This window comes from Phaseolus vulgaris, chromosome 9 (assembly GCF_051622355.1).
Source record: "Phaseolus vulgaris cultivar YP4 chromosome 9, ASM5162235v1, whole genome shotgun sequence".
Classification (NCBI taxonomy): domain Eukaryota; kingdom Viridiplantae; phylum Streptophyta; class Magnoliopsida; order Fabales; family Fabaceae; genus Phaseolus; species Phaseolus vulgaris.
The window spans coordinates 18,617,643-18,689,731 of record NC_143506.1 but is presented as its reverse complement, the minus strand read 5'-3'; the positions used below and the strand labels follow the sequence as shown (position 1 = coordinate 18,689,731).

At 33.2% G+C, this 72,089-nt stretch overlaps 4 protein-coding genes and 1 long non-coding RNA gene across 6 annotated transcripts; 3 read left to right on the top strand and 2 right to left on the bottom strand.

Moving 5' to 3' along the window:
* The first annotated feature begins 4,043 nt into the window (after positions 1-4,043).
* LOC137822862 (protein tesmin/TSO1-like CXC 5) lies at positions 4,044-8,623 on the top strand. Its single transcript, XM_068627876.1, has 7 exons — positions 4,044-4,845; positions 5,770-5,877; positions 6,021-6,198; positions 6,296-6,643; positions 6,950-7,038; positions 7,142-7,236; positions 7,906-8,623. The coding sequence occupies exons 1-7, from the start codon at positions 4,523-4,525 to the stop codon at positions 8,274-8,276; spliced, it is 1,512 nt and encodes a 503-aa protein (XP_068483977.1). The 5' UTR covers positions 4,044-4,522; the 3' UTR covers positions 8,277-8,623.
* Positions 8,624-17,193: 8,570 nt separating this feature from the next.
* Positions 17,194-20,542, top strand: LOC137820483 (uncharacterized). The gene is made up of 3 exons (XR_011082637.2): positions 17,194-17,346; positions 20,208-20,320; positions 20,412-20,542. It is a non-coding gene; the product is annotated as an uncharacterized LOC137820483 (long non-coding RNA).
* Positions 20,543-24,193: 3,651 nt separating this feature from the next.
* LOC137820481 (uncharacterized) lies at positions 24,194-50,686 on the top strand. The gene is made up of 15 exons (XM_068624597.2): positions 24,194-24,436; positions 24,535-24,608; positions 24,710-24,799; positions 24,886-24,951; positions 25,026-25,103; positions 25,178-25,324; positions 25,408-25,494; positions 27,293-27,343; positions 40,376-40,466; positions 40,537-40,607; positions 40,694-40,763; positions 48,060-48,112; positions 48,846-48,939; positions 49,109-49,206; positions 50,328-50,686. Exons 1-15 carry the CDS (start codon positions 24,346-24,348, stop codon positions 50,415-50,417), a joined length of 1,251 nt encoding a protein of 416 aa, XP_068480698.1. The 5' UTR covers positions 24,194-24,345; the 3' UTR covers positions 50,418-50,686.
* Positions 50,687-51,936: 1,250 nt separating this feature from the next.
* PEX4 (peroxin4) lies at positions 51,937-55,092 on the bottom strand. 2 transcript variants are annotated; one of them, XM_068624599.1, is made up of 6 exons: positions 54,894-55,092; positions 54,766-54,786; positions 54,417-54,536; positions 54,200-54,328; positions 52,836-52,965; positions 51,937-52,268 (listed from the first exon to the last, which is right to left on the bottom strand). In XM_068624599.1, exons 2-6 carry the CDS (start codon positions 54,769-54,771, stop codon positions 52,180-52,182), a joined length of 474 nt encoding a protein of 157 aa, XP_068480700.1. In that variant the 5' UTR covers positions 54,772-54,786; positions 54,894-55,092; the 3' UTR covers positions 51,937-52,179. The 2 variants fall into 2 exon arrangements, with proteins under 2 accessions (XP_068480700.1, XP_090150973.1); XM_090294847.1 differs by having other exon boundaries at positions 54,766-54,907.
* Positions 55,093-57,136: 2,044 nt separating this feature from the next.
* On the bottom strand, positions 57,137-66,149 carry LOC137821363 (ENTH/VHS/GAT family protein). The gene is made up of 10 exons (XM_068625919.1): positions 65,711-66,149; positions 64,049-64,127; positions 61,768-61,866; positions 61,558-61,671; positions 61,135-61,295; positions 59,919-60,000; positions 59,626-59,711; positions 59,277-59,477; positions 58,168-58,652; positions 57,137-57,874 (listed from the first exon to the last, which is right to left on the bottom strand). The coding sequence occupies exons 1-10, from the start codon at positions 65,809-65,811 to the stop codon at positions 57,288-57,290; spliced, it is 1,995 nt and encodes a 664-aa protein (XP_068482020.1). The 5' UTR covers positions 65,812-66,149; the 3' UTR covers positions 57,137-57,287.
* Between the last annotated feature and the right edge of the window lie 5,940 nt (positions 66,150-72,089).

The following is a 72,089-nucleotide window of genomic DNA, read 5'->3' as shown; positions in this document are numbered from 1 at the left end:
AAATATGATGTTGATTAAATGTCCTGATTTTTCTGAAATCAAGAATGCGGTTTTTCATCTTAACGGTAATAGTGCTCCTGGTCCTGATGGTTTTGGTGGTGTTTTCTATCATTCTTGTTGGGAAATTATTGGGACAGATGTTTGTAATGCTGTTCAACAATTTTTTAAACAAAATTGGGTTCTCCCTGGAATGAACAGTAATGTGGTATCTCTTATTCCTAAGATTCAGGGTGCTGATTCCATTAAAGATTACAGGCCAATTGCTGTTGCTAATTTCAAATTTAAAATTATTTCCAAGATACTGGCGGATAGGCTTGCTCTTGTGGCTGCTAGAATCATTTCTCCTAATCAATATGGGTTTGTGCAGGGTAGACAGATTCAGGATTGCATTGGTATTGCTTCTGAGGCTATTAATATGCTTTCTAAAAAGGTTAGAGGAGGTAATGTGGCTTACAAAGTTGATATTCATAAAGCTTTTGACACTCTGAGTTGGAAGTTCTTATTATTAGTTTTGAAACGCTTTGGTTTTCACCCCTCATTTGTTAGTTGGATTAGTACAATTCTTCGTTCAGCTATGCTTTCTATCAGAATAAGTGGTAGTTTGGTGGGTTTTTTTCCCTGCAGTCGAGGTGTAAGACAAGGTGATCCATTGTCTCCTTTACTTTTTTGTCTTGCAGAGGAAGTTCTTAGTAGAGGTATTTCTAAACTTGTGAATGATAAGAAGATTTTAAATATGGCTAGTCCGAAAGGTTATCTCACTCCCTCTCATATTTTGTATGCTGATGACATTTTTATTTTCTGTAGGGGGGATATTAAGTCTCTTCGAAATTTGAGTACTTTTCTTAAAACATATGGTGATTTTTCTGGTCAATATATTAATAACTCTAAAAGTAGTTTCTTCACCATGGATAATTCTCCAAGATTTGTCACCAAAATTCAAAATATTCTTTCTTGTAGTCATGGTTGTTTGCCTTTCAATTATTTAGGAGTGCCTATCTTTGTTGGTGCTCCAAAGTGTCGATTTCTTCAACCTTTGGCTGATAAAGTCAAATTGAAGCTAGCATCTTGGAAAGGTAAATCTCTTAGCATGATGGGTCGGATCCAGCTGGTCAATACAGTGATTACTGGATTTCTAGCTTATAGTTTTAATATGTATAAATGGCCAGTTTCTCTTATTAAGCAAGTTGAGCAGTGGTGCCGGAATTTTATTTGGACTGGTGATATTATGAAAAAAGGTATCGCTACTGTTAATTGGGCGAAAATTTGTTCACCTCTTGAGGATGGAGGCTTGAATATTATTAATCTTCATCATGAAAATAATTCATATCTTCTTAAGCTTGCTTAGAACTTCGCTTATAGCAACAAACCTTGGTCTTTACTCTTGAAAGCCAGAGTTCTTAAATCAAAATACGAGTATAGAATGGTTTATAGATCCTCCTCTCTTTGGCTTGGAATTAAACAATTTTATTCTATCATACTTGATTATACTTCTTGGACTGTTGGTACAAGTTCTTTTATTAATTTCTGGAATGATAAATGGTGTTCTACTACTTCTTTAGCAAATATTGCAGGGTTATCTGATGGGGCTAACATTCCGGATACAGTCTCTCAATTTTGGTCAGGTTATGATTGGAATATTCCTTTATCTTTACAGCAGATGCCGCATTTTTTTAATCATATCATGGTTAGAGAGGAACAAGATATTCCTAATTGGATTCTAGATGAGTCTGGTCGTTTCACTCTTAAATCGGCTAGGACTTTTTTCTTGGAACCAGGAGTTCCAGGTGGTTGGGGTAAGTTCATTTGGTCTTCATCTATTCCACCTTCCAAAACTTTAGTACTCTGGAAAATTTTTCATGGGAGACTTCCTACAGATCTGCATATTCAGAATAAGGGTTTGCATATATGTTCTATGTGTACGCTTTGTGAAAAGCATGAAGAATCTATTCAACATCTATTTTTTGAATGTTCTAATGCATTACATATTTGGAGTTGGGTTCGACAGATTTTTCTTACTTCTCATTTCTCTAATAAGGATGATCTTCTTTCTTTTATTAAGAGTGATGGTAGTCCTTTGGTTAAATTGATTAAACTTGCTGTGACAACCTTTTCTATATGGATGATATGGCGTATGAGGAATTATGCTAGATTTCAGGATAAGATTGAGGTTTCTAAGGCTATTTCGGTAATTAAAGATTTAACTCGTCTAGTGGGAAATTCGTCTAAAGCTTCAATGAAGAATGATATGTTGGATTTCAACGTGATTAAGTTTTTTGGTATTAAGACTCGTAGTGGGAAAGTTCTTCATCCTCTTTCAGTTAGATGAGAATTTCCTTCACCAGGCTGGGTTAAAATTAACACTGATGGGGCTGCTAGGGGGTATCCTGGTCTTGCTACTTGTGGAGGTATTTTTCGTGGGAGTATGGGAGAATTTATTGGTGCTTTTTCAGGGTTTCTTGAAGTTCAAACTGCTTTGATTGCTGAGTTTTATGGAGTTATACATGCTATGGAGGAAGCTCAAAAGATGGGACTTACTAATGTTTGGCTTGAATGTGATTCTGTCTTGGTTTGTGCTGCGTTTACTGCTAGGACTACTGTTCCGTGGATGCTTTGTAATCGATGGAATACTTGTCTTAATTTCTATAGGACAATCAGGTTTAGGGTTACTCATATTTTTCGTGAGGGAAATGCATGTGCTGATAAGTTGGCTAATTTAGGGTTCATTCATAGACAATCATTTCATTGGTATAATAGACTTCCATCTAGTCTGTTCTTAGAATTCTTTATGAATAGGTATAGTCTACCTATGTATCGATTTTGTTAACATGTGGGTTTTGGTCTAGTCCCCCCATATTTTTGTATTTTCTTTCTTTTTCCTTTTTTTAATAATACTTTTTTCATGTGATGGCAGATGATTGTTGTTACTTGAGATGTCAGCCTAGCTGAGATGTCAAGTTGCATAGTGATGCCTAACATGAAAATTTTCATTAAAAAAAAATTATAAACTATTTGATAAACTAAAAAAATATTGGTATCTAAAGTAGTTTCTATTATTAATAGAAATTTATAAAATGGTTTCTTAATTGGTATATAGCCATTAACTACCAATGTTTTAGCTACTTACTACTTTATATTCTAAATTAGTTTCTATTAGTCTTTTAGAGACTAATTTAAAATCTAAAATATTAGTTGTTAAAACTTATATAGCTCTAGTTTATATACAAATTTAGAAATCATATTATAATTTTTTATTAATAGTGACTAATTATTTTGGATCTCTAAATTTAGTTACTATTTAATAATTTTCTTGTATTTTTATAATTTCACTAACTTAATCGTCTGAGTATTGTTAATAGGTGGAACTTCTCTATTTTTATTTTTATTTTTATTTTTATTGTGATCTTCAAGTAACCCTAATCTGCACTAAAAAATGTTCACCTTGGAGACCACTTTCAAATGTTTGACTTTTGAGTTTTGGTGAAAACAAATACAATTATTTATTGAAATATAAATTATTTACATCTTACTTATATTTTTATGAAAATGAAAATGATTTTCCGTACTTAGTATATATTATCATTTCATTTTTTTTTTTGCATTTTTTTCTTACTTTTAATTTTTTAACAAAATATATTTGTATTCAGTTTTCTGATCACTCAATACCTACATATTATGTTTATGAGAAAAATAATCCTATACATAATACTCTTAGAAATAGAAGTCCTAGAAATTTAATATCATACTCGTTTTAATTTGTATGCTTACAACCATTTTAAATTTAGTTTATAATATTAGTAATTAATAATTAATAACAATGACCTTTTTTTGACTTTATAATAATTTATTAAAATCAAAGTATTAAATTAAAGCAAAATGTTAGAAGATGTAGGAAGATTGCATAGGATGAAAATCATCATTAAATAAACAAATTTGGTGCCAAGAGAAAGGTAAATAAGTGACGTGTAAGATTCACATTATATAATTTTGTTTTGGATTTCTATATTTAAAGACTTTAAATTCATAATAGTATGCAAGATTTACTCCATTCATTGGATTCAATTAGCGCCAAAATGTATCTCCATCACTACCCAGAAAGTACCGTTACCTTTTTACAATCCAACGGATATAAGCCACTTCAAGCTCCCCCAGAAAATCTCGATCCTCCAATCAAACCTTTCAACTTACTCAATTCAATTTTCAAAATCTCGAGAGGGAGAAATAGCTGGCACTACCATAGTCTTCCTCAGAACTTCCTTTCTCCGGCGACAACACCGTAAATTCCGTTTTCATCTCATCAAATTCCGAAACTCTTCCTCTCTTAAATGATAAATGCCGTTTCACTCCTTTCGCGTGCCTTTTACAATTCATAACGCACGAGAATTTATGGATCCTCAAGCCTCTCCCTTTCCCTTCATCTGATCTTGGCCAAGCCCATTTTCTCACGTTTGTTAAGGCAACTCGAAACGGAGGGTTCAGAATAGTACCATTGGAAATATCGGTTTCTGATCACTGTTCAGAAAAGATGGAACCCAGCGAAACGGCTTCGGATTCAGCTCCGCGAAAATTGGTCAGGCAATTGGATTTCACCCTCGTTCATGAAGATCCTCCGCACCTGAAACTGCCTCCTCCGTCGCCACCGCAGCATTCGCTTCTGCCACCCCCATCGCATTCTCTGTTGCAGTTGCAGTTAAATTTGCAGTCACCGGGGCAACGCCCGTGGTTATATTCCGAGCCGCAGGAGCAACAGCAACAGCCCTGGCTACATTCACCGCGACCGAAGCTAGTTTCGTGGGTTAGTAGATTTCCGCCGGTACAGAAACCTCCCGTTAAGGTGTTGCCAGTGGTGTAAGTATTCTTAAGGATCAAAAGAAAAGAAATAGAAAACGATAGTTTCTTTTTTTTTAATTTGATTAGCCCTGTATCAATGATAAGGAATGCCCGGATCCGGGATCGTCCTAAAGTGTATCGATATAAGAGCGTTGAACTGGATATATGTTTTGAATTTTAGTACTATAAAAATTGTTTTTGGCTGACATAATTATATTAGATGTCCCCAAAAGTAATCATTCTTGAAAATTTCAGGTTTCATGTTTGATCCTTATTTTTGAATAATCTTTATGTTATAGTCACTATACAAAAAAAAAAAAACTATTCATCTTAGTTTCCTAATACATATTTTTTCGTTTCTTACTGTCTAGAAATTGTTCTGACTAAAATGGATTAAAAAACGTATAAGTAAAACATTCATAAAATGAGTTAAAAAATGTACTTCTTGGAAACTAAGAGTACTAAAATGAGTTATTTCCAGGTATAGAAACCAAAACATAGAAGAGATGTAATTAAACCGGAAAGTTATTAAGGTGAGATGGCTACATAAGTACTGGACTAGAGTGTTTTTGGTGGAAAAACGTAAGTAGCAATAAATTTTTTGGAGGACTGGAAGCCTTGAATTCCTTAGTGGACTTGATAAATCATTTCAACAATCTTAAATATTTGTGTCCGAATGCAATGTGGGGTTTTGTTATCATTCTGAGATTGACTATAGTATGCATTTGGGAAAAAAATATCTTAAATTTGCTGCTAAACTTAGAGATACTCGATAAAGCTAAATTAGTTGTAAAGGAAAAAGCTCCAAATATTTGTTCAGTTCATAAGGGGTTAGAAATACTGTTTCATCTTTTTACTCACTCTTAAGTTTTGCCTCACAGGAAGAACTTTTGTACTAATTTGAATTCTGTTATGTTTGTGGACTTATTTGTTTTCTTTCAGGAAGCCAGATTCTCCTAGATCACAACCTCGATTTAATGTGGAATCAAAGGACACGAATCCAAAGAAACAGAAACAATGTAACTGCAAAAATTCTAGATGCCTCAAATTGTAAGTCCTTTGGCTTATCCAAATAAAAAACTTTTATCAAGAATACTTTATTTCATGATCATGCTGTATTTAAACAATCTTGCACCTTTTTTTTCCTGCTTTCCCTCTCTTTAACTGGAAAAAACTAATTTGGCAAATGCTAGGTACTGTGAGTGCTTTGCAGCTGGGATCTATTGTGATGGCTGCAACTGTGTAAATTGTCATAATAATGTGGATAATGAGGCTGCCAGACAGGAGGCAGTTGGAATAACATTGGAACGAAACCCAAATGCTTTCAGACCAAAAATTGCTAGCAGTCCACAAGAACAACGAAATTCCAAGGTTTAAAATTCCTCAAACTCCCTCAACATTCAATTCATAGGTTTTGTGATGATGGTACTTAATTTGGTGCATTTTAATGTCTTTTATGTGAATACAGGAAAATGAAGCTCAAGTTATAGGAAAGCACAATAAAGGATGTCACTGCAAGAAATCTGGTTGCCTTAAGAAGTATTGTGAGTGCTTCCAAGCCAATATCCTCTGCTCTGAAAATTGTAAATGCATGGACTGCAAGAATTTTGAAGGAAGTACTGAAAGAAGAGCAATTTTTCACAGAGAGTATAATCAAGTTCACATCAAACAGGGAACTAGTGATGCCGTAACCGAAGTAGTTGGATCATCTGGCTATAGAAACCATATAACACCCAAGAGGAGAAAAATTCAGGAAATGTTTTCTGGAAAGGCAACTGTGGATCAAACTGTTAACACGACTGCCCAATACCTGCAGGTGCTTTCCTCTTTGCCATTTTGAGTCTTGACAGGATTACTCGGATCTATGTAAATAATAATGTACTTATTCTTTATGCTGTAGGTTCATTATCATTGGATTGAAAAATGAAAATAATATGAATCCCACAATGCAATAACTTTATCTTGTAATTATAGCATCAATCAACAATTCAATCCTTGTTTTATCCCGTGGAAACCTTGATTTCCTTATTGTTTACCTGTTGGTTTAGTGATCAATTTCCTCCATCCTTGGATATCCAAACTTAATGTAATGTTTTTTTACATTATTTTGAATTTTAATCAGGCAATTGATCGTATGGCTTCACCGTCTTCATCTCTGTCAGATTCCTTTGTTTTTGACCAGGTCAACTCAAGAATTTCAGGGTCTTCAAGGTCTATATACTACGTGACTTTTCTAATCATTTTTTGACAAATTTACATATGTTAAACGTATAAGTGTCAATGAATTACAACTAACAATTTATTCATGCTGAAGGTCGGTATTGGCAGATGTCCTCCAGCCACAAAATGTGAAGAATCTCTGTTCACTTTTTGTTATTCTCGCACGTGTAGCTGCAAAGACAAATGCAGGTTTTGAGCAACACATGGATGTTTACTCTATTTATCATTTTTAGAATAATTTGGTTTGTTCTAATGAATGGTGAATGATTTTATATTCCGTAGATTTAAATATGTACTTGTAATTAAGGGGGATACCATAGGGAGAAGTGGTGTTATATTATATGTAATGTTTTATTGGGGACTACAGGGAAATAGTAAGCATAGTAAAGATTTTAAATTACGTTTTAGTATTTGACGCTCAAAGCTTTGAATTTGCAACGTTTGAAGGGAAACTGTTATCGTTTAATAAAATTAATGAGGTTATTTTTAATATTTTAATGAAACTGGTGTTATAGTAATAATACGAGTAAGGAAGGGGGTACTGGTGACAACCTTTAGAGGACCTTCATTCACAGAATACTCTCAGCAAATTTTCATTCTTTGAATTGGTTAGGTTAGGCATTCATGAACACCAGTAATGTGCCTGAAGTCTTTAATTTTTTTTCCATAAACGTAACTAGTGTCATTATGCAGCATATCTTCTGAAATATAGGTTTCAGAGTCAAGGTTATATGTACTGCTCACATTTCTGACGATATTTGTCTTTCTGTGCTGCTCTATAGCTTCCGCTCTTTCCATATTTTCCTGACATTTTATCTGAAACAAAGTTTACATTTTAAATGTTTCCCAACTTTTCAGAAACGAGAGAGAAAATAGATCGAAAAACAAAAGCTGGGAACTTCAAAACTTCCGTTGCTTCATCAGCTAAATCGCCACAAGAAACTAAAGATGTCCGCCAGCCGGTTTGTGATGATCACGTGAATAAAGCTGTGGCAGATGCAGTTGATATTGACAATTATAACAGGCCATTGTCACCAGAAACATTGGCATTGATGTGTGATGAACAGGACAGTATGTTTTTTGGAAATACTTCTGCCGATGGAGCTTCGCATAAAAACATAATTCAAAAGTCATTAAATTCTGATTACGGAGAGCAGGAAAGGCTTATAATGACCAAGCTCTTGGATGTTCTTCGCGAACTCGTTACTCTTGGTAGTATAAAAGGTTAGGATTTAGTGTTGTGGTTTTCTAGTCTTCACTAATACAATTTTGTTTGGCAGAACATATCTGGATTTTTCTGTTAAAATTTACTGGAATATTATATAAATAGTCATTGGGGAAAGTCTCATTTGAATGACATAGCTCAAATATTTTACTAATTTGTTGTGACAGGAATACTAACTCAGCTGACCATGTAGTATATCCATACCTACTTGATGATGCATCTGTACATTGTAGCGATTTGTCTTGCTCAACTTACTTATATGTAAACAACTTGCATCATCATAATCATAAAATTAAGAACGTCAGTCTATAACAGAAAAATGAGAAGACATATTCACCCATAGCATACCCACCTTCTTGCTATGCTTAAGCTTATTATGTAAAGCAAGAGGCTATTCCACGAAGTGTGCAAAGTATCCAAATTACAAAATCCAATTCATAATTATCCAAATCCATATTAGTTTTAGTCTATTTAAATGGATTTATCTTAAATCCAAATCCATATTTTTGGATTTTAAATCTAATCCATTTAATTGGATATGGATTAGATATAGATTGGATACATTTTTGGATTATCCAAATTGCATTTTGGGTTGGATTTTGACTTGGCCCGATCCAGGTTGAGCCAAGACAATTCGAGCTCAGGTTGAGCAAAGTCGCCCCAAGTTCACGTCAAACCGAGTCGTCCGAGCCCAAGTCGAATCAAGTCGGTATGGGCCAAAGTCGACCAAGTCGTTCCGGGCGAAAGTCCAGCCGAGTCAACCCTGGGCCAAGTCGAGCTAAGTGGTCGATATTGAGTTAACCCGAGTCGGCCGGGGTCGATATCGAGCCGAGTTGGCCCAGGCCAATGTCTACTCGAGTCGGTCCATGCCCAAGTCGAGCTGACTCTTTCGAGTCTAATATGGAGTCAAGTGGGCCCGGGTCGATATCCAGATGACTAGGCCAAGGCTGATGTCGAGCCGAGCGGGCACAAGTCGATGTCGAGCCGTCCAAGTCCGAGCCAATGCCGATATTGAGCAGAGTGGGCCCAGGCAGATGTCGAGCCGAGTAGACCCAGACCGATGTCGAGTCATCCGGGCTCGGGACGTTGGCGAGTGTACGGGCTCGGGTCGATGTCGATTTGTCCGGGCCCAGGACGTTGGTGAGTGTTTGGGCTCGGGTCGATGTCGAGTTGTCTGGGCCAAGGCCGATTTTGAGATGAGCGTGCCAAACCCAATATTGAGCAGAGCGGGCCCGGGCTGATATCGAGTCGATCGGGCCCAAGTTGATATCCAGCCGAACGGGCCTGGGCCGATATCAAGTCTAGCGGGCCTGGGCCGATATCGAGCCGAGCGGGCACGGGTTGATGTCAAGTCGAGCAAGCCTGAGCCGATGTCAAGTCGAGCGGGCCTAGGCCAATCGAGCTGAGCAGACCCGGGTCAATGTCGATTCGAGCGGGCCCGAGCCAATGTCGAGTCGTACAGGCCTGGGCCGATATCGAGTCGTACGGGCCCTGACCGATGTCGAGTCTTACGGGCTCGAGCCGATGTTGTGATGTACGGGCCCGACCAATGTCAAGTTGTACGGGCTTGGGCCAATGTCGATCCGAGTCGATGTCGAGCAGGCTTGGGTCGATGTCGATGTCGATGTCGATGTCGATCTGAGCGATCCCAGACCGATGTCGATCCAAGCGGTCCTGGGGCAATGTCGATTCGAGCGGGCCCGAGCTGATGTCGAGTTATATAGGCCTGGGCCGATGTCGAGTTGTACGGTTTCGAGCCCATATCGAGTCGTACGGGCCCGGGTCAATGTCGAGTCGTACAGGTCGGTGCCAATATCGAGTCGTACTGGCCTAGGCGGATGTTGAGTTGTCCGGGTTGTGGCCGATGTCGAGTCGTCTGGGTTCCTGTCGATGTCAAGTTGTACGGGCTTGGGCCAATGTCGATCCGAGTCGATGTCGAGCCGAGCAGGCTTGGGTCGATGTCGATGTCGATGTCGATGTCGATCTGAGCGATCCCAGACCGATGTCGATCCAAGCGGTCCTGGGGCAATGTCGATTCGAGCGAGCCCGAGCTGATGTCGAGTTATATAGGCCTGGGCCGATGTCGAGTTGTACGGTTTCGAGCCCATATCGAGTCGTACGGGCCCGGGTCAATGTCGAGTCGTACAGGTCGGTGCCAATATCGAGTCGTACTGGCCTAGGCGGATGTTGAGTTGTCCGGGTTGTGGCCGATGTCGAGTCGTCTGGGTTCCTGTCGATGTCAAGTCGTACGGGTCTGCGCCGATGTCGAGTCGTACGAGTCTGGGCCAATGATGAGTCATATGGGCCTGGGCCGATGCCAAGTTGCACGGGCCCGAGCCGTTGTCAAATCGTACAGGCTCGTGCCGTTGTCGAGTCGTAAGTGCCTGAATCGATGTTGAGTCGTATGGGCTCGAGTCGATGTCTAGCCAGCGGTCCCAGGTCAATGTCGAGACCAGCTGTCCCGGGCCGATGTCGAGTCGTACGGGTCCGAGCTGATGTTGAGTCATATAGGCTTGGGCCGATGTTGAGTCATATAGGCCTGGGCCGATTTCGAGTCCTACGGATCCGGGCCGATGTCGAGTCCTACGGGTCCGGGCCGATGTCGAGTCCTACGGGTCTGGGCCGATGTTGAGTCGTACGGGCCCAAGTCGATGTCGAGTCGTACGGCCCCCGCCGATGTCGATTTGTTCGGCCCCTTGCCGATGTCGATTCGTTCGGCCCCTAACCGATGTCGAGTCGTACAGGCCCGGGTCGATGTCGAGTCGTACGGGCTCGTGTCGATGTCGAGTCGTACAGGTCCGGGCCGATGTTTAGTCGTCTAGGCCTGGGGCGATGTTTAGTCGTCTAGGCCTGGGTGATGTCAAGCCATTCGGGCCCAGGTCGATGTCTAGCCAGCAGTCTTAGGCTAATGTCGAGACTAGCAGTCTCGGGCCGATGTTGAGTCGTACGGGCCCGTGCCGATGTTGAGTCGTACGGGCCCGTGCCGATGTTGAGTCGTCCGGGCTCGATTTGATTTCAAGTCGTACGGGTCTGGGCCAATGTCGAGTCGTACGGGTCCGGACCAATGTCGAGTCATAGGGGCCCTGTTGATGCCGAGCCCAGGCCCGAGCCGATCTCAAGTCGTACGGGCTCGTGTCGTTGTCGAGTCATACGGACCTGAACTGATGTCGAGTCGTTCGGTCCCAGGTCAATGTCGAGACCAACTGTCCCGAGTCGATGTCGAGTCGTACAGGTCTAGGCCGATGTTGAGTTGTACGGGTCGGGGCCTATATCGAGTCGTACGGGCCCGGGCCGATGTCGAGTCGTACGGGCCCGGGCCGATGTCGAGTCGTACGGGCCCGGGCTGATGTCGAGTCGTACGGACCCGGTTCGATGTCGAGTCGTACGGACCCGGTTCGATGTTGAGTCGTTCGGGCCTTGGTTGATGTTTAGTCATCTGGGCCTGGGTTGATGTCAATTCGTACCGGTCTGGGCCAATGTCGAGTCGCAAGAGCCCAGGCCGATGTTGAGTCACACGGGCCCAGCCGATGTTGAGTCGTCTGGGCCTGGGCCGATGTCTAGCCGTTCGGGCCCGGGTTGATGTCTAGTTGTTCGGGCCCGGGTTGATGTCTAGTCGTTCGGGCCAATGTCGATGTCTAGCCAGCAGTCTTAGGCCGATGTCGAGTCGTACGGGCCTGGCCGATGTCAAGTCATCCGGGTGGATGTCGAGTCGTCCGGGTCGATGTCGAGTCGTTCGGGTCCTGGTCGATGTCGAGTCGCACGGACCCGGGCCGATGTCGAGTCGTACGGGCTTGTGCTGATATCGAGTTGTACGGGCCCGGGCCGATGTTTAGTCGTCTGGGCTTGTGCCGATGTCTAGCCGTTCGGACCTAGGTTGATGTCTAGCCAGCAGTCTTAGGCCAATGTCGAGACCAGCAGTCCCGGGCCGATGTCGAGTCGTACGTGCCCAGGCCAATGTCGAGTCGTACGGGCCCGGGTCGATGTCGAGTCTTCCGAGCTCAGGCCTATTTTGGGTTGTCTGGGTCCGAGCCGATGTTGAGTCGTCCGTTCTCAGGATGTCGAGTGGTCCGGGCCCAGGTCGATGTTGAGCCGAGTTGGTCCACGTCCAAGTTGAGTCGGATTAGACCTAATTTGAGTCAAGTTAGTCTATGTTCATATCAAAATGTATTGTATTTAATGTATTTGATAAAAGAAATTTAATTTAATTAAATTTATTCTAGATTTAATCCATGAATTTTAAAAAAGTACAAATAAATTTAATCTAGTTAAAATGAATATAAATTTTAAATCTTTTATTTGAATTTGGATTGTATCTAAATTAACACTCTACCACGAAGTTCTTTATAAGAATCTAACTAAAGCTAATTAACTAATATGAGTTATCTTTACGTTGTAGAAACAACGTGCTATTATTACGGCAATATTGAGGCTGAAACTGACGTTGTAAGAGAAATAATAGCAATGCATTGCAAATCACCCCATTTATGCCATAACTAATGGACATGGTAATAAATGATTTTCCGTTACCTGATTCATGATAGTGTCATTGCACCAGCCAGGAATTCTGGCACTGATGTGCATTTATACAAAGCCTGTTCCCTGCTGAAAATTATAGATCATGTAGAATTACAAGATATAACTGCAACCACACTTCTTTTTGCTGCGCTGACATCTCAACACAATTTAGTATTGCCCTGGAACATTGGTCAACTTTGATCTTTACGATATCAGCAGAAGCATTGTTCAGAATGTACACAACAAAATTCTATTTAAGTGAAATCCATTTCTGGTTTTCGTTTGGAGTAAAACAGCTGCTGTGTATACTTGGAGTTAAGGGTTATAAAATATTATTTATATTTGGTTAAATAGTTGAATGAGTTTGGGTACACTTTTGAGGATTTTGTAAGGTCAAAAATATAGAATATAACAAGTGAGACTCAACTCTTATCCCTTAAGTAAATTTTTAGGATAAAATTAAATTTAAAGATGGTATCAGAGTTTGTTTTTGAGTTAGTTTCTACCTAAGTCAATATCAGCTAAAAATAAAACAGTAAGTGACATTTTAAAACATCGAAACTTATTCATATATTGGAAAAAATAACAGTATTAAAACTCTTTTAACTTAGAATATGACATTTTAGATGGGGGATTAAGCTTAGGTTATAATGAGAATATCTGTAACTGGTGTAGTTATGATGGATTACCTTACTGCATGCTTCGGTGGTTGGATTGAGACTGGAGGTGCAATCTAGCAATAAGGACCTATGTTGCACTGATGATGAAATGACACATTATTTTTTCCAGCTGAATTTTAAGTTGGGTTGTTAGAGTAGTTTTCTTTCAGGGTCAAAAGAGATTGGTTATGGGTGAAGTGTGTATTCTGTTTTGGGTAACAGGGAACCATTATGTTGTGTAAGTTTATATTACAGGTTGATGGGGTTATTTTTTGTTTTTTTGGAGCCAATGTGTGCTTGGTTAAGTAGGTTTCTTAAATGTAATCGGACGTATTAGTTTTTTAAGGTTTGTATAAGGGTTGAGACACCCCTAAAGTGTCCCCTAATTTAATTTAATTGATTTTTTATGAAAAAAAAATATGACATTTTAGAGTAATATACCAGTCACATTTCTAATTTTTTATTTGACTCTGTTGAACATAGTTTCTTAATTTTGGGATATGAATGTTTTAATGTAAACAAAATCAAAGACAAAAACATAGGAAACTATGTAAGACACTTGTTTTTTTTTATATTTGTTACATAAGGATTAACGTTTAGAAATAATTAAAATTGGAAAGCCTAATAATTAGTATTTCATAAATCAAAGCCTTAAATAACATTTTATAGAAATTCCAGTTTCAATCAGTTGAATTAAATAATATGGTATATTTTTTTAGATAATAAATTATAAGTCTGTGAATAAAAAATTTAGACAATTAATTATCTTCTACATAATGGATTATTTATTGAGTTCTTTCTATCGAGATAGATAATAATTTATTATTAATGAAAATTACATCAATAATTATTTGTTGGGGTAATTGATTACTGATTGTGATGTGAAAATTTGAACTGATTTGTTTCTATATTTGGACGTGATACAATTTTTATCAACCAATTCCATAAAATACTTTTTATACGAATGATTTTAGTTAAAATTTAACATTCTTATTTAAATCAAATTTGAGAATGTTCTTTTGAAATTTAAATAAATTGGACTTCAATCAATGAACTTTATCTTTGAAAACTAAACAACACTATTCTTTCTTGAGATATTTAGTATTAAGTGTAATTGGAGTTTCAAGTTGTGATTATCCTTTGGTTTATCTAAGAAAGGAATTTCTTAGATGTGATATTTTGATGTGTGTGATTAGAAGGTCATTGAAGTGATTCAATGAAAAACTTTTCCAGTGGGTTGTCAAGTATTTTTTCTTAAATTTAAAATCCATATTTGATAGCTGAATCAGTGTAATTTTCTTTATATCTATGTACTTAATATTGCTTTATTGTCATTACTTTGAATTTGGACTCCCATTATTCGGTTTTAGTCATATTTGATATTGTATAGAAATTGCTCAAAAGGAGAACATATTTGAGAAGGTTTATTGTGAAATTTGTGAAACTATAGGTCTCGAGACAGTTTATAAAGGTTATTTTATAAAAGTGGAGACATATTGTCATGTTATTTATGATTTGAAAAAAAAAGTTATATCTGAAAATTGGGTGAAGTAAATTATCTGGTAGCCAATATCAATCTCAAGGATATCTGTCACCACCAGGAGTTTTGATGTTATGACTCTTTGGGATATCTGGTTTGATATATATAAAGACTTTCTTGCTATTTTGTGTAATGTAGTGGGGGAAGAAATATTAAAATAATTGTTTGTGTTAATTTTGAAATATACACTATTTTGAATATTATTTATTAAAATTGTTTTTACTATAAAAGACGGTTAGTCAGTCAAATGAATGAAGGTGATTTGTCTTGGAAATTGAATTATGATTCTATAGAATAATTGTCAAGTTTGTTAAAGACATAGTAAAAAGATTTATTTGTAGAAGATTTTTTTTATACTTAAATTACTAAAAATACACATAATTATAAGTATATAAATGAATATGATAATTAAGTGATTATTTTTATAAAATTAATATGTATTTATCTGTCTTTTTAAACTTAGATTATAGTGTTGAAAAAATATATAAAATAAATAAGAAATATAATGAAATATACCATTCAATAAGTTATTGCTATATAAATATCCAAATAATATGAATACATTTAATTTGATTAGATTATACTTATTGAACTACATACTTAATTTGATTACATTTTTATATTTTTACGTATATCTCCATATACTTCGGATATACATACCAGAGTTATTTAAACATAATCAATCTTTAGTTAAAAATTATATATTATTAATCATTGTCTAATAATTTACTTTTCACCTAAATCAGTAAGTAATTTCAAAACAATGACCTCTAATAATGTTTTACGGGGTGGTTATATAAATTGTGCCCGTATCTTCAATAGCCAAGGAACCCATTATTGAAAATAACTTTTATTCAATATATTGATACGGATATTTGGAATAATATGTAAACGGAAAAAGGAATATTATTACATGCTCTCTAGTGATGAATAACATAGTATCCATAAGTGTAAAACTGATACAAAAATATGTGACATGTCTTACAACTTAAACCTGGGAGATTACAATTTATGTTAAAAAAAAAGAAATTGAGAACTGTACACACCAATTTACAAATATAATTTTATTAATATAATTTCAAAATTATTTTTTTAATAATTATTTTTATTTAAATTATAATATGATACAAGATTGTCAATTAAATACCATCACATCAACAATTTTTTCCTAGCTTAATCTTAGAGGAATAATTTCATTTATAATACAGCAACCGCTACCTAATAATTTTTTTCATAAGATTGAATGATTTATATAATACTTTTTTATGAAATTTGTAAAATACTCTAAATGAATTTTAAAAATTAACAAAATTATTTATTCTTAAAAAATAATTTGGAGATTATAAATTGATTGAAATTCAAAGCAAACTTCCTCTCACTTATTGTTGCTCTTCGTACAAAATGACTGATTTTCTTAACAGTTCTAATTTCATAAGTTTGGAAAAGGAGATTGAGAAATGAAAAACTACACTTAATTAACTGATATGTCAAGTGATATTATACCAGTATGTAATATCATTAATAATTAGAATTTTAAAGTTGCTTATTTGCAATTAAATTTAACTCTAAAAAGTATTAAAAAAAACTGAGTGCCTTTTTTCGGCGTTATATATCTAATAATTAAGATACTCTGAAGCATATTAACCTAAAGTTATCTCTCTTTCAGAATGATAATTAAGAGGAAGTTTACTCCAAATATACCATAACAGCATTTGACACTGCAATTTTCGTCGTTTACGTCTTGCTCTCCGCCTGCTATCGTGGTTCTTCCTCTCACTGTAAAATCGTTATATATATATATATATATATATATATATATATATATATATGTGTGTGTGTATTTCAGTTCCACTAACTGATAAATTGGCGAATCCGGTGACGGATCCTTTGTATACAAACTCTCCTCCAACGAGGGAAAGAGGTATTATCAACATTCGTAGCACATTTTCATTTTCTTTTTAAATGCTGATTCATTTGTTGGTTCAATCGCATGAGAACCTTATTATAGATCATGATATTGGAGTCAAATCCAAAAGCAGAAGAGAAGCTTGTAGAGTTGCTCGAGGATGAGAACTTCTACTTGAATATAGAGGTAGGTAAGGTTTTCTAATTGATTCATTAATTCGATTATTCTCGTGAATTTTGAATCGGTAGTTTTGTTATTCCAATCTGATTTGTTAATTTGTTGATTTTGAATCGTGGAAAAGAGAACAAGGACGGTTGCAGGTGTTGATTTTGAAGTTGAAGGAAAGCGATAAGCAGTGAAAAAGGCCTGCGCGTTTTTACTTCACAGTTGGTACAGTACAAACACAAGGAAAAGGTGCGTCCATGGCTTAAGGTTGCTTTGCTCCGCTCAATCGGTTAGTTCTCACTTGCATTTACCTGTGTGATAATTTGATTTGATTGGATTATAGTAACCGATTTTCTTAGGCGTATGCGTAGCGATATTATGAAGCAATTTCGGTTGATCCTCGTTACCGTGGAGAACGTGCTGCCAACACAATTTATTTAAGAAAACAAAAAGTTTAAATAAGAGAACCAATTTCCATTGATGATGATTACTTAATTTTTTTAAGAAAATTAATTATAAACCAAGTCGAATAAATAAAATATAAAAAACCGAGTTATATTTCAATTCCTCATATATTTTATTTCAAACCACGTAATTTAATTTATTGGAAGAAGGAGTGAAGGAGAGAGTAGAGGAATAGAAGAGAATGGGAATGAGAGAAAAAAATGACTTCTGCACTTTTTAATTTTCTCACACTCGATATGTTTACGTATTTCTAAACAATACTTTTCATTAAAAAGATATAAAATCAGATACTCCTGTAAAAAAACAGTAAGATTCTATTTCCTTTTTTTCCTACTTCTTTTAAATGAAACTCCTAGAAGCATTTCTCTTTTTCTTAAATATTGATCCTATTCTTTTCTATGTATTCGCTACTTTCTATTTTTATATTTATTTATTTTTATTTATTTTTTTAAATATATTGAAGTGATAAGGAGAATAAAGAACATGAGTGGTTTAAATATAAAGAAGGTTAAACAAAAAAAAAGTGAAAGGGCATAATTAAAGTTATAGCAAGGAAAGAGAGAGGAAGCCAATGAACAATTTATGGAGATATATAAAAATTAAATATACTGTTAAAGTGTAATTTTACTAATAAATAATTGTAAACCAAAATTTTCTGGCTCTTATTGTTACAAGAGAAAAAACAATACAGTTGCTGTGCCTGATTGCTCAACATTTTTTTAGTGATAAAAAAAATAAGTGAGATGGATATATAACTTTATTGATTGAACAGCTATTTTTAGCTGATAAAAAAAACAGTTATTTTTGTTTATATTTTGTCATTAGAGTTCCTTTTATTAAGCGTACAACTTCTTCAAAAAAAAAACGTAATCACTTGTTTCAGTTTTTTCAAAATAAATTATATAAAAAACGCAAACAAGCATAATCTGTTTTGAATAGTTTCTAACATAATAAACTATTTTTTAATACCTTAATGATTCTAAACAAACATATATACATATAGTAAGTTATGATTTTTTAAAAACTCTAAAAATAATTACTTAACTATTTTATAGTAGGATTACTTCTCTTTTAATCTATGATTGGCCTTTCTAAAATAATTAAAGGGTAAGCAATTTGCATAAAGAAAAGGTAAATAAGTTTTAAAAAAGTGAAGGATAAATGTAAGCAAGATCATTATTAATTATATTTGGTAAGCTTGTTATTGTATATATAGGTCAATTATTTCTTTTACAGGATAATAATAATAATAATACTATAATAAATAGAAACATACAGGAGGAGAAATTAACTAAGGATTATAATATATAATTTTATATTTCCTTGTGAAATATTTTTTTTATTAGGAATATATATTTATGTATACACATGTTTGCAGTATTTGCAATCATTTTTTATTTTGATATTAGTTCAATTATTTTTAAATCTTTCATATTGAGTAACCACTCGAATTTGTGAAACTCGAGTGTACCAGTGTATATTAAAGTATCATTAAAATTATGAATTTATAAAGGTATTATAATCCATTATATAAAAGTTTAAAAAGATAGTCTTTTATTTAAAAGTATTTCATATATTTATGATCAACGTAGAATTTGGTCTGTAAATCCATTCAAATATTTTTTTTTAATAATTTCCAAAAAAAAATTGATTACTAAATCAAATGAATCTCTAGGAGGAAAAGAAATAAAATCAAACTCGTATTCAGCGGTGCTGAACTAATTTGCCATGAAGAATGAATTTATTATACTTAAGCTCTAGGAGAAGTCTTCAAATTTAATTTTTAATATCGTTAGAGATCTTATCTTAACTAAAAGATAAATTCAATTTAATTAGAATAAGTTCAGTTATATAAATGTAAAATTCACTTTATAAACTAATATTTAACTTCTTAATTTTTTTTTTTATTGTAGTCATAAAAAGAAGAAATAGACTGTTTTGCTTACATATCATTCGAAAGTGAAAAAAAAATACACACGCACTTATTTATGCATGCGAAACTGAGGAGACGATGCTGTATATCTTGTTAACATATTATTTATGATGCGGGTTTATTATATATAGTTTTTTTTATTAGCAAAGAGAAAATAAATAAATAAAATGAGTTAATTATATATAATTTTTTTATCAGAGAAAATAAATAAATAAAAATTATTTTATTGGTGATTCATATTAAATTTATGTATCTCATTAGAGTAAAAACAGATTGTTTATAAAACATAGATTGTTTTAGTTTGTGGTATTGTTATATGGTGTTGTTTTAGCCTTCTCTTGTGTAGGTGCTTTCTTTTGTTTAAGGTTTTGTTTTGTTAAAACAAGTGTCAAAACTCTAGGTCTTGTACTTGTTTTTGTAAACTAATCTTTTAAAATATCTCCTTTAATTTATTTGTTTATTAAAAAATATATATATTTTATTAATAAAAAATTATTACTCGCTTACATTATAAAAAGATAAAAGATAAAAAAAAATAAAAATAACTTATACTAATAGAACAATTACAATCGATAACAAGTATAACTGATATAGCAAACGAGTTACTTAGAATAATTACAATCGATAACTGATATAGCAGACGAGTTATTTACAATTAAAAATCTAAAATATAAATATTGAATGAGATCATTTTATCTTCTAATATACTTGAATGTTTGATTGGAGTTTCTCTTTGAATGTTTATATATTAGTGAAAAAATGGAATCGGGATGTTGAGACTCCAGAAAAGACACATGTGTTGTGTTGGTTCTCATCTGAGTTGGGTAGAGTAATCATGGATTATCATGACACCATTGAGGTTGAGGTAAGTTGTTGCTAATATACTTCAAATGTACATTTTCTACAAAATGATAACCACTTGCTGGAAAAATTTATTATTGTGCATGGATCACAAGGTCGACTGATGAAGAGGAAACTGAAAGCAACAGGGCAGACAAGTTTGTCGTATGTTAATGTTGTTCCTGCTAGGGAGATGGGACCTAGAGAACTGTTGAAGTCTTCTTCTCCTTCCTTCGGTCGGGCAGGTGGCTGAGTGATGAACTGGGATCCTTCTCTTCTTTCTGCTTATCTTTCGGCACTCGGGACTCGGTCGTCGGGTGAACACCGGATGGTGGGGGTACCTGCGAAGGCACTCCGACGCTCAAGTCAGTAAAGCGGGTGGTTAGCTCTCAGGTAGGTGAACAGTAATGATGACATACCTTACTCCTTGAAATGCGTGCTATTTATATTATTCTAGTGGGCCTACCTTGTTGGGCCCATTTATCGAGGTGGACACCTCTTAGGTTTGCATTACCTAATTCTTAATGATAGATTAACTTCACTGATCTTGGTTTGAGCGTTAACTATAATAGGAGTCGGCCATCGGCCATGTTCCAGTGGTCTCGGTCGTCTCGGCCAAGTCTTCTAAGGTCTCGGCCTCTCGGCCAAGTCTTCTAAGGTCTCGGCCCCTCGGGCAAGTCTTCTAAGGTCTCGACCTCTCGGTCGCCTCGGCCAAGCCTTCCAAGGTCTCGGCCAGTCGGCCAAGTCTTCTAAGGTCTCGACCTCTCGGTCGCCTCGGCCAAGCCTTCCAAGGTCTCGGCCAGTCGGCCAAGTCTTCTAAGGACTCGAACTCTCGGTCGCCTCGGCCAAGCCTTCCAAGGTCTCGACCTCTCGGCCAAGTCTCCAAAGGTCTCGGTCAATCGGCCGGTCTGCCAAGTAGGTTCTCATGGTCTCGGTCAGGCTGACACGGCATCAGGCAGCCGGGTGGGTCTCCGTCTCTCCCCGTACCGGTACAAATGTTATAATGGATATAAAAGGTAAGTGAAAAAAGGTTGCGAAAAGAAGAGAGCACAAAGTTGTTATTTTGATTATTGAACTATAAAAATTTGATATTTTATGATTAGTAAATGATTGAAGTTAATTTTAATAGATGTTTTTATTTACCAATTGATTTTAAATTAATAGTTGTAATATTAGTTCTGGAAACTATTTAAATTATTTTTTATATCTTTATCTTCTACAGTGAGATACTTTGTTCGATATAGTTCTTTGAACCACCTATGTGATAATAGCTAAAATAGAGATAGAGATGTATTTTTTTTTACTGTTTCAGATTATTTATGAACTAGAGAAGTCACTTGAGTCTACCATTGAATTATATTTTTGTCTAAATTCAATGGAAGCATTTTTTTAAGTCAAAATTTACAGTATGCCGGAATTATTTTTTTATTAATTTTATATTCAGAAAAGTCGAATTAATATACTGTTTAATAGAAATCAAGTATCAACTAAATTAGTGATAAGCCTTACATACCTTATGGTATATAACTTCTTGATCGTGGATGGAACTTGTTCACTTTGATTAATTCATTTTTAATAGTTCAAAATCGTGATGCATTTTAAAATTAAAAGTTGAAACACTTTATTTTTTATAGCACATAGTAAAATAAGAGAGAGAAAAGTAATTCATTAAGCTAAACATAGAATTACGTAGAAACAGCCCAATTGATTAACATGGTTCAGTAAAAATAAAATCTGAAAAGATGGCATTGACAGCATACTAGAAATAGTATTGAACGAAAGAAAGTACATCTTCAAGAAAATAGCTCTTGAAGAAAACCATTGTCCTCCCCCTACCCGTAATTTTCCTCTTCTACCCACAAAATCAAATTCAACCACGGAACCAGCCAAGAGACCTTTGTAAAACCAAACATGGTACCCAACAAATCTTATCTTTTAGAATAAATTACGCTAATATACCCTTAATATGATCAAAAAAATTATTCAGTAAAATGTTTATAGGTTATATGTATGAGACTTTGATTTCCTTTTATAAATAAATTTGTTTTTTTTTTAATTTATCTAGACTTAAAAGTGCATCTTTTATTATGATTTTTTTAAAATAATTAAAATAAAAATACTGAAAAAGATAAATGTTTTACTGAATTTCCTATCTAGCACCATTTACACTTTTATTTCCCCATCTAACACCCTTTTGTTTTTATTTCTCTATCTAATACCCTTTTGTTTTTATTTTCCTATCTAGCACCCTTTTATTTTTTATTTCCCTATCTAGCACAATTTAAAAAATAAATTAATTAATTAATTTTTTTTGATAATTTTAATTTTTGAATGCATTAAAAATAAATATTTTTAATATTTAAAATAATTAGAAATATAATTAATGAATTAAAAAATGGGTTTTTACAAAATAAAAATAAAAAAGTGATAAATTAAAAATGTTTAGGTTAAAATAATTTTTTTAAAAATGAAGAAAATAAAAAATTAAACCCTACAACAACATAAAAGTTGAATCTATAAACATAAATTAGTATTTTTTTTATTATTGATGATGTAATCATGTTAATTTCAAGTAAACAATACATGACATAATTATAAAGAAAAACAAAGTCAATTAGTATTAATTAATAGTGGACACACAAATAATATTGAAAAATGATATTGAAGTGTCTACCCTAAATGCAAAATCCTAAAAAAAAAACTAATGCAAATGCTACACTTAATGCTTAAAAATGTTACTATTATATCCATATCAGTTCTTATTCGACTTCACTTAGACCTCTCCTTTGATACTCTTTTCATGTCGGGACTTAAAAGTGTTTGTTTTTATTTTCTATATTTATTTATTTTTACATTGCTTTCTTCTCGTTTTTAAGCATTAAGCGTAACAATTGCATTAGTTTTTTTTTTTAGGATTTTGCATTTAGGGTAGACACTTCAATATTATTTGTGTGTCCACTATTAATTAATACTAATTGACTTTGCTTTTTTTTTTATAATTATATCATGTATTTTTTACTTGAAATTAACGTGATTACATCATCAATAATAATAAAAATAAATTCTAATTTATTTTTATAAATTCAACTTTTATGTTGTTGTAGAGTTTAATTTTTTATTTTCTTCATTCTTAAAAAAAAATAATTTTAAACTAAACATTTTTAATTTATTACTTTTTTTTTATTTTGTAAAAACTCATTTCTTTATTCATTAATTATATTTCTAAATATTTTAAACGTTAAAAATATTTATTTTTTAATTATTCAAAATTAAAATTATAAAAAAAATTATTATTTATTTATTTATTTATTTTTGAAATGGTGCTAGATAGGGAAATAAAAAAATAAAAGGGTGCTAGATAGGAAAATAAAAACAAAAAGTTACTAGATATGGAAATAAAAACAAAAGAATGCTATATGGAAAAAATAAAAGTATAAATGGTGTAGATAGAAAATTGAGCGGACAAATGTGTGTGATTATAATAATTATTTTTATAGTAGAGTATTAGCTACATTTTAATAAAAAAAAGTTGATCACGTAAAAGATAAAATTAAAAATTAAATAAATTTTTATTGAATTTTAACAAAATATGTTAAGATTAAATTATTTCGGTTGGGTTGAATATAAACGAGTTTAAAAAATTGAATCAAAAGACCCATTTTCCTTGTGAACCCAAATTTATTAATCCAAAAGATTGCTTACATTGTTCATCTTCACACGCCTAACTTCTCTATGTATTTTTCACTATCAAACTGAATCTGGAAAGCAAGGATTAAAAGTTTATGTAGTATTATTTAACACTCTTCTGTAGCTTACAAAGAATGGGAAAAAAAGTTGGTTTGGAGCATAAGGAAAAGGAGAAAACTAACATAATAAGCCATAGAGTAATGATAATCTTGAGGGTTTGATTAGTTATTTTTGGTAGTTGCATCCATATTATTTGGATCAGCAGACACATGGTACTTATGAATTTCAACATTGTAATTATAAAGGCACAGATGAGGGAGAAGCATCTCTCAGACTCACTCTCACCCTAAATCCCAAACAAGAATGGCGCAAAAAGAAGCCTTTGAAAAAGCTCACACCAAGCTTCGATCCAAATTCCATCGACTCCTTATGAATTATCGACAAGATGAAAACGGTACGACAATCAAATTTCCCTCGTTAGCTTTCACATTCTCGCTATGTATTGCTCAACGATTCGTTTAATCAAATCCGTTCTTATGTATGACGCTTCAGCTCAGATCAAGGTCAAGCATATGAAGCCAGTGATGTGTCCTTATAACGAAAACCCTCCTCCAACGAAGGAAGAGGTATTGTCACTGTTCACATTTGTAGCGTCTTTTGCTTGTTTTTTATTTATCAATTTTCAATGTCTACTTAATTGGCTGCTTCAATCGTCTGAAAATTACAGATAGAGATAATGGAATCGTGTCCGAAGGCCGACATAGAGAACCTTGAAGAGTTGCTTGAGGAGGAGAACCTCAGCTTGTACATACCGTCGGTAGGTGACTAATTGAATAGGTATTTTTGTTATTCTGATTTCATTTTGTGCTTGAGAGATAAACTCATTGATTTTGTGCTCTTTAGCTGGAGGATGGTGAAACATATCCCAAATTTAGACCTGTCGTCAATTACGAAGACGACGATGACGAGGTAGGTGACTGATTAATTTGATTTATTCGGAGTTGAATTTTGAATCGTTATTGTAATTTGATTTCGGATATCAGGAAGTTAACCCGGCATACAAAGAATGGACAGATGAAGAAGGTACGACATACACTACATATGTCGAAAATGCCCAAGAGGTAGGTGACTAATTAATTTGATTTATTCAGAGTTGAACTTTGAATCGTTGTTCTGATTTGATTTCGGATATCAGGGAGAGTACTGGTTAACGAAAGCACGGGTGTCGGTGTTGATTTTGAAGTTGAAGTTGAAAGAAAGCGAGACGCAAAGAAAAAGGCCTGCGGTTGTTTTTCTTCACGGTATCAACAAAGACAAAGAGTCCTTGCGTCCATTGCTTAAGGTGTGTCTTATCTCTTTCTTCCATTCCATTGTATTGTAAATTTATTATGATACCTGATTTTCTTTCCCTTCTTCTTCTTCTAGGCCTATGCTTCTCGGGGATATGTAGCAATTTCAGTGGATACTTCTCACCATGGAGAACGTGCCGTCACCACAGACTCCTTTAAAGATGTACTGCTTCTAAACAAATACATATTTTTACACTTTCTTTTACGCTCTTGTTTTCTTCGGTGCATCAAATGAGGGTGTTTACTCTTCCTATACAAACTAAAAAACCTTTTACCATGAATTAGGTATATAATTGATTATGGTTACTCACCATCAATTATATACTTAATATTTTATTTATAATTTCGTTTTAAAAACAATAAATTAAATATTAATTTTATTTTTTTAATTTTTATAATAATTTTTTATTTAAAATTTATTTTAACTTTAACTTTTACTAAAATTTTATAATACTTTTTAATTTAATATTATTTTAACTTTTATTTGTATTTTTAAAAATATTTTATTTTATTATATCAATTAAATTATCTACAAACTTTTCACCCATTCCTCTCAAAGTAAACAACTTTCAACTTTTTATTCTCTTTCCCTTATTTTCTTCTTCTTTCACTCTCATCCCAATTCAATAATGTCTTTGAATAAAAAACACCTAATTAACCAACTTCTTTATTAACAAGGATGAAAACATATGAGTTGTGTCTATTTTCTTTTGTGATAAAAAATATGTTAGTTTAAAAAGGTAAACCAATTTTATTGTGGGTAATATTTTTATAAAAAGTAAAATTAATTGAGTTTAAAAGAGTTAAAAAGTGTATATATAAAATCGTTATAACACATAAAAAGTTAAAATTGTAAAATATTATGTAAAAAATAATTAGAAAGATATTTTTTTATTAATAATATAGAGAATAATAAAACAAATAATTTTTAATTTTATTATATTAATAAAGAGAGTTGTTAAATGTAGTTATATTATTTTCAAAGACAGTTGTCAATATCATCACCAATTTTATTGTTTTACTTGTTATTTTGCTTTACCTTACTTGTATGGTGTGTTTGAATTAAGGAGAGGATTTGGGAGACTGAATTTAAAGTGACACTTCTTAGAAAAATATGAAAGAAATAAGGTTGTTTGGATTAAGGTATTTATATAGTGGATTTACGAGAAAAATTTATTGAAATTTGTTAGTAATGTGATGATTGTAAAAAATTTAAATTTTTTTAATAATATTTAAAATATAAATTTACAAATTTATCTTTATTTGAATAATAAAATATGATGTATTTTAAATTTAAGTTAATTAAAATTTTATAAATGATTTTTAATATCATTGAATAATTATTTTTGAAAAAATATATAAATTATTTATTGGCACGTAACAAAATTTCATTATAAATTAAACTATAATATTAAAAATTATAAAAATCATTTTATATAATAATTTTATATTTATTTTTTATAATTAATACTATTATTATATAAATTATCTTATTTATTGTTATTTTACAATTATAATTTTATTATTATAATTAATTATTATTAATATTATTAAATAATTTTATAATAGGTTAATTAACATAATTTATGTGACTTTCAATAGATACAAGCATAATCTGCACTTTTGATTCTCTAATGTTATTGTTATTCAGTTTAAAATATTTAACCATGCTACACTTATTATGTTTACATTCAAAGTGATGGTAATGAAGTAATTTCATAAAATAGGAATTTGAAGTTACAACATAGAATTTGGTTTGTATATTAATTCAAATAAATTTTTAAATGAGTTCCAAAAACATAATAGTTGGAATACTACATCAAATGGAATTCGTATTTAGTGATTGTGAATGGATAATTTGCGTTGAAAAATAATGGTTAAGCTGTAGGAGAACTAATTTATATAAAATTCAAAACTGATCATGTTTTTTCTTTTACTTGTTTTGGCTGCAACAAACTCAGGCACTTATTTTTTCCTGGCGCTTGGCTACAACGTTGCCATTATATGAAACGGTAATTTCTTATTGACTTTAATGATGTCAGGATAACATTATTAAAACTATTGTTTTGTATTGGTTAGTTTGAGATTGTTTAATAATTGTTATATCACACTTATTAGTTTGTGACTAGATTTCACTGTATAAAACTGTTTTATATTATAATTTAACCTATTCTCTTATTATTTATCAATCAACTTGCCATTTTGGACGTGATAGGTTTACATCCTTCAAAATTTGTACAATCATCTACAAATAATTTTATTAAATTTTGTATTCAATAGTTTAATTTATATTTTAATTAAATAATTTAGTTTAATATTTTATTATTATTTAAATTTGATATAGAATTTAGATTGTGAAAATACATTTTTTTCTCTTTACCGTTTAATTAAGAACTTCACTAAAAGATTTTGGGTCATTATTTTTCAGAAATATTGTTAAAGATGGAATCACCACTTTAATGAAAAAGTAGTCAAAATATTTTAAGAACACAGGAAAATGGACCCCGACAACCATCCAACTTATTAGATTGTTTCTTAGTAAGAGTATCTCAAAAGTCACATATGTCTCTTTTTCTCTCTATATATTTTTTTCTTTTAGTCTCGGCTTGTGTCAGAGTTTTTTTTTTTAAGACCATTTTTTCAATTGGATTAATACAACATGTATTCGGCTGCGACTGTGATACCATCATTCTGTTACAGGTTATTGGCCTCTCAACAAGTGAGATTTGGTCCAAAATATTGTTTTAATGGTTATTAACAAAAAATTAAATAAATAAAATAGAGTATTTCAAGAATACTCTAACACGTACAAAATCCAGACAATATTTCTACTTTACTAGAAACATTTTACCGACTAAACTTTAGGCTTTTTTAATTAAGCTTTTCAACAAAATAAACACAAGAAACAAAAAAGTAAATTGTTCAGTATTATCAGGGCACTAGTTGTATGAAGCCTAAATTCTTAGGACAAAACAAAATAAAAAATCAAAAGATTTATCCAAATTGCAGTAAACACTAATGCAAATTGAGTTAATATGCAATATTTGTCATTTATGAATCTATCAGATTGGACTTTGCACTAAGTTTATTGCCTAAGCACATCGAACCATTCTTCTTTTCTTTCCCTCTATTGTGTCTGAATTCTGCAATTTCTTGCACCAGTTCATACACGCTTCCTTCATCGCACTTCCTTTCTTTTTTGTCCTAACTTCTTTTAACGTTCCATTTTTGCCACCTTTCAAAAAAAAAAAAAACTCATACTTGCATCCTTCCTTTTATTTGCTTTTAAAAGATCTCTTCTCTTTTTCTGCCACCACAACATGCATTCATGCTCCTTCATTACTTCAAATCTGCAACACAACAATACCTTAAGCAACACCTATTTGAGCTTTATTAACTTAGAGAATGTAAACAATTTAAGGGGTATAATACCCAATCAAAGTAAGAGAAATTATAGTTCATTATCTTTCTCCTCATCCACCTTCCCTTCCTTGAACACCACTCCATTCCTTTGATTCTAGACACTCCAGACAACCGCTACCCATACCCCTTTCCAAACACGATTTCGTTTTGCATTGAATTATGGCAAGGTGAACTGTAGTAGATGATGCTTCATATCATTACTATACACAACTTGTACCCCCACCCACTTTGAAACCATTACACACACCTTATACGCTACCTTACATTCCACAAAAAGGCGGTTAACCGTTTCCTCTTCCTGATTGCATAAGGGACACATAGACGATGGTAAGACAATGCCTCTTCTCTGGAGGTTTACACGTGTTGGTATCTTCCCTTTTAGGACCTTCCAAGCCAACATTAAAGCATTGGGAACAACTTTGATTTCCCATAACATTTCCATTGATTGGCTCCTTTCAGAGGGTATAAACAACTCCAGAACTTGGTAGGCAGATTTTACAAAAAACAATCCACCTTCTTCAGCTGTCCAAACAACCTTATCCTGATAGTCATGGTTAATTCTGACTCTATTCAAATCTGTTACCAACTGTGTGAGTTGTTCTCTTTCCTATTCAAATGTCATCATTCTCCAACTCAAGTTCCATTCCCATCTTGATACATTCCACAATCCTACTTGTTGGATTCTTTTCCCTTTATCCTCTAAGATTAGATACAACCTTGGGAAAACAAAATTTAGAGGTAAAGTGTTTAACCACGTATCTTCCTAAAAGACGATATCGTTCCCGACCCCAACCTTCCACGATAACTGGTTATTAAACTAACTTTCCAATTTACCTTCTTCACAGACATTACACAGATCACGCCACCACCATGATTGTGTCTTGATGTGATTAGAAGTTCTTCTTCAGGCACCTATTACATATTTAGACAATACCACCTCTCTCCATGTACCTGTAAAGTCAACTTTCAGTTTCCACATCCTTTATACTCAAACCCCCTTCTATCTTTGGTTTGCAAATTGTTTCCCATTTTATCTAAGAAATTTTCTTATCAACACCCCCCCACCCCCACAGAATTCGCCTTTGCAAACCCATGATGTCTTTGCATATTGCTACCAGGGCCCTAATTACAAATAAGTAAAACAAAGAAATTGCAGTGAAAATTGATTTAATCATGCAGACTCTTTCGACAAAGGTCAATTTCTTTCCTCTCTAGATTGATAATCTCTTTCTCACTTTGTCAACAACCTCCTTCCAGAACTCCCTTCTTCTCGGCTTACCCCCTACTTTCAGTCCTAGGTACTTAAACAAAATCGACATTAGTGCACAACTAAGCATATTAGCAAATACATGGAACTGTGGTCTCTACACACAAATTGCTTCAATCCTTGTCTTATGAAAAATTACTCTTAACCCAACTGCTAGTTCAAAGCATCTTAGAATTGTTTTTATCGTCATAACATTTTGACTTGTAGCTTGGCAAACAACTAAAGTGTCATTTGTGAATTGTAACATAGAGACCTCTACCTGGCCTTCTCCAACTTTCACCCCTTTCAACTTGTTTTGCTTAAATGCACTTCTCACTAATTCTGCTAAACCTTCCACCACAACCAAGAACAAAAATGAAGTTATTGGGTCGCCTTATCTAAGCCCCCTTGTTGGTATGAACTCCCGGGTTGGACATCCATTGATCAAAACTGAAACGGATGAGGATTCTAAGCATCTTCTGATCCAACTTATCCATTTCTCACAGAATCACTGCCTACTTAACATGTAATACAAGAATTCCCATATTACTGAGTCATATGCCTTTTCATAATCGACTTTTAAGATAAGCCAGTTCATACTCCTCCAGATACGTGGGGTCCTTTATCTTGGGTACAAGCACTATAAACGAGCAATTACAACCTTTTGGGATGTTTCCTGTATCCTCAAAGCTTTGAATCGCTTGTTGGATGCCCTCATTAATGGTTTCCTAGTTTCCTTTAATGAAATTAAAATTGAAACCATCTCGGTTAGGGCTTTTTAATCCTTCACATTGCCACACTGCCTCCCTAATCTCTTCCTTTGATATCCTTGCAGTTACCCTAGCATTTTCCTCCTCCATAAGTGCTTGAAAGTCCACATTCCCTAGCCTAACCTTGAAGTGAGCAAGCTTTGAAAAGCGTTTTTCAAACAGACTTCTAGCAAATGTTCTCACCACTTCAGTATCCTCTTTCCACACACCGTCCACTTCCACACCTTTGATTTGGTTCAATATTCTCCTCCGTGTAATGGACGAATGATAGAATTTTGTGTTAGAATCTCCCAACTTGATCCAATTAATCCTTGCCTTTTGCCTCAATAAAGATTCAATTTTGCAGTTGATATCCTTGAGGTCGGTTACGAATTGGATTATGTTCCCTTTGTCCTCCTCACCTAAGTCGTTAGCTTCATCTACAAGATCTAGCACTCCAATCTATGCAATAATATCTCTCTTTGTTGTGTATATGTTCCCAAAGACATGTGCATTCCAGATCTTCAAATCATGTTTTATCATTTTAAATTTTCTTTGCACTTGACCATTCCTTCCCCACCCGGAGAATAAGAATTCCACTTAGATTTTACCAAATCCACGAACCTAGTATCTAAGGTTCTGAATGCCCTTGGTCCCCAATCTACAGACGTAGACTTAACAATGATAGCACAATGATCCAAAACTTGCCTTGTTTGGACGTATCGTTTGCATGTTGACCATAAATTCAACCATTCCCGTGACACTAAAACTCTGTCCAATCTACTCATCGCCTTCCCATTCGATCTAAACTATGTGAACTTAATTCCAACACATGTTATCTCCAAAAACATATTATGTTCAATAAACTCATTAAAACCATCAATCTCTCTTTTGTGCCTTCCATAAGAATTAATATATTTCTTCTCATTTAAGGCTCCCACAACGTTAAAGTCCCCAATTACATACCAACTGCAACTCATTTGTGCTTGCCTTGAAGTTGACAAATTAATCCACAACTATTTTTTCTCTTCCCATATACACGAGGAATATACATTTATAATAGTTACCTTTGCACCAGTCTTCAATTGTTGACCTGTTACCATTATAAATCCTTCTCCAACAACATGTCCTTCATACTTGAATCATGTTTTGTTCCACATGGTTAGCATGTCTCCTCCACCATTTTGAGCTTCCTTATGAATCCAACCAATATCGTTACTATCCCATAATGAGAAACACATTGCCTATGATATGGATGCAGTCTTAGTCTCTTGTAGGCACATTACCTCGAACGCTTCCTTCATAATCTAGCTCTTAATGTATCTCCATTTTCCAACTCCCCCCCAACCCACGTATATTCAAAGTTCCAACTAACATAGATCACCTTTAACATTCCTAATCTTGCGGTCCCTTGCCTCCATCCTCTTCATTCCCTCTACAATTACACCCTGCTCTCCATCAAATGTAACCCCCAATTCTTTGCCTAATTCCAAAATTTGCAACAGAGAAGAGAGATCTTGTCTACTCCAAAATAATCTATTGCAATTTAAAATATTAGAATCAGAAATGTTATCGTTCAGATTAACTTTCACCATTCTATGATAGTGTGAGTCCCTCTCCAAAGGCACTGAGATGCTAGACTCTCCCCTGCAGAAGCTTCCTTCCACCACTGTGACCCACATTGCGCCCAAGCGTGTTTCCCAAAACCAGTGACTTAAAAAGCCTTCTCCTTATGAGCGCTTTCGTTTGGCCTTCCTCTCCGTGGGCATTTCCATTGCTTCTAAAATTAATTTTGTCATGGTCATCTCCTCCGTCGACACATTGTTTGGTCCTCCCTCCTTCATCAAGACTAGCAAAGTAAAAAATAGGTTTTGATTCTGCGAATTAACTCTGATGAGAATTGTTTGCTTGCTGGACTGAGCACCCTTTAGGCTCCTTAAGTCTGCTTGGCCCATTTTGCTTGAAACTGAAACGCAACCATCCTTATTGAGCCTGTAAATTGCTTGTGACACCTCCTTGTCCATGGCGCACACTGAGCCCACCGAAAAGTCATTTAGGTTTTTTATTACATCATTGCTCACTTTTCCAATATTCTATGCCATTTCCCTATTCGTGCTAGATTCATTAATGTTAAAAAAATAAAATTTGTAAAGATCTAATGGCATTCCCCAATCTATCCAAGCTTTCTGGCATCGAGCCTCCATTGTGTTTTGCCTCGTCTTTTGGTCCTGAATCATAATCCGCTTGGCTATCCTTCAAATAAGATCTGTGTTTTGACCCTATTCTTCATAATTTTCCTTGAAATATCGCAATGGTTATCCTCAATGAACGAATCCATCGAGGTTACACTATCTGAAGAGTGGTTGAATCTTCTACCTTCGCACGAGCATGAAACCCCGCAAGCTCCTCCCTCACTACCACTGAATATAGAGTACCATTAATTTTAATCATTTTCTAGAAGTTTGTGTCGCATGTTATTGATACCCTTGCTTTAAATCTTGCGAATTTTGTGTTTTCCAAAGACAAAGTCGCTTCGTCTACAAATATGACCTTTGTAGCTTGTGTTGCAACTACATTCCTGAACGTGTCTTTATTCCAAAGAGAAAGAGGTAGCCCCCAACATCTAAACCATACCTATTTGTGTCGAGGAATGATCTCGTCAGACCATTCAACAATCTCTTTGAATAGATTTTCCAAAACGCCCCTATTTTCGTCCACCATTTTCTTAGGTCCTTCTTCATTTTTAGGAGTAAGGAGCACACAATCATCTCCCATATAATTACCTTTAATACCAGAAAGACCTCTCGAGAACAATTCTTCTTGAAATTCCTGCCATGACACATCCTGGTGAAGGAACCTAACACAGTTGTTCTCAACCCACTTTGGGACACCTGATTTCACCTGGATAGAATCAGACTCTAGAATGTGACTGGGATCAGGTACGTACTTTCTTAGCTGGGATACATGGAAAATATTGTGAATGTTAGCTAAAGGAGGAGGCAAAGCAATTTCATAAGCCACAAGGCCTATTCTCCTAACCATACCTTTAGTCTGGAGGATTTTTTGAGACATAATCCACCCAGATTTAATGGCAGGGTAAATCCAGATGGAGCGGACGAGTGGGTGAGAGACATAGAAAGAATATTTGAAGCTACTCAATGCCCTGAAGAGAGAAAGTTATCTTATGCCATCTATATGCTTATTGAAGAAGCTGAATTTTGGTGGATAGACATGAAGCAAATGATGGAAGACAAAGGAGAAGATGTCACTTGGGAGAACTTCAAAGTAAGATTCCTGGAGGAGTATTTCCTGATAGTGTTAGGTATGCAAAAGAAATTGAATTCATGCAGCTGGAACAAGGAAATCTTTCAGTCACTGAATATGCTATTAGGTTCAAACACCTAGCTAGATTCTACACCCAGACCACGACTGAGGCTTGGAGATGTAGAAAATTTGTGTTTGGATTGAAGCAAGAACTTAAAGAAGTGGTGATTCCTATGTCCATTAGAGATTTCCCTGCTCTAGTGGAGAAAGCAAAAGTAGTGGAGAGTTTGAAAATTAGTAGCAGACTTGCTAAGCCTCAAGTGGGAGGACCTTCTAAAAGCATGCCTAAATATGAAGATAGAAAGAAATCTTATTTCAGACATCAATCTTATAGCAGTGGAAGATCCAGTTCTCAATCACCACCTAGTTTCAGATGTTTTAGATGCGGTGGGCCACATGTTGTTAGATTTTGCCCTCATTCAGTGTCAAATGTGACATGTGATAGATGTCACAAGTATGGTCATGCAAAAAAAGATTGTCGTGTCCAATTGGGAGCTCCAAATTCTGGCAGAGTGCAACAAGTACAACAAAATAGTAATAAAAAACCCAGAGATGTTGGAAGAGTTTTTGCCATTAGTGGAGTTGAAGCTTCATAGTCTGATAGCCTTGTTAGAGGTATTTGTTCTATCCTTGGAACACAGTTATCTGTATTGTTTGATTCTGGGGCAACCCATTCTTTTATATCTTTTGATTGTGCTAAGAAGCTTAAGTTGTCAGTCCGAGAGTTAGAATTTGAGTTGGTGGTATCTACACCCACATAAGGTATTACAGTAACTTCTTCCATGTGTGTTGAGTGTCCTGTAATTATAGATGGGCAGAGATACAAGATCAACATGGTTTGTATACCTCTAAAAGATTTGGAGGTTATATTGGGAATGGATTGGTTGTCTGCTAATCATATCCTTATTGATTGTGCTCGGAAGAAGTTAATTTTCCCTAAATTAGAAGGAATGCAGGTTATCTCAACTCATCAGTTTGAGAGAGAGATACAAGAAGGTGTAGAATGTTTTATGCTCTTGGCTTGTTCTATAGTTACTGATAAAGTACAAAAAGATATATTTGTAGTTCAGGAGTTTATGGATTTATTTCCTGATGAGATTCCTGGACCTCCACCTAAAAGAGACATAGAGTTTGCAATAGACTTGATTCCTAGAGCAGGCCCAGTGTCAATTTCTCCATACCGAATGGCACCAATAGAGTTAGCTGAATTGAAGAAACAACTAGAAGACTTATTGGAGAAGCAATTCATTCGACCTAGTGTTTCTCCATGGGGAGCTCCAGTGCTATTAGTGAAGAAGAAGGATGGTTCGTCACGTCTATGCATAGATTATAGACAATTAAACAAGGTAACAATAAAGAATAAATATCATCTTCCTAGAATTGATGATCTGATGGATCAGTTGCATGGGGCAGTTGTCTTTTCTAAAATAGATCTGCGCTCAGGTTATCACCAAATTTCAGTGAAAGCGGAAGATGTTCAGAAGACTGCTTTTAGATCAAGGTATGGTCACTATGAATTTTTGGTCATGCCATTTGGTGTGACTAATGCTCCAGCTATTTTCATGGATTATATGAATCGGATATTCAGACCTTTTCTTGATAAGTTTGTTGTAGTGTTCATAGATGACATCTTGATCTATTCTCGTACAAGGGAAGAACATGCAGAACATCTTAGAAATGTCCTAAACATTTTGAGAGAAAAACAGTTATATGCTAAACTTTCAAAATGTGACTTCTGGATGTCAGAAATACAATTTTTAGGACATGTCATCTCTACACAGAGAATATCAATAGATCCTTCTGGAGGTTGTACTTCAGTGGGAACGTCCTAAAACAGTTACATAAATTAGAAGCTTTGTCGGGTTAGCAGAATATTACAGGAGATTTATAGAAGGCTTTTCTAAAATAGTGTCTCCTTTGACCCAATGGACTAGAAAAGATCATCCTTTTGCATGGACTGAACAATGTGAGAGAAGCTTTGAAAAGTTGAAAAGAAGGTTGACTAATGCTCCTGTATTAACAATCCCTGATACCAATCAGTCTTTTGAAGTTTTTTGTGATGCTTCCTATCAAGGATTGGGTTGTGTTCTGATGCAGAATAAGAAAGTTGTTGCCTACGCTTCTCGTCAGTTAAAGGTGCATGAAAGAAATTATCCAACTCATGATCTAGAATTGGCAGCAGTTGTATTTGCTTTAAAAATATGTAGACATTTTCTTTACGGAGTTAGTTTTAATGTGTTCAGTGATCATAAAAGCTTGAAGTATTTGTTTGATCAGAAGGAGTTAAATATGAGACAGAGGAGATGGATTGAATTTTTAAAAGACTATGATTTCAAGCTAATATATCATCCTGGGAAGGCAAATGTTGTTGCAGATGCGTTGAGTCGTAAAAAGATACAAATGTCGTCGCTTATGATTAGAGAGCTAGCATTGATTGAAGATTTCAGGAGTATGAATTTGGAGGTTTCCATGTCTTCAAATTGCATTAGTGTAATACACTTGTTATAACTAATGAATTTCTGGAGAAGGTGAAGGAGAAGCAGTTGGAAGATTCAAAATTGAAGAACTTCATGGGCTTATTAAATACTGACAAAGCTAAAGACTTCTATTTAAGAGTGGATAGTATTTTGAGATTCAAAAATAGAATATGCATACTAGAGGATAATGAACTAAAGCAAACAGTGTTATCTGAAGGTCATAAAAGCAAATTCAGTTTACATCCAGGAATGACTAAGATGTATCAAGATCTCAAGAAGTCTTATTGGTGGCATGGCATGAAGAATGATGTAGCTAAGTTTGTAGCTGCTTGCTTGACTTGTCAAAAATCAAAGATTGAACATCAACGACTTGGAGGCATGTTAACTCAGTTAGACATTCCAGTGTGGAAGTGGGATAGTATCTCAATGGATTTTGTTACCCACTTACCACGTACTTTGAGGAAGCATGACTCTGTTTGGGTCATAGTGGACAGGTTGACAAAGACGGCACACTTCCTACCTATAGACTTGAGAATCTCTATGCAGAAATTGGCCCAGATTTACATAGATGAAATAGTCAGATTGCATGGTGTACCCTCCAGCATATTTTAGATAGGGATCCCAGATTCACCTCCAGATTCTGGCAAACACTTCAAGAAGCTTTGGGGACTAAACTTAGACTTAGTTCAGCATATCATCCTCAAACTGATGGACAATCAGAGAGAACTATCCAGTCCTTAGAGGGTTTGCTTATGACTTGTGTGTTAGATCATTTGGGAAGTTGGGATGAAATTCTACCATTGGTAGAGTTCACTTGCAATAACAGTTACCAAGCTAGCATAGGAATGGCTCCTTTCGAGGCATTGTACGGAAGAAAGTGCAGGACACCTCTGTGTTGGTTTCAGGATGGTGAGAGTGTGTTAATTGGACCAGAATTAATACAACAAACCAATGAGAAAGTAAAAATGATTCAGGAAAGAATGAAAACATCTCTCAGCAGGCAAAAGTCGTATGCAGATCAAAGAAGAAGACCTTTAGAATTCTCTACGGGTGAGCATGTCTTTTTGATAGTTACATCGTTCACTGGTGTAGGAAGAGCACTGAAATCCAAAAAATTGAATACTAAGTTCATAGGACCTTATCAAATTCTCAGGAGAATAGGCCATGTGGCTTATGAAGTTGCTTTGCCTCCTCCTTTAGCTAACATTCACAATATTTTCCATGTATCCCAGCTAAGAAAGTACATACCTGATCCTAGTCACATTCTAGAGTTTGATTCTATCCAGGTGAAAGGAAATTTGTCGTTTGAAGTGAAGCCAATCAGAATTTTAGATTCACAAGTGAAACAACTTTGTGGAAGGAGTATTCCCATGGTGAAAGTATTGTGGGATCTCATCTCTGGAGACTCCACTTGGGAAATTGAAGAGGAGATACGAGCATCATACCCTAGTCTCTTTATTGGTAAGTTCATTTTCGAGGACGAAAATTTTTATAGTTGGAGATAATGTAACAGCGTAAAAAAAAAACACAGAGACCCCCCCCCCCCCATGCACAGTTTCTTTCTTCCTTATCTCCATTTCTCTCTCTCTCTCCATATTCTCTTCTCTCCCTCTCTCTTAATTTGCTCTCCCAATCTTCATCTATTTTAGAATCTGATCGGACCACGTTGTAGCTGGCAAGTTAAGGAACATTTCTACCCGATCAGATTTTCAAACAGAGTAAGTTCATTTTTACTCTAAATATCCTTTGTTCTCTGTTTTTCCTTAGGATTTAGTCATCAATCTTGGTGGGATTAGTTGAGAAGTTTAATCCTCTCAACTTATTCTATTATATACTGAATTTTTGTTCTGTTTGGATAATTTGCATTAGGCCTGTAAATCTTGAAGTTTATCCAGACTGTGGGGAATAAAATTCTAAAAGTTGCTTGGAAAGCAAGCAATTGAGGTAAGGGAAGCTAAATTTAATTTTTAATAGCACCCTAGGATAGAAGATCTGAATGCAGAAGGGACGTGGTCGCAATATTCAATTTTTCTTGCAGGGATGTTGTGTGTTTATATATTGGGTTTTTTGTTTATATATTATTTAAATTTGTAAAAATATTATATTTTGATGGTTTAATATTTTAAGTGTTGCTTTTTTTTTTGTAATGCTTTTGAATATTGTGGATCACTTTTTGAATGATATTGTATGACGAAATGGTATGGAATTGAATTCATACATTTGGGATAATGTATGGACTGATGTTTGTTGTGTATTAAGTATTAATGCCTATGTGGTAACAGAGATCTCCGAGTTTCATTGATGATCTAAGTCACATAGACTAAGATATCAGGTGGTGAGAAGCTTATGGGGGAGTTCATGCACATCGTGACATATGAGATGCACGGCTTGGGTTGTATTGAACTTACCCTGATCCTTTCTGTTGGATTCGCTGGTAATCTTTGAATTAGGTGTTAGTCTCTGGTAGGACTTACTTAATACTGGTCTTCCGGAAGACGTTGTTTGTTGAATATTCTGGATGTGTAGATCCATGTGAGATCTATGTGATTGTTTATTGTTGAGATTTGAAGAAAATTGAATAATTTGATAAATTGATCATGTAATTTGGTTTTCTCTTTTGATTTATTTGTGTATATTATAAAATTCTATTTTCACTAGCTTACCCTTGCTTTTCTTGTTGTGTTTGAACTGCGATGACTGTACTATGTACACGAGCAGATGACCATATAGGTGCAGGAGAGCCTTAGAGGTTTCAAAGTCTTATTTTGAGCTGTGGATATGTAAATATTTGTATTTCTATAAATCCTAATCATGTATTAGGAATGTTTTTGAAAAACTCCAAGTTTGTATAGAAACTGGTAGAACTTTTATTGTAATAGTTATATGTAAATTATGGGGTGTTACACTAGGAACCCCAGTACTCATTTTTCTGCAAGTCCTTTCACTACAAGAAAATCATGAAATAGAAACCAATTTTTAGATACAAAAATAATTAGTTGCAATAGTAACTAAATTAGAGACCATTTTAGAAATTAAACAAAAAATGGTTTCTAAATTAGTTTCTATTATATTGTTAAATAGTTTCTAAATTGGTATCTAATTAGCAACCAATGTTTTTGCTACCAAATTTAGAAACTAAATAATTGGTAGTTAAAACCCTGTTTGCTAATTAGATACCAATTTAGAAACTATTTAACAATAATAGAAACTAATTTATAAACCAATTTTATTTTTAGTTTCTAAAATGGTCTCTAATTTAGTTACTATCGCAACTAATTATTTTGGTCTCTAAACATTGGTTTCTATTTCATGATTTTCTTGTAGTGTTTCCTCCATTTCTTCACAAATTAGTAAATACAAACAATTGACTTACTCTCCTTTTTGTCTTTGTGAACAATATTTAGGTAGTGTAAATATTTAGATATAGTTAACCTAGTTATAAAGTGCTTATTTTTCTCTTTTTTTCATAAAAACTGAAGTGAAGTTGCATTTACCAGCACACTTTATCCTCCAAACATTTTGTGTCAAGTGTGGTTGTAGCAATATAAGCTTATGATTTATTCGGTTCAGAAATAACGGTGTGTTATTCCATATTCTAGTAGGTTTATTTACAAGTGGAATTTGATCAAAATATACAAGTGGGACTTCGAAAATATGTCTTTAAATCTTTAGATATAAACAACCTAGTTCTAAAGTCTTTAATTTGTTTTAATAAAAATAAAGTGGGACTTGCATTTACAATGCACTTTATGCTACAAATGGTTTGTTTCAAGTGTGATTGTGACACTTCTTATGATTTTTTCATATTATTCCATGTTCTGACAGGTTTGGGATTTGAAGGTATTAGCAGATTATCTAACAAAAAGAGAGGATATAGACCCTTCTAGAATAGGAATCACAGGAATATCACTTGGAGGTTGGTTAAAAGATGTTGAAAGGAATATGTTAGACGATATGCTCATCACTTGTATAATTCTTTCATCCAGGAATGTATGCATGGCTTGGTGCATTTTATGATACTCGCTACGCTGTGGTTGTTCCTATTATTGGTGTCCAGGTGATACTAAATGATTGAATGAAGCTTTTGTTTGGTGAAATATGTTTTTGAAACAACTACTCAAACTTGTGTGATATATATTGCAGGTATTTCGATGGGTTGTAGACAACAATAAATGGAATGAAGAAAATCATGCTATGAAGTTTTTGTTTGAAGGTATGTTAAGTTTTTAAAAAATCTAAATGGATTGCAAACTGATTTGAGGAACAAAGTTATCTTAAACATGATTGGAAAATAAGAAAAAAAGTAAAAATGTAGAGGAAAAGAAAATCGGGGAAAGAAGAAAACTCATATATAACATTCTACATTTCTAGAGGGAGTAAATGGGCATATATATACATGAAAACAAAACAAAAGAACAAAAATTGACAAAAGAAAAAAAAACACAAGTCAATAAAAAATAAGTTGTCTATAGACGATGGATATAAGAGGCGCAAGAGGCGTCTATAAATTGTAATCGTCTATAGACGATCTTCGTTAGACGATTTGTTACTAATATCATCTTTTTGAGTGTTCCCTTATGAATGTATATTAAGCATGCCCAACTTGAAACAAAGGTTAGTGAATTGTGAGGGAGGTAAAGCTTTGGTGAGGATGTTAGGTTGTTGAAGATTGGAGGCAATAAGGAGAAGTTTTATCAACCCAACTTTAGTTTTTCACAAACAACGTGGCAGCCAATATTAATATATTCAGTATGTTCATGGAAGACTTGATTGGAAGTAATTTGGATTACAAATTGATTGTTGTAGTATATAGTAGAAGGTTTAGTACAATGATGCGAAAGTCATCTAGAAGATAGGTAAGCCATTATATCTCACAAGTGGTGGAAGCCAAAGTTGTGTATTCAACTTTAGCAGAACTCTTGAAAACAACAATTTGCTTCTTGAAGCGCCACACGATGGAATAATTTCCAAGGTTACAGTGATAGATCGAAAAATATCGGGACAAGAAGCCCAGTTGAAGTCGCTAAAAGCCTTTAAATAGGTGTTGCTATGTTTGTCAAAGAAGATTCCTTTTTCAGACGTAAGCTTCAAGTAAAAAATGATATGTTGCTATGTTTGAAATTTCAAATAAACTCATTTGAAATTCCCACCAAAAACAAGTCACATGGGAGGTGTGACCTTTTTCTACTATGACACCTCCCAAAAACTACACCTACACCACTCTCCTAAGTCACATGGGTAATGTGACTTTATTTTACATTTTCACACTCCTTTATTTAATAACCACACCTCCTAAAACTATACAAGAGTATTTCAAAGCTTGGCCTTGCCCCTCATGGGATGGACTTGGGCTCTTTGGGCTTTGGTCTTCTTGGGCTTGGGCTTGGGCTTTGGGTTTGGGCCTCATCTTTATTTTATGTCTTCTTTTAATTTTGAGAAGACTAGAAGGAAGAACTTCAAATGTGAGGGTGGATGTCCTCTTCCTCCATTAATAAAAGCCTTCTTTATTTGATTCTCATCACTATGTTTGTCAAAGAAGATTCCTTTTTCAGACGTAAGCTTCAAGTAAAAAATGATATGTTGAGCTACATGATGATGATTAATGGTGGGAGTACTAAAATATTGGATGAGATTATGGATGACATATATGACATCAGGGCGCGTATTAGTAAAATAAATGAGATGTCTATAGACTATCAGATGAGGTAAATGTTCACTTTCGTCATGAGAAACTTTAGTAGAATAATTCATAGGTGTTGAGATGAGAGTTGAAGCAAACATGTCATTAGAAGCAAGAAGGTAGAGATTATATTTTCATTGAAAGAAATGTATTCATTTGTTGCTTTTTGGTAACTTCAAGACCAAGGAAATTTGTGAGATCTTCCAATTTTTAACAAGCTTCATCAAATTGAGAAGTGATGTTGGATATTTCATCAATATTGTTTCCAACCACGATGATGTCATCTACATAAATGAGAATGGTAGTTATGGTAGAACCTTTAAACTTAAGAAAAAGAGAATCATATGCATACGACTCTTTATAATTTATGGAAGTAAGAAATCTAGAAAGTTTTGCATACCATTATCTGTTGGATATTTTAAGGCCATAAAGGGATTTATGAAGAAGACAAACCTAGTTCCGGGAGGAAGTAACATGTATATTTCTTCATGAAAATATCCATGGAGAAAAATGTTATTATCATCTAGTTGTTTCAAATTCCAATTATGGATAACAACAAAGGAAAGCAATAAGCGTAAAATAATTAATTTCGCTACAGAGGAAAAAATAGTATAATCAAGACCTTCTAATTAAGTGTAGCCTTTTTCAATAAGTATGACCCTATACGTGTCAATAGAACCATCATAATTATATTTTACCTTATAAATCCATTTAGAACCAATAACAATTTTGTTGGGAGGAAGGTCAATTATCATCCATGTTTGGTTAGTGTCTAAATCTTGTATTTCATTGTACATAACTTTAATTCAGTGTTGTTCAAGATTCACATTAATACTCATGATTATTCTTTTAAGAGATGAAGACAATCCGACATAAGAGACATAATTTGCAATATGATACCTAGCTCCAGTGTTAGAATCAACAAAGGCAATATGATAGTTTTTTTTATATATGTAGGCAATTGTCTAGTCCTATAGTTCTTCTAAGAACAAGAGAGTTAGTATTATCTTAAACAACAAAATTATCAAAAAAATTAAAAGTTGGCAAGCAAGTAAGGTTGAAACATGTGTTCATTGTCAAAAAATTTAGTTTTTGAAAACTGATTTTTATAAAAAAAATGACATTGCAAGAAATATCAAAGTTATTAGTTTTAAGATTATAAATAAAATATATTTTTTTGTTAGCTTCAAACTTTAGGGAAATACCTAGATCACGACTATCCAATTTCTTCCTATAAATAACAAGAGTGCTTATATAAGAAAGACAAAAAAAAAACACGAAGATTGTTAAGGTTACAAGATTTACCATAAAGAATTTCCTTGGGAGAATTATTATTTAAATAATGGGTAGGAATGATATTTATTAAATAAACATATATGATGAAATTCATGAGTAAATATCTGTTTTCAGTTTTATTTTTCATAAGATCAATCCAAGTGAAGCGAGTACAATCATCCATAATAGTAAGAAAATACCTGTGGTCATGAAGAAAAATATTGTCATTAAGTCTTCAAATATTGATATTAAAAAAAAACAAAAGGAATACATTATGAGAATTACTCATTTAAAGAGGTAAGTGTTCTTTTTAGCTAAGTGATAAGCATTACAAGGTTGATTCTTATCAAAATGAATATACAAATGGTTTCAGGTAAACGATCATCAGATAAGTATCCTAACCTAGCATTTCAAAAAATAATGCTTATATCATCATTGTTTAATTCAACATTAGATGTATTGATAGAACAAGTTTAAACAACATAAGTATTGAAAACATATAGAGCAACGCAAATTAACCAAATCAATCTTTCCTCTTTTTTTTTTTTGGAATAATACAAGAATCAACAAAGAAAACAAGATCATAAAGTGTTAGTCAATTTAGAAAAAAAAAATTGTAAGTAAATGAAGGTATAAAAGGCACATTTTCAAAAAAAAGAAATCATCGTTAAACTTTCTTATACCAATATGAGTAGTAGAAATTTTTTCTGTATTAGAAAGATTGACTTTAATGAGTTTAATTTTTTTTTTATGAAAAGAAATTGGAGATAAAATATGAGACTTGATTAGTAGCTCTAGAGTCAATAATCCAAGAACTTAAATTTTGTAGATTTAAAAAGTTCATACCAGTGTTTACATTATTACCTTTTAGATTAAGAGTTTGTGTCAAACATGAGACAAAAGAATTTGATTAACTTGATATGCGCTAGTGGAGTTATTAAAAGCAATTTTGGGAATTAATGACATCAAGGCTCGATACCAATGTTGTTTAAATTGTGAGTGTACTCACAAACTCATACGATTCAACGAGTTTGGAGAAGGAGGGGTGATTCAGATGGGGTATCGTGACTTGCACGAATTGGAATGAGTAGGCGTGTTGCTTGGTGAATCAGAGGATCATTGAAATATCTTTATCCTCCTACTCGCCTTGCTTGCCACCTGATGTGAGTTGATTTTAAGATTTTTCATTTGTATGGTGGCACTTTACTTAGAATTGGATTTTTAAGACAATTATAGGTGATAGCCTAAGGAAAATTCTCATTGGACATTAACTTAACCAAGTGGTTAAGTAGATGTGAAGGTTCATTTCCACAAGGCAAAGAGAAAAACAATTATATGGTGAGAATGATGACAAAATGGTGCGAAATTTAAACAAGGAATACAAGAACAATGAAATGACTGAATGGAATTAAAAAGAAGCCAAATAAGAACATGTTTATGAATAACATGGAATGATAATGGAAGGAAAAGAGGAAAGATAAGGAAACTTATAAGAGGTGGAATTGTGAATGGTGCACGCCACTTGGATGGTGAATTGAATCCAAGATAAGTGAAAGATGTTGTCATTTGAGAGCTCACAACACTCACAAGATAAGACTAAGACTAAGAGGTCAAACCTCACTAATCATCCTCACGTAAAATGTGCAAAGTAACTTTCTCTATTCATTCAACTTGTTTTTACAAAGGGGGAAGCCTCCTATTTATAGATTTAGGAGCCTTGGAAAAGAATAAAAGATGGTAGAATGGGAAAGGGAGAAGTGGAGCGGTTTTAGGGTTGGACTTTGGTCAAAACCGCGCCATCCTACACATTCTAGAAGTTAGGTTTCCTTTATACCCTAATGGACTTCTTATAGGCTCATTCTTATGTCTTCGCCTCCTAATTATGCTATATAAACATACTCTTGCTTATTCTACTATTTGGACCCCTCATGTGAGCCCAACTTATTTACAACATTTTCTAATCATTAAAAAGACTAGCAGAAAGAACTTTAGGTGCTCTGGTCCTTGTCCAATTCTCCCTCTAGTGAGGTCTCTTCTTTGAGATGACTTTTCTTTGTGTATTTGAACATCCTTGATCATCTTCTTGTGGGCTTGGTTTGCATCACCACCGCTCGCACTTTCCACCGATGTGCTTGCCATCACTCGCTCTTATTGTCGTCGCTCTCACCACCACTCACATTCCAAATCACTTGCGACCATCGTCGCTCGTGTTTGCAACCACTTGCGTTCACCACTGCTTGTGTTTGCAATCATTTTCGTTTGTCACTGCTCACTCTCAATATTGTTGTTCCTCTTTGTTCTTATCTGTTTATTTTCTTTTGTGTACTATGCTCCTTGTTACCTGGTTTTCATATACAAGTAACTCTTACAACTTGAGTTATGATCCTCGAGTTACGTTTTTATGTTCTTTCTGATCCTCTTATGATTATCGAGTTTTACAACATTGGTTGATACTACTCTTGTGAGAGGAAAAAATCTTGATTCCCAGGAGTAGACGAATGACCAATGTCGCCCTTGTTTTCATGCTTTACCTTTATACTATTGACAACATCATTTTTTACCATTATTAAACTTGTAGTTGGGTGGGAATCCATGTTTTCTATAATAGATGCCAATAGTATGACCAAGTTTTTCCACAGTGAATACACATTTTCTTGTAATTCTTGTTGTCATGATTTAGATGGAAATCATGTTTACGATAGCATGTTTCGGCATGCCTATTCTTCTCACAATGAGTACAAGAATGAGTATAGCCAATAGTCGCATTGCACCTCAGTTTCAATCCAATAATGAAGTTATTTCCTTAAATTTGTCTTTCTTTTTGGGACATATAAGAGAAAATCTTTGTGACGGGAGGAATAGGGTCCATGAGTAGGACATATGACTTAATATTACTCTACTAATTGTTTAAACCTCTCAAAAAAAGCATAGGATGGTCTTCATATTTTCTTTGACTTATTATTGTCAGAACATCACAAGTGCGTCTTGTAACACATACGCATACCATATCAGGTTTGAAGTTGTCCAATTCATCCCAAATAACACGAAGTTTAGTATGAAGAGGCTTCCATTTGAAGATAAAAAATTCTCGATAAATTTCCTTGAAAGTATCTGGATTTCATATCATTACAGATTTCCTCAACTTTATCCATCCATAAGACGCTTTGACGAATTGAGTCAGAAATTAAGTAAACGATCAAAGAGATCACCATATTATTGTAGCACTTCCAAAAATGATAAGAAGAATTTGTCTTGTTGGGTTCTTTCGCAATCCCATCAATGAATCCGAATTTATTTTTAGCATTCAAGGTGGTGATCATAAAACCGTTCAAAGAATTATAATTTGTGGGGTCAAGCATGATGGAAAAAACGCACGTGGAAACAACACACACAATCATGAATCAACTGCACTGCAGAAAATAAACAACACAGATTTAACGTGGTTCGATCGTCAATCTGCAACCTACGTCCATGGGCAACTAATTAGGCTTTCATCCTGTTTGTTACAATTTTATTACAACCACAAAGATCTCTTAAATAGAGATTATTGAGGGGACACAATAATTAAGCTCAATCACTAAAACAAGGTGTCTAGTCAGCCCAACCCAATTGGTCGTGGCTTCACACTCAACAAAGCACTTAAGAGACTAGAGTAATGACAGGATTCTCGTTAGGATGAAGGTAAAGATAACTATGAATAGAAATATTTAAAAAAAAATCCAATTATGAAAAAAAATTAAAAAGAAAAAAAAAATAGAAGCATAAAGCAAAGAGAAGAAAAATAGAGACTCGCAAAATAACTCTAATATCATCTTAAAATTTTGATTGGATTGCAAAGTGATTTGAAGAATAGAGTTTATATTAAACATGATAAAAAAAATAAAAACAAAGCAAAAAGTGCAAAGGAAAAGAAGAAATAGGAAAGAAGACAACTCATTATTACAATCTATCCTCCCAAAAAGAATAAATGGGTATATATAGAAAACAAAATGAAAGAAAAAAATCAACGACAATAAAAAACAAAAACAAAGACAAGTCAATCAGACAGAAATAATCTATAAACAATGGGTGTAATAGGTATCTATAAATGATAGCATCTACAAACAATAACGTCTATACACGATAAACTATAAGCATCTAGATGATCTTGTTGCTTAAATAGTTTGTTAGTAAGAGAAATGTCAAATGAGTTTTTGAAAATTCTTTCATGTTTTACATGTTTTCTTATCTTTGATTTAGTTAGTGCTTCCAGTATTTCATTTTGGATTAATATAATATTGAAATTACTATTCATGTAACTCCCATAATGTTGTACCTATCAGTTTATATATGGAGCACGTGTTGTATGATTTCATATGGAACATCTAATAGATTCTTAAGGTCATTGATTACGGAATAAAATTACTTGTTGAAGTGAGAACAGTGTTTGAGTAAGACCTATAAGGGAAATTATAATAGGGGGTAATCATTTATTCAAGCAAGGTAAACACTGAACATATATTTCGAAGGTACTTTGGTATTTACATCCCCTAATGTCCTGGTTCTTGGATGCAGTGGCTCGTCACAATTTGGGTAAAGATGTTATTAACAAAGAAGTAGTGGAGAAGGTCAATTCCGATTCTGTATCCAAATCAATTGTTTTATGCTTTCATTATTGCTTTAAGATGTGATTTAGGTATAAAGAAAATTATTAAATAGAAATTAATTTTAAAAATTATTAAATTAAAGATTATTTTAGAGACTAAAAAAAATTATTGATTTTTACATTAGTTTCTAATTTGATAAATAATTTTTAAATTGGTATCCAATTAGCTATCATGATTTTAACTACCAATTATTTAGATTTTAAATTTTGTAGCAAAAACTTTGGTTGTTGATTATATACCAATTTAGAAATTATTTATCAATAATAAAAACTAATTTAGAAACCAATAATTTTTTTAGTTTCTAAAATAGTATTTAATTTAGTCATTATAACAACTAATTATTTTTTTCTCTAAAATTAATTTTTATTTAGTAATTTTTAGTAATTTTCTTGTATTGCATTATTTGTATTGTTATCACTACTATAAAATTATTAAATAAAAAATCATTTTAAAAATAAAAAATAATTAATTATTATATAACTAAATTAAATATTATTTTAAAAAATTTAACCATCCGTTTAAACTAAAAGTTGATTGTTCAAATTTTTTATAGTTAATTAAAATATTTATTAATAAAAATTAATTATTATTTTTTTAAGTCTGTATGATATAGTATATGATTTAGTTTATAGTGACTAATTTAATGATTTCATTGTAATATATACTAATCACATAATTTTTCATTTCTGATCAGGCAATGAACCGAATTGCTCCGGGTTTACTTTACCATTTTGATTCACCCAAAACAATTCCAGCTATAGCACCACGCCCATTGCTTATTATTAATGGTAAGGCATTTATCATTATACATACATATATATATATATATGTATGTATGAGTAAATAACACCTTAGACCTATTATTTAGTCAATTTAATTATTTGGTTCATTTAGATTTTGTGAAAATTTATAAACTAAAAGTAATTGAAGCATTTGCTTGGGCTTTGGGAACTCTAGGTGCGGAAGATCCTTGTTGTCCCATTGCAAGCTTGGAAGTTCCAAGGAAAAAGGCTACCGAGGCATACGAAGCGTTTCAGTGTTTAGATCATTTTAAGGTATGATCTCGTCTTTCTTGGTCACCTCGGTAAGGAAATTATACATTGTCTCTTCCCTTATCAGTTTAGACAATTTCTTTCTGTATCATATAATTTATGACATGCAACTAACTTAAAATTTAAAACCCAACATTATTTTTATTTCATTTTTTTACGCATGCAAAAATCTCGAAGTGATTTTCATACATTTCAGATTTTGAAATCTAGAAGGTTATTTTTGTATTTCATTTAAACTTCTGGATGGTCATATTCGGAAGTGAATTATGAGTTCTGAATTTTCATATCTGGAATGACGTGCTGTAAATGGTGCTGATGATTGAGATTCATAACTCATTTATATTTGTTTACGGATCTTGACACCCGAAAGATCATTTATGTTGTCTAGATAAACTTCCGAATAGTGAAATCCAAAAATGACATATTAGTTCAGAAGTTGTACATTCAGAATTTTGCAATTTAACTTACGGATATGAATATCAAGAAGGCAAAAATTTTAATTCATTAAAGACAAAACAAACATTTCATGTCAATGTGTTGGGTACATATCTAAATTGATATGGGGTGTAGAGAGTCATCATCGGTTTATTAAGAATGGGTTCACAATTGGTTGTATCCAGCAATTTTCTGATTTAAAAAACACAGTTTTATAAATAAATAAATAAAATCTCTCATAATAAAAATACAAATAAAGATTTAGTTCCAACTTAAATTTACAAAAGATCAGATAATCTTGGGTAATCCAATAAAGGCATCATATTCCTAATACACCTTGTTTAAATAAATTATAGGCACTCACTTCATGCCAACCACAAAGTTTCTTATATGATCTATTCTGCTTTTCAAAATATAAAAAATATATTTTGGAAAGCTTATATTCTAAAATGAAAAAAAAGGGTTAAGAAATTTGTAGAAGTATAAGAAGAAAGAGCCTTGGTTCTGATACCTTAAGGGTTAACTTAAGAATGTGGAATTTTTTTTATCAGCAACTCAGTAGATGTGAGAACTCAGTGGGGGTGTATGGAAATATGTTTTGGAGGGAAAGAAAGAGAAATGTTTTAATCCTGTTACTAATTGGCTTCTTGTTTTTGTCCAAGTTTATGATTGGTAGCTTTTACATGCAGGTTATTGTAGAACCTGGAGTTGGAAACCAATTAACAAGATTTCAAGTGAAGGAATCAGCTGATTGGTTTGATAAGTTTTTAAAGCCTTAGCCAATGCCCTCAGCTGTTCATAAATTATAAATAAACTTCCTCTGCCAACTCATTGCCTCATCCCATTGTCTTTTTCTGATTGTATCTGTCATTAAATCAATAAACCAGAATGCTTTTTCTTTAGTTCAAGACAATGATGCTAATGGCTATAAAATGTTGCACCCATGTTCAATCCTTCTTCGTACGAGAAATTGATTTTGTTAGGAAAATCTATCTCTCCTTGTGATTCAGGATAAATTAGATGAATCAGAATCATTATGGTTTCAATCAATTTTGTAAGATTAGCTCTGTTGATTATAAATTTGTTCTAACTGTCATTTTTTTAAGTACTATCACTATTTAAAACTGAAAGTGGAATACACTAATTAATACAAGTACGGTAAAAATATTTAAACTAGGATAATTATATTTTTTTAGAGACTTAATTTAATTAATTAATTTTTTATTTAATACAAATAAGGTAATTGTATATATTAGTTTTACGTTTACAGTCAATAGCTTATTACTTATTTTTATATCTTAATTTTCATATCAAAATATTAAATCGTTATAAAATGGTTTTTTTATGTATAAGGAAGAAAGGTTTTATATCTAAAGATAAAAATGATAAAATATATTAATTTTTAGAAATAATAAAGTAAAATTATATGTAATATAAAAAATAACCATTATTATTTTTTGTCTATTCTTATACAATTTAAAATTTATGAAATAACCATCTTAAAAAATGTTATCAATTCTTATAATATTGACCTATTTTAGTTTAGTGTAGCAGATCTTATTTCTTTTAAATCTTTGATTTCTTTTGTTATTTTTTAATTTATATTATTAAATTTAATACTAAATGTATAAAATAGTAATTAAAATAGTCAAAATTATTTTGTAGTGAACTATCTTCATTTATAGTATTACTTGTTATCTTAATTATATTAGTTAATTTTTTTTATTTTAACGTTAAACTCGTTATAGTTAAAAATAATGATTAAAAATGTGATGTATTAAAAAATATTATTTTTGTAGAAAATAAAAGTAGATAAAATTAATATTTTTCAGAAATAAAAACATATTTGAACTTTTGAATATTATATTTTTGTGACGATATTTAAATCAATTAAGCTTTTAATTTAAAATTTTAAAATAGATTTCTTAATTTTAATATGAAATTATTTTATCTTAATCGTCCTTTTTCCATTTCCTATTCATATGTTCAACAAAGTTGTTTCCTCCTCTCTTTATATGACTATAAAAGCCTATAATCATGATACTAGAAAAATAAAATCATAAATGATCATATAAAACTATGCAATTAAATAAATATTGTTAGTTATTCTAAATACATCTACTCTGTTGCTTTGGAAAAAAAATCACAAAATCAACATACTAATTAGACGTAATTCCGCTAATTCAGCGTAATCAGCGCTTTTAAGATGCTTAGGACTCAAATTATTGCAATTGCGCAGGTTATAAAAGTTGGCAATCAAACTATGGAAAGCAAGTAAAAATATGAGGCTTCATAAAATTGAAGCAATTAAGGGTATTATTGGAATATATTTGAGCTCAATTTCGGCATGAATCCAGATATGCGAAGTCACGGATACACTCTGTACAAGTCACTACTACTCTTTAACACATCATCAACACAATCAATATCATGTCTTAAAATGTATACATTTCAAACAAATCAATATTACACCAAAGAACTGCTGTATCTACTGCTAAATTGTACCTAGACAAACACGGGAAACAAGTTATCAATAATCATTCAGCCTTTCTTTGGCATTGCTGCAAGTCTTGTGTACATTCTTGCCATGGATTGGTAGCCTCTAACATCGCCTGAACGCAGAAGATTGCCTGTAACAACAAATAAAATAAGTGGCAGAAAAAAATATCTCTTTTCATCCTGGTCAACACCATTACAAGATTTTCATCCTCACCCTTGCAATTACAAAAAAAGGAATGAAGACGTAGTTTTGGACTGAGCTGACTGACAGCTTAAGGATTTGAAGTTCTTTATTTTGTCATCAATAACAATAAATCCTTGAATTCCCAACAAATACCAAATTGCTATTGTAGATAGTTTTTAATCAACAACAAAAGTATAGAAATATACATGTAAATTCATACATCACATGCAATTAAAGACAACAAATGAAACATCAGATTTTGGTGCACCAACTTCCCATCCATTCTCTAAAGCGCACAATTGAATGTATAAAAAGTGCTTACGCATTTTTTCAATCCTCAAATCCAATTTCAAATTGGCCCCATGATCAAGTACACTACAACAGAGTATCAAATGAATTCAAGTTTTGCAGTTTTTTCTAGTCATTTGCAAAAGAAGTAGGAGAAAAAACTTTCTTTTGAATCGACACAAGAGACAAATGAGAAAACAATATAAAGTGGAGAGAGTTTATAAACCTGAATCACAATTCAGTGGGCTGTCAGGTTCGGGATGGGCCATCAAAGCAATTATAGCCCTACAGACAGATTGAAGTGTCCAAGCTGGGCTCCAAGCATTTTTCAAGATATCTAGACAAATCTCCCCAGTCTGGAAAATTACTAGAGGTTTAACCAATTGTCATGAAGAAATGTAAGAATATCAAATCCAATAGAAAAAAATGTATCCACTACCTTATAAAGAACAGAAGAAAAAGAAAAAATAATAGACAAGGAAGTTAAAATGAAATCAAAGGTTTTAATTTACCAATTAGTTGTGAAACTGAAATGGGTTAATTCTAGTATGCATTAAGTTTCTTTAACTTATCAGCTTCCCACAGAAGGTTAGCATTATTGGTCTTTCCATCATTGATAACGTAACTAAAACCATCTGAGACCAAGCACAAACACTTGTCATTAATAAACATCATATAAGAGCACTAAAGTGTGAAATGGAATTGGAGCTTGGATTTGGAATTATGACATTTGGAAGTTCATCTAGAATTAGAACCACAATTCTAAAGCCCAATTCCATGGAATTCTAATATAATTAAAGCAAACATTTCTCTGCTTCTAACCTCTACCTTCTAAATTACAATTCCTAAATCAAGTCTCACTATTCAGCTGTTCCCGCTGTATATGTTGCTCCAGCTACCACCCATCAATGTCATCACATCACCACCCCTACCACCAATCGCTGCCACTGCCACCCACCCCACTCCCACCAATTGCTGCCATGGTGCCACCTCTCAATCATTGCTGTTGTCATTGGCATTACCACTACCGTCAATAATTTCTACTGTCACCCCCACCACCTCTGGTTGTCAACATTGTCATAGTCATTGTGACCACCACCATCCCACATCCCCATTGATAACTACTGCCACTCCTAACATCACTGATAACCACTGTTGTCACATCAAAAGCTATTACCACTACCACCACTCCTATAGTTACTGCTACCCTCTTGACCTCCACCGTCATACTCTTACCAATAACTACCCCTAATTAAAAATATGACTAAAAATGGAATTGAAATTAAACATTGAATTATAATTCTATTCTCTAATTCCTTACACAATCCAAACATTGGAATTATAACTTGAAACCAATCAGAATAGGAATTAGAATTTACAATTTTGAATGCAATTCAAACTCCGTTCACCGAACTAATCCATCAATAATTTTTAGTCGATGCATCACTTACCAAATTCAGAAATCATTCATCAGTGAAAATTGTGAAAAAATTAGGATAATGCAATTCTCCTCAGAAATCATAGTCGCTATTTTATTAGTGCAAATGTCCCAGTACAAGAACAACAGATGTACCGACAGATCCATCCTACCTTAAAGTGAACATTTGGATGAAATATTTTTGTCAAAAACCGGACTTGAGGAGGCTGTAAAGGATACTGCTCCGGAACAGAAAAAGCAAGCTGGAACACACCCCCCTCGTAAGGAGTCTCAGAGGGACCCTAATTGTACGCAAGACAAACCAAGGAAATGTAAGAATCATCACAAACAGGTCGTAATCAACAAAGTCCTGGTTACTACTCAGCATACCTTGATAAAAGCCGTCCATTTAAAAATGTTAGATTCATCACAGACTAGTTGAATATCAGGATCAACAGTCTTTTCTCGCTGCACCTCATGGTACTCCTTGAACAGCCTTGCCTTTGATGCCTGCACTTGGGACAAAGTCAAAAACTTAAACATCTTATTATTGAAGAATCAACCTTAATACCAATGCAAGCGATGACATGAAAACCAAAACCAGGTACAAACAAGCCACCGCCTAGCAAAGTGAATTCAAAACACCTAATCACACCGATAAATTTACTCGCAACAATTGCATCCATTGCAAACTCTAACCAGAAAACAAAAAACTAAAAACCTAGAGAGGAGAACGAACCTGCATGCTGAATTGCGCAACCTGGAACACAATTTAGCTACAGGGTTAAGAGATTGATATATTTGAATATGCGTGTGTGAACAAAATTGAGAGAGCTTAAACAAGATTCATGGATCAGAGTATTGTACCGCGTCTCGCGAGTCTCTCGATTTCGCGAAAAAATAAAAAATAGAAAAAATTGATGAATCGCGTTGGGTGATTTATAGATCGGAAATGAATGAAAAAGCAAAATAGAAATCTGCAATGAGCAAACCCTAAAATAATGGACCCCACCAAGAAGACGGTAGTCTGTAACACAGCTGGCACCCAAGTTTCTTTCCGTCAACACAAAAAAATTCAGATGACCAATTTAGTAGATAAACATGTGAGGTTTTTATGACTATTTTATAATTATAATATAGTTTAAATAATTGATTTAATAAATAAATCAGAGATTATTATGTAAGTAAGTTGTAATATTAAAATTGATTTTTCACTTTTTAAAGAGTAAATTGCTCTGTCTCTAACAATTAATTTTTTTATATTTAATTGTTTTTTTTATATTTAGATCAATATTCAATTTATTATGTAATTTAAAAAATAAAATAGATTTTTTTAAAAATATGCAACTAGTTTTTTTTTAACTACGGTCAGAGTCTTATCATCACCTTCGAATATAAGAACTAAAAACGTAATTTTTTTTTTACTTACAGAAATATAATATAATTTAACTATTGATTAATATTTTTGTAAAGTTTCATAAATACTATATATAGTTTTCTCCAATCAATTTAAAATTCTATTTTACTAATTTGAGTTTTATTGTAAATATTATATATTATTAAGAAACAAATCTAAATATAAATTGAATAATAATATCTAAAGTACCTATCTTTCTCTATTCTCTCCTATAGTTTGAGAAATCTAATTTGTTTAAACAAATATTTTCAGTGAAAGTTTATTACAAATCACTTTCAACAGACAAGTACGAATATTGTATGTTTTTTTATTATTATTTTACTAAAATATCATCAAGTAAGTATTTATTCAAAATGAAAAATTATATAAAAAATTATATTAAAAAATTAAGGAAAAAATAAACAAAGGAATAAAAAATTGTCCTCTAGCATATTACAACATTTGAGAGAAACAATTTATGACTGAACGATGCATTTCAATTTAATAATAATTTTTAATTAATTTTTTAAACATTATATATATATATATTATTTAATTTCAGTTTTTTTTAATTTTATATTATGGAAATGACAAAACTTAACTTTTAGATAAAATCAACATTAATTGAAATTGAATAGAGGGTTTCAAATTATCTTTCTAGGATATCTTACTTTAATTTGTATGGTTTAATTGTGTTACATAATTTTTAATATTTTTTATAACTTCTGTTTTAATGTACAAATTTATTAACGGCACACTCTCTTTAATTGTTTATTTGATTATTGATAGAAATATGTAAGAGAGAAATAAATTTCTACTTTTATAAAAATCTTAAATTTTTTATAGTGTTAGCATATTCCAATAAAAAAATATAATAAGATTTAAGTCTTAAGAAAAACGTAATAAGATTCAACTCTTAACCACAATGTATGACTCCAAAAATAAAGATGTTATATGTAACTATCAATTAAATAACATTTAAATGGTATTAAATATTAATTAAGATGTTTTAGTTTTTGAACTTAACTATGATTTAAAGTTCCATTAACTTTTCATACTTTTTTGGATTATGAGAGTTAAGATGAGAGCTAACTCCTCATCTGAGATGGAGGTTCTTCTTCAACCGCCAGCATTCTTTAATATTATCTCTGCAAATGGATGCCATGAGGAAACTTTTCCCTAAACCCTTTTTTTCCTTTTCTTATCTCTTGTAACAAAAAGAAAGACTTGTCAGTAATGCACCTTATCTATTCTCTTATTTATTTTCACACATAAAAATACTTTGTTTTTCTTCATTTCATTTACTCAGCAATTGTAAGCTTTCAAAAATTAGTTTTGGGAGGTGTTAAAAAATTTACACTTCCTGAATATTTTAAATAAAGATATTTTTTAGGATTTTTGTATATTATATATACATAATTGCCTTGCCTTATACTTCATTGTATTTTTTTCTCTATAACCTTTTAGTTTTTTATATTTACTATCTTGTTGGTAGTCCAAATGGATCCTTTGTCAGATTAATATGAGACTGTAACATCAATTAGGATAGTAAATACTAATCTCCTATTAGTTCTATTACTTGTTAAATCAATGACAATTGAAGTGTAGAAATGTAATCTAGTTTAAATTAATTGAGCATGTGAATTTGATTAATGCAACTAGAACTAGATCTTTTAGTCCAGTATTTTTCTCTAGAAAAAAAATGTACATAATCTATAGCCAATTGCCAGAATCAACATTATGGGACAAAAAAAAATAGATAATGTACATATATTATTATATTTATGTAAAAGAAAATGAAAAAATTAAGAAAAAAGAGGAAAAGATTTAGCAAACAAGTGAAAAATGCAAACCCGACTACAGTTTTACAAGCTACCAGTTTTGTCAGCTGTAGGTTTTGGTTTCACTTTTGCCAAGTTAACAAGGTCCCCAAATAAATTATCCTCTGGTTTGGAAGGCTTCCCAGATGGCACATAGGAAGCAGAAGAAACCTGGTAAGAATTTCTCAGAGCACCATCATCTCTCACTGATAAACCATACATTTGCTGCTCAACATATTGAACCGCTGGTTGCTGACCATAGCCATATCCTACGAATTGGTTGCCATACATCTGTTGAGGATACATGGAATGCATTGGATGTGAAGCCATACCCGTATAGGGACTGGCAACACCCTGAATATGCTGCGGATACAAGCCTGATTGATTACTTTGAACATTGTTGTTGATTGTTGAGATATGGCTAGCATTTGGCTGCATATACATTCCAACAGCCTGGTCATGCCCCGCTGCTTGCGGTCCCTGAGGATGTGCACCACTTTGTATATGCGTCATAACCACTTGAGTGACTTGCAATGGTTGTGGGTATTGACTGCCTACTACTGGACTATCATTGTCTGTGGGCTGAGCTTCCCAGGGAGGTGGCGGAAATGATCCACCACTTGTAGTAGTACCTGTAAACCAGAAAAAGATTAAATGATGCAAAATATCTCAAATATGAGAAGCACAAATCGTATACATTGACATTCTCCCCAATCCAATCAATCACCAACCCAGCAAAATACAGCAAGCCAATCCAATTGGGAAAGAAAATATTGAAGAGCTATGAATTTGCCATCAACCAACTTTAAAGCAGCAATAGGGTCAGAAATAAAAACTAATCACAGCAACTGCTAAAATGAAGAGAATGCATTTGTGAAAGGATTTGAGCCAAACAGGAATTAAAATAAAGAAGCATTAAGTTCACCGTAAACTGGTGAAGGAGGCTGTAGCTGCTGCGCAAACTGGCCATTCCAAGAAGGACCTGTGCTCTGCATATAAGGTGATTGTTCATATCGAGGTGACCCCACATTTGGCACACCTCCATTGGGGTAAAACAGCCCTTGAGATATGAAAGTCTGCTGCTGTTGAAATTGAGGAGAAAATGGACTAGTTTGGCCGGCAACATTAATTGGCTGGGTATTAACAGAAATAGGTGAATTACTTCCATTAGAAAACATATCATAAAGAACAAGGGCATTCTGTTGAGACATAGGGCTGGCTGGCTGCTGTTCGCCTAAGGGAACGAGAGCAAGTGAAGTCTCTGCTTTTGGTGAGTTATAGTCGTCACCACTGAGCAGGTCCACTTTAGGATCAACCTTTGCAGGGGGAGCTGATTCACTGGATGTTGGGGGCGCAGGAAGCAGTAATTGGTTCAATGGTTGAGACCCAGTTTCAGCAATAGCAGACGACCTGCAAAATTATATTAAAATGAAAAGCCATAGAACCAGAAGGCGCCAGACAGATTAAGTCAACTTGGAATATAGTTTCATACACCAATCTATTTCTGAACGTTTATACATGAAGCAATAACATTGCAAGTCTGCACCCAAATCTAGGCTTATTAAGTTATTACCTAGTTCAACAAAAATGAGATTCAACAACAATTACGAATATATGAAGCAAAACACAAAGTTGGAGACTTCTAACAATGGATGGCAGATAACACTCCCAGCTAGCAGGATCAAATATGAAGAATGACAAAAACTATAGTATCAAAAATAAAATAGTAGCACAAAAAGTCCCAAAGCCTTAAGCTGCAAAAAATCATCTTCAATTTCATTCCTAACCTAACAGCAAAGACCTCATTCCACCGACAAAAATACACACAAATTCCAGTAATCCTTGGCACATAGAGTTTGAATTTTATTTTGAATTATAAAACTTACTGGGTAAAAACAAATAACAAATGGAAATAAATTACGGATTCCAATAGGGTATAAAAAAATTCTTTTATTCTCATTAGGTAAGAATGATAGAATCATATGTTAATGAATGCAGAGCAATAGTGAAGAGCAACAATAAACACTGGAAGACCTTCCATCCGTTTGTTTACTGGTATCTCCAAAATCAACCAAAGGACCATCAAAATCTCCAGTAGGTGCAGGCTTCAGATTCTCAGTATGATTTTGAGAAGGAGTTCCCGAAGAAATTTCCGAAGCAATGGATTCATGCTTGGCCAGGACACGCTGAAGATCATCATTCAGAGATAGGCCTTGGCATAGCAATGACTCGTCCCTGTAAAAGTAGATAAAAGCGAACCATTATTAATGGTTTTTTCCTTTAGAGGTAAAGAAAACTAACTAAGAATAGAGTTAACATGTAAAAAATATATAATATGACAACAATTACATTGTAATATTTTGAAAAAGTTATGAGGCCTTACGAAGTTGAATTAACAAGGTGTACCACTCTCTGCTTGTATGTTCGACATTGCTCCACTAAATCAACAATAACTTCCTGCTGAAGACCCTGAAAATAGAAGACAAGAAATGTCACATTCAATAGAATCACTAGTGTTGTTGTTGATAAAAGCCTTACAACAACGACAACGTCCCTCTAGGTGAGGTCGACTGCATAGATCATGCAATGCCATTCAACATGGTAAAGGCCTTAAGCTTCAAAAATATTCTTTACTCAATTACATCAAAATTTGAAAGTTTGGATTGAAAAACTTACTTCTTTGTTACCAGGGTCCAATGCATTGAGCATTTCTGCAAGAACATCCATAATACCACGAGCATTCTGAATTTCTGACAAACTGGCAATAGAAAGTCCAATGAAAACAAATCAAGGCTTCATTATTGACGGCAGTCTGTACCATGTAGCATAATTTTGTCATCATCAAAATAATTAAAGAAATGATGACAATACACAATCTATTATTGGATAGTGTGTCCCATGACAAATTCCAGGCCCTCCCTAATTTCTGATTAGTGAGATTCACATGAAATTCACGCAATAATAAAGAATAGGGTATGCTAATAAGTGCCCAAGCACACTGGTTAAAGAGAATTTAGTATACCATATAAAATGCTAAAATCAAATTATTTTCTGTATCTTTTATATTAATAGAAAATTTGAGAAATTTATCCGATAAAATCTTTATCTTTTATCTGTTTAGTGTATCATAGATGATGATTAAGAATTTATATTTACTTTCTACTTTATGATAAATTTCCTTATTCGATTAGGATTTGGGTAAGTAATTAATTATAGGTATATTACATCGCATAAAAAGGAATATTATCTCCACTCCTAAAAAATAGGAATTACATCTTGTATATCTATTTGTATTTTTTGTATCAAGTCTATATATAGACTAGCCTTTTTTTGTATACTATAGTACAAAGCTAGAAAATTGAATTACCTATAACTTTGATACTTCATCTAGAAAATAATAAAGAAAAAATATAAGGATAAAAATGAACAGCCAATTATTAAAAATTGATTCCTTTTTAAGAAAATTCTTGCTTATTTTCTTTTAGTTGCCCCCCGGCTCCCACAATTCGTTAAAACAGAATGAATACTTTGACAATCCTAAAACAAATACACCCACTTAACAACTAACTTTAATAATAAATATTAAAATTTTAAATTAAAAATAAATATATATATATAATATTAAAAATTGTTATTTTGAGTTGTCAACTGAATGTTTTTTGTCTTTTAGTGGTGTCAAAGTATCACCACTCCAAAAGGAATAGTCTATGGCTTCAAAATGTGACAGCTGAGCTACAAAGAAAAATATAAACTCGTAATAGATATAGTAATGATACTGAACTACATAATACATTCCCTCAAAGCCCAAAAATGAGTGTCCAGCAATATGAAGTTATCAACAATTAAGTTAACTTCCACATACATGATGACAAGAAAAGTGATAGAAATGCACCTTAGGGCTGGAAACTCAGAATCTGCAGAGGACTCAGCTGTGTCTTGTCGAGCAGCAGTATCACGTATATTTTGAGGGTATGATGACAATGGTTGTGTTTGTAGCGGTGTGAATACAGGTGCAGATCGCTCAGACCTCTGAGGGAATACTGCCCCAGCACGCTGAAACAAACAAATCCTTTATAGAACAAAAGGAATAGATAAACAAAAATTAAACTTAAAAGGATTTATGAAAATGTTCTGACTGTAACCATCAATACTCAAAATAAAAACCCATATAAGTCAGATAATGAGAATTATGTCCAAAAGAAAAGTGGAAAAGGCCTCCTTTAAGAACTGTATGTCCTCCTCCTGTTTATAATCGTAAGTGGAGTTGAAATATTTTGTAAGAATTTTCAATGCAAAAATAACTTGATAAACATACCAAAAGCTCCTGGTATGCTGCATAATACTGTGGATATCTTGCTCTTGGCCCTCCAAAAGCCTCTTGCCAAGTATCTATAAGAACCAATATCTTCTCTCGGACATGATAATCGATCTACAGTTTTCATAATAAATGTGATAAACATGCTTTTCATGATTAAGTCAGGTATAAAATAGGAAGGCTTTGGAAACATCTAAGAAATATCAATACCTTCTTCTTCGCTATTTTAACCATCTCATGAAGAACATCTCTCTCGGCAACATGCATGTGGATAATGTCTCCACAATTCTTAATGATTGTCTCCAACAGCTAAAATATAGCAGTCAAATGGATAAACAAATGAGTTTTTCCAATATTAAAGATGATATAGGTATTTTCATTATAAGCAGACTATACAGAATCCTCCTTATCTAAGCAAACCTAATTTATACAGCTCTAAGGTATTCTGAGAGGGAAAGGAACTCAAATATACAGACAATCTGAACAAATAACAGCAACTGCCTTATGGAACATTCAATTTCATACATCACACTGTTGACTGTTACGCGAAACTAATTCAGAGAAGATGATGATTCATTTCATTTCATTGCTTAACCTCAATTTTCTGCCCACTAATATTGGAGTGTATTCGATGGAACAAAGCTTTTAGATTATAAAATGAGTATTTTATCTTCGCAACTTTGAACCTGATTATCAGCTTCTTAAGGATAATATACTTTAAATAATGATAAAATGGGAATTAAAAAGTATTTGATGCTCTATTAGTAGTAGCTGATTGCCTCACGAAGGTTTTTGCTAGGGAGATTGTGTGTCTCAATGGGATATCTTCTTCCATATTAAGTAATCGTGATCCCATCTTTGCCAATCATTTCTAGCAAGAGCTATTTTCTATGCAAGGGACGATGCTCCGACTTAGTAGGCTTAATACACTCAATCGTATGGTCAAACTAAGGTAGTAAATCGTTGTGTCAAACAATAGAGGTATTTTGCAATGGATCATCCTCATAATTGATCTCTTTGGTTTCCTTAGGCATAACTATAGTATAACACCTCACCATGTGTCTTTGGGTACTACTTCGTCTAAGGCTCTTTACTGTTGGAGTCCTCCTATTTATCGAAAGAGGGGTAAAATCGTATGGAATGAGTGGTTCGTGATTTTAAGGATCATGATGCGGCCCTACAGCAACTTAGGCATCATTTGCTTCGTGCTCAAAGAACATTAAGTGTTTTACTAATAAGCACAGACACGTAAGGGAGTTTCAGATGGGTGATTGGGTTTTCCTTCATTTACAACCTCATAAACAACATTCAGTTGCTTCCTGGATTCCTCAAAAGCTTGCTCCTCGTTTTTTTGGGCCATATAAGATTGTAGCTCGTGTTGGCACTGTTGCTTATACTCTTTGTTTGCCTCCCTCTTCAAAAATCCATCCGACTTTCCATGTTTCTCGATTGAAACATGCTTTTGGTCAATACTAGTTCTCCATGGAGTTGCCTGCTGATTTGGACATTGAGGCCGCACCAGCCCATGTTTTCTCTACTCGTGTGGTTACTGCAAAGGAGAAAACAGTCAAACAGTATTTGATCCACTGGAAAGGTCTTTCTGCTGTTACTATGGCCACTTGGGAAGATGAATTTGTGCTCATTAACAAGTTTCTCACTTGCTGTCTTGAATACAAGGCTTCATCTTCAAGGGGTGGTGTTGTTAGACCCATAGAAGAAGAACAAGCCTTAGATGTGGCTAAGATTCCTAAGACGTGGCAGGTTTATGTTAGAAGAAAAAAATATTTACGTCAGTTAATTAGTAGTCAAGTGCTTGAGTTGTTTGTAAGAGTCAGTTTTGGATTCTTTGATTGTATTTGGGAGAAAGCCTATTCCTCTGTTTGGAGTGTTAGCCCTGGGGAACTCTTGAAGTTCTATCTCTTTATTTCAATAAACTTCTTGTTCTTTCCCAAATCTCTCTATACCTTCTTTTATTCTCATCCTAATTCTTTCAGTCCTTAATGACATCTATTATTCCTTTATCTATAATCCGACAAGGTTTTTACTATAGGCTCTTAGCTTATTCTTGTTTTAAGAAATGTCTATTTCGGACGATTAGAGAGAAACACTAATTCTCTATATCTATGTATTGTATCTCTTTATGTATGAATGTGTATCTATACTTTATGTATGTTCTTGTTACCTATATGAACAATATCTATACACTTTATATAAAAGATGGAACATCAAATATTTTATTTTATATGTTTAGTTTCACATGTATATTTAGGGTTTGTTAGAATCTAATTCAAATTATTAAATAAATAATAACAATATATAAATAGAAAGAATATCTAGAATTAAATTTTTAAAGTGGTTTTTCTGTAACAATAAAGATTCATTTAGAATTTAAATTTTGGATTTCGACTGTAGTAATCTAAAAAAAATGAATAAATAAAAGAAACATTGATCCTAAAACAGCTTGAATAATGTATAAAATACATGAGCTTACAGTCAGTGCAGCAATTTGAACTCTAGGAACTTTACTTCCAAGCCGCTTCTTTATACCTTTAACAACATTCTTTCCTTGCCTGATAAATCATATAACCAAACTGAGTTAGCAAACTCTCGAAGCACAAACGGAGAAGCAAGATTAAAATTTTAAACACAAAATTGCAGTTAAACATTTATATCTGTTCCAGCTCATCCCAGGTAAGCATCAATGGGCCCAGTGCATATTTGCCCCACAGTCGGATGCGACCCCACAGTTAAGACAGAAGGAACCTGGAAGCCCGACCACCAGTTGGCCCAAGTAAACATCGCATCACTGATTGTCTAGAGAATTCATTCTATTCCAGCACATGGTACAAGGGAAGGTACAGGTCGCATTTATACTTCTCATTCAATAAGGCCCATATAACTTTTTTATGCCACATAAGTCATGCCTTGTCATATAAGAACCTCTAGGTGGCACCTGACATTGATCTTAGCCAGGACAACAAGAAACATCATATGGGCCCCCGCCTTTACTGCCAAAATAGGGTTGTCTATCACCACCAACCTACTGGATTTCGTAACTATTATGCATCCAAAACCTACCACCTTTAGTAATAAAATCTAAGATTCCATATATATTGTTACTCTTCCAAAATCACTCTTTAACTAACATCACTCTTTAACTAACGTTACAGTCTTTGCAGGTATCATCCAGCTTCTCTGTGCTGTGCCGTGTCCAACACCCTTAAAGCTACTCGTCATCAAGAGCAAAATTGATATATAATATACCCCGTTCCAGACCAACATCCATTTAAAAAAGGAAATTCCATTTCCAAACTGTGTAAACTCGAAATACATAGAAACATAAACAACGAATAAAATGAGATCTGCCAACCCTTTTTCCCATTAGGAAAAAGACAAAAGCAACTCACAATCAACTCGGAAACAGGATTATTCAGATATAATTCCAAAATACGAAACCTAACCTAATGGGCACAAACACAAAAGTATTAACTCCTAGAAGGCTTAAAACGTCCCATACAAAGGAACTGGCAACTTATAGCAACCAGAAGCAAATTAGACATTACACAGCATCAGCCGAACAAGTGGATCATGCACGCAGAACCCATAATAGTTATCTTCTATTCCTGTCCCTAATTGATCAATGAATAAACGGTACTCAATCCTCCTCAATCAACAAAGTGAAAACTCAAGTCCAACCTCGGCTCGAATTTGAAATTTCCTATTTCAAATTCTTCTGTTAGATTGCTGTTACAGCCAATCAAACAAACAATACAAAGTTGAAATCACAACCATCATTGTAGTTTAATAAATGATAAAAGCAGATGAAATGAAACATATGATAGAAGGAATAAGAAAGGAAACGCCAGCCAACGGCTACTCTTCATCCATCAACCACTAATTCGTAATTCAATTTCACAACTTATCTACCAGGTCAGAATTCATTCATACCAAAAAACAAAACTATAAATCTAGCTGACAGACGCATTTTTGTTAAGATAATCTCGCATAAAACAGCAGAAACAAAATAGAACTACTCGATCAAAACCAAAAAAAGAGAAAGATGAAGAACAAAAGCGCGCAAAAAAAAAAAAGCGCGCATTCTCAATAATGTAGAAAATGAAGAAAAAACGAAAATCTCCGAAGGTATACATACCCAGGATCGCGATTGAGTATATCACAGATCTCCATGTTCAAGGCCCAATCAGGGCCCACGAGCATGCTGCTTGTGGCACGTTCAACCAAAGGATTCACCATCGCTTCTCGCCGGCCACCACGAGAGGATCAATACTTTTCAGGTGTGATGAGAGAGCGATCCCAGAGATCACATGGAGATATAAGTAACGGCCTCGCTCTCCCTCGGTCTCCAACAAGGATAACAAAGTTTTGCTACTACGTCGCTGAATGAATAATTCCGTTGAGGTAAAGTAGGGGTAGAATTGGAAGTGGGAAAACCACATACCAATTATAAGAGTCCACGTGGCAGTGTGAAGGCGTGCTTCGCTATGCCACACCTGCGGATACACTTCTTAAACAGGATTTGCATTTATCTAGTCAATGAAGTTTGAATATAAATGCGGACGTTGATTTCGCACAACCGTGAAAAAGAGAGAGATTCAATCTAAAGATAATCATATTTTATAATTATAATTAATTAACAAAAATTATAAAATATCAATCAAATCTTTCTTTTTCTCGATATTAACTTTTCTGTACAAAAAGTTTCATTAATCTCAATACATAACACTTTTCTTTTAATTTCAGTGTTCTTATATGAAATAACTATTTTTTATATACATATATAACAATTTTTTTTATTTTTTCTCCTAAATTTGTTCAGACCTTCGTACTCGTATTTTATATGATTATTTTTTTATTAATACCAATTCAACTTATATAAAGGAGTTTATAATAATTCATGCATTTCAATCCATCAGAATTATATTCTTTGATCATGATTAATAGTGGAACATTTTCCATACATATGCATTAACAAAATAATATAAATATTTTTAATATTTACTCAAAACAAAATACAATTTAATTTAATAGATTACATTTTTATATGTTGCTAGTGATTTTTCATAAATTTTATGCTACGTCTCTGTTGCAATGGCTTGTAGTAATAATTCAATATGTTTGTCTAAGAATCTCAAATAACTATAATCAAAAGGTTAAATAAATTAAATTCCTCCTGTAAACTAAAAAGGCGTACCCTTAATCTAAAGTTAAAGTTTTAATGAATTAAATGAGATTAACTTCAACAGATAAGTTAATTTTAAATGATATATAAGAAACTTATTTTATTTTATTTTTTTTATTTTTTTTCTCCTATGAACAAGTGTTTTTTTTTCATTTATATTCATACTTATTTATGTGAATTATTATTTTTTTCTCATATTTCTTTCTATAATGAAAAATAGATATTTTTTTCAAATATTCAAACATTAAAATTTTATTTTAAAGAATAATTATTAAAAAATATATTAATCAGATATTCAAATATTCTTTTTAAATATTATTATATTTTTTAGAGAAAGAAATATTTTAATTTTTTTCTCATTTTCTCTTTCGTGTTTACTGTTCTATAGCCAATGGTTGGAATCAAAATTCAAGTACAATACTTAGGTGATCGATTCTATATAAGTCACAAACAATATTTGTTACATTACATTTCTACTTCTCTCATAAATATAATAATCAATGTTCTTGTTTTACAAAATTTATATTGGATCTAAGAGTTTCACACCACACACAACACTTCAACATTTGTGCTGTGGAATAAAGAATGTCCTCACCTAATAAACTAGTATGTTGCAGATATTAAAAACAGTTGATTGAAGCTGTATGAATACAACTATATACTATTTTACTATCACATATAAAAAGAGACGGGTGAGTCTATAAAAAAAATATATGCACTAGAAAATGTGTCAGGAAAACAACTCATATTCAAAATAAAAAATGTGTTTCAAATAATATTTGTTAGCCAGAGTTATCTCAAAATTCTGACAATAATTAATTCTATACTGAAATAAATAGAATTTTATGAGGTGATAAATGTATTTAAATACAATATTTATATTCCTATGTTATGAATTTTATTTCTTAGCATGCTTATAGAGATGATGTAGTAAAATAGTCAAATTAGTCACATCTTTTTAATTAGTCATTTATTTATCTTTGGCTACTAAATTACTTTGCTTTATTATTTATTACCTTGATAAAGGTTTACTAAATTATTCTGCTTTATTATTTATTACCTTGATAAAGGTTTAATAATAGTTGGGTGTGTTACTCTCTTTTTTCTAAAGTTATATATATATATATATATATATATATATATATACCATTTTTTTCTATAATGTATAAGATTGATCGTTTCATATTTTTAAGTTTCAATTATTATTTTGTAATGGTATTAGAATTCTTTTAGAGAGAGAACTTTATTACGTATATCACTGACCGATGAAGCTCCATATCCTTTTACTCTACAAGAGGCATAAAATGTATCATATTCTCTATACATCCATCTGAATGAAATCTCCTCTACCGTTTTTGTCTCACCACCACTCACCAACGGGAACTATAATAGTTGGTGCAATGAAGATGAGATTGCTAATGAATAACAAATTAGGGTTTGTATATGGCACAATTGCATAGCCACCAAATAACCATGTGATTTTTCCTTTATAGGAATGGAGGAACATGTTGGTTCTCAGTTGCCTTATAAAATCAATGAGCATGAAGATTACACGATCCATTCTCTAGCATGAGAAGGCTTCAGACATATGGAAAGAACTTCATGAGATGTTTTCTCACACTGAACTCTCATAAATTCAAGATGAAATCTTTAGTCAAAGGCAAGGTGACAATTTTATCTCAAAAATTTACACTTCTCTAAAATCTCTATGGGACAAAGTAGATGTTTTGAATCCTCACAATGTTTGTACGAGCAACCCCAAATGTCAGTGCGGTGAAGATTGAAGAAAATGAAATCAAAATCGGGTGGTTGGATTCTTTGAGGGCTAAACGGTCAATATTCAAGGGTTAGATTACAACTTATGTTATTAGATATTCTCCCCAATGTGAATCATGTGTTCACCTTAATCGCTCAACAAGAAGAACAATTTTTCACTGAGAGTGTTTTTGTACTGAAGGTTCTGGTTGCAACTAATATTGATGCTTCAAACTCCAAGAGAAGTCACAGTATTGGTAGTGATTAGAACAATAAATGCTCCTCTAAGAAGTCTTCATGGTATGGAAAATTGGGTCACATAGTTGATGTTTACTATAGGAAACATGGTTTCCCTACTGGTTTCAAGTTCAAAAATTCCAAGAACACTCCTCCAAGATCTATGAATATAGTTTTAACTAAAGAGAATGAAACCAGTTGCATAGAGAATTCATCATAACATGACATCCAAGGAAGTGTGTGGTTTGGTTTTATAGCAAATCAATATCAGAATTTGTTGACCTTATGGCCATAACAAGAATAGTTCGACTCTACTAATGTGAATACTTGTGCCAATTCAACAAGTGAGGGTAATGTGCTTATCTCTCAATGGATCTTGGACATTGGTGCCACATATCACATGCAATTCTATCAATTCTTTTATCATATACAGTGGAAGCTTAGTTGTAACATTTGTTTTTGGTACAGTTCCTTTCTCACCCAATTTTATTTTAACTAATGATTTATTTTGGCCAATTTTCAAGTTTAACCTAGTATTAGTTACGAAATTGACTCAAATCCTTCATTATAAATTGATATTTCTTGGTGACATTTGTTTGATACAGGATTCCAATGCTTGCAAGATGATTGGCAAGCTAAGGCGGGAAGAGGCATCTACATTCTCACACCAACAATTGAGTCTTCTCCGTCAACAATTAGTCACCCCACGCATTCCAATTCTGCTTCTAACATCTTCTTTGAAAATCTTTCTTGTAGTCTTCCTTCTAACTTACAAAAGTTATGGCATTATAGGCTATGCCATCCATCAGGTCCAATAATTAGTGCATTATTTCCTTTCGATAATTGTAATAGAGATCATGTTAGTGATATTTGTCATATTGCAAAACAAAGAAATTTGAGTTTGTACTTGAGTTCTTCCTTTATTAATGTAGTATATGAGTTATTCATGCTTATATTTGGGATTCAATTTTTGTACTATCCTTACATGGTCATTCTTATTTTCTTAATGTAGTTGACCATTACTCTAGACATACTTGGATTTACTTACTAAATAATAAGACAGAAGTTTGACCTTTAATTTAAGCATTTTGTGCTTTAGTAGAAAAACAGTTTCATATATACCACAGTTAAAATCATTAGAACAGATAATGGTATAGAATTCAAACTTGATCGATTTTACGCTATAAAAGTAATAATTCACCAAACAAGAAACTCCTACCTAAAGAGAAAACACCAACATATTCTTAATATTGCTAGAACCTTGTTATTTCAAATTAACCTTCCCAAACAAATTTGAACACACTTTGTTTATCTTATCAATAAAATCTCAACACCAGTTTTAGACAACAAGTGTCCTTATTAACTCTTACATAATTGTTCACCAAACATAACTCACTTAAAGGTATTTGGTTCACTTTGTTTATCATCCACACTTATGAGTCAAAAAACTAAGTTTGATCCCGAAGTCACAAAAATGTATTTTTCTACGGTATAAAATTGCCACAAAGGGCTATGTTTTCTTTGATCTCAAAACTAAAGAACTATCAGTTTTTCAAAATGTCATCTTCCATGAGAAGACTTTTCCATATTAGCTACAACCATCTCCCAACACTCCCTCCAAATCTCATATTTTTTTTACCAACATTTCTCCCTCTAAATTCTTTTGACGACATTCACCCACACATTGAGTTAGAGCCACAAAATTCTCTCCCCAACAACCAACTATCAACCGCAATAGCAACACAACACAGTCTCATACAAGTACCACAATGTCCACCTAAAAGAGATAGAAGGTCTCATTCTTATTTGCAAGATTATTTGTACCAAGTCACATTTTAGCAAAGGTAATCTTCATCCTTTCTCTCAAATGTTATCTTATGATTGTTTAACACATTCCTATAGGTCTTTTATCATGAATATCACCATAGTTCATGGACCCACTAGATATTTCAAGGTTATCAAACATGAATGTTAAAGGACAACCATGAATAAAAAAACTTAGAGGCACTGGTGAAAAACAATACATAGATCCTAGTTGATGAACAACTTGAAAAGAACCTCATTAGTTGCAAGTGGATCTACAAAATCAAGCACAAATAGGGTGGAACTAATAGAGCGCTACAAAGCAAGGTTGATTGTGAAGGGTTATAATCAAATAGAAGGTATTGACTTCATAAATACCTTTTCTTCTATAGCAAAGATAACAAGTCTAAGAGATGTCTGGGCTTTAACACCATCCATAAATTTGTTTTTACATCAACTGGATGTAGATAATTTTATTTTACATGTCAATTTGAAAGAATAAATATATATATATATATGATCTTACTGTAAAGTTTATCGCATTCCAAATCTAATTAAGTATGTTTATTGAAGAAATATCTTTATGGGTTGCAATAAGCAAGTCGACATTGGTTCAATACTATCTCACGTATTTTGCAAGATCTTTGTAATTCTCAAAGTGAAGCAGATCATACATTGTATACCAAGAAAACTGGGACCTCTTTCACAACTCTCCTTATATATGTTGATGAGGTGTTATTAGCAGACAGTGACCTCTCCAAAATCAATAAAGTCAATCATTTTCTTCATACATAATTTCGTATTAAGGATCTTGGTAAAGTCAAATTCTTTCCTGGTTTAGAAATTTCACAGTCATCTAAAGGCATGACAGTTAGCAAATATAAATAAGTATTGGAACTCTTATATGACTCTAGTCTACTCTGTTGTAAAATATAAACACATGTATGGATAGCTCAATAAAACTAGGAGCTACTATTGGTGAACCACTCCTTAATATCAACTTATACAGAAGACTGATAGGAAGACTCATTTATCTTACAACTACATGACCAAATATAGCTTTTACGATGAATAAGCTTATCCATTTCTTATCTATTCCTACAAATCGTCATTTAGCACTTATTCATTGAGTCCTATGATTTATCAAAGACTCACCTGGTACCCATCATCAAATTTTCGCAAAATCACCGCATACACTGACTTTGATTGGGCTGATTATCTTGACTCTAGGAAATCAAATATTGGTATTGTTTATACATTGGATCCTCTCTAATCTCATGGTGATCCAAGAAACAAACTACTACATCAAAATTCTCATGTGAAGTTGAGTATCGAACACTTGCTCCAAGATCTACAATTTGTGAGTCATCACATGTGTCACTCTTTTGTGACAATCATCCCATAATACATATTTTTCATAATCTCAAATTTCATGAGTACACCAAACATATTGAGTTAAATTGTCACATCTTTCGAGAAAAACTCAATAAAGAACTAATCATCTCCTACTTGTCTCTTGAGCACAATCATTGACTGA

Excerpts from the sequence above, each read along its gene's own strand:
- LOC137822862 (XM_068627876.1), top strand. The coding sequence starts at position 4,523 with ATGGAACCCAGCGAAACGGCTTCGGATTCAGCTCCGCGAAAATTGGTC. Across the intron at positions 4,846-5,769 it reads GTTAAGGTGTTGCCAGTGGT|GAAGCCAGATTCTCCTAGAT; the intron begins GTAAGTATTCTT and ends GTTTTCTTTCAG. Across the intron at positions 7,039-7,141 it reads AGAATTTCAGGGTCTTCAAG|GTCGGTATTGGCAGATGTCC; the intron begins GTCTATATACTA and ends TTCATGCTGAAG.
- LOC137820481 (XM_068624597.2), top strand. The coding sequence starts at position 24,346 with ATGGCGCAAAAAGAAGCCTTTGAAAAAGCTCACACCAAGCTTCGATCC. Across the intron at positions 24,437-24,534 it reads TTATCGACAAGATGAAAACG|CTCAGATCAAGGTCAAGCAT; the intron begins GTACGACAATCA and ends ATGACGCTTCAG. Across the intron at positions 25,325-25,407 it reads CCTTGCGTCCATTGCTTAAG|GCCTATGCTTCTCGGGGATA; the intron begins GTGTGTCTTATC and ends TTCTTCTTCTAG.
- PEX4 (XM_068624599.1), bottom strand. Across the intron at positions 54,329-54,416 it reads AATGGACGGCTTTTATCAAG|GGTCCCTCTGAGACTCCTTA; the intron begins GTATGCTGAGTA and ends GCGTACAATTAG. Across the intron at positions 52,269-52,835 it reads CCCACTGAATTGTGATTCAG|GCAATCTTCTGCGTTCAGGC; the intron begins GTTTATAAACTC and ends TTGTTGTTACAG.
- LOC137821363 (XM_068625919.1), bottom strand. The coding sequence starts at position 65,811 with ATGGTGAATCCTTTGGTTGAACGTGCCACAAGCAGCATGCTCGTGGGC. Across the intron at positions 61,672-61,767 it reads TTAAAATAGCGAAGAAGAAG|ATCGATTATCATGTCCGAGA; the intron begins GTATTGATATTT and ends TGAAAACTGTAG. Across the intron at positions 58,653-59,276 it reads AGTAAACAAACGGATGGAAG|GTCGTCTGCTATTGCTGAAA; the intron begins GTCTTCCAGTGT and ends ATAATTTTGCAG.